Source organism: Arvicanthis niloticus, chromosome 1 (genome assembly GCF_011762505.2).
Source record: "Arvicanthis niloticus isolate mArvNil1 chromosome 1, mArvNil1.pat.X, whole genome shotgun sequence".
Classification (NCBI taxonomy): Eukaryota; Metazoa; Chordata; class Mammalia; order Rodentia; family Muridae; genus Arvicanthis; species Arvicanthis niloticus.
Genome location: NC_047658.1, coordinates 74,788,931 through 74,861,019, shown reverse-complemented (window position 1 = coordinate 74,861,019; position 72,089 = coordinate 74,788,931). Strand labels below are relative to the sequence as shown.

Below are 72,089 nucleotides of genomic sequence, written 5' to 3'. Positions count from 1 at the left end.
ATATAAAAATAATACAAATAAGGAAAACTACTACATAAGTTTAATAGAAGAAATGTGCTTAAATAACTAGTGAATTTACTATTGTAAAACTAACCTTGTTTCTGGTTTTGGAATTTTTCTGCTATGGTTCTTGGAATTACCAAGATGTGGCATCAGCTTCTTGCCTGATGTTCTGTCTTAGCATAGCATCAACATTTCTCCATTATGATGTTTAAGTGTGTGTCAGTCAATTTTCTCTCAGTTTTAGTGTTTGCAAGTTTTGCCTTTTTATAAGAAATTCTCACCTTCTGGGTATGTCTCATTTCTTCTCTGAGAACACATTAAACACACACACACATATAAATTTTGTCATTTCTGTAAATTGTGTGATTTTACTTTTGTGTTACACTGAACTTTTTTTAACCTCTTACATTGTAAAGAGCAAATAATCATTGTATAAAGGGATGGCTTCATTATGACATTTGTCTAAAAGTATATCATTTATTTTGATCACTTTTACAGTAGCCCCATATTATTATTCTAGACTATCTGTTCCATTTCTTGTTTGTTCTCTTGATGGATCCTGTATTCAATGGTGAGAGAAAGCTGTGGCCTCAGAGCTGATTCAGAGACAGAAAGATCAGAAAAACAAGCTAGAAAACAGCCCAAGAGGATTCATTAATGTACCATTTCTTAGAATTACATTTCTACGAGAGGCCATTTCAGCTGGAGGTAAGTGTGCAGAGCCTGAAGGAAAGGCCATTCAGAGACAGGCCCAACTTGGGATCTATCCCATGTGCAGGCACCAAACCCTGACACTATTACTATGTTGTAGTATGCAAGCTATTTTGTGCTTGCAGACAAGAACCTATCATGGCTGTCCTCCGAGAGGATCTACCAGCAACAGACTAAGACAGATAAAGAAACTTACAGCCAACCATTGGACTGAGGTCTGGGACCCCTATGAAATTGTTAGGGGATGTACTGAAGGAACTGAAGGGGATTGCAAGACCATAGGAGAACAACAGTATCAACTAACCTGGACCCCTCAGAGCTCCCAGAGACAATGCCATCTGTGGGGCAGTGATAGGATGGCTTGGGTTTTGGTAGAAGCACTGGCTGAAAATAGCCCGGAGACCCAACAGGTGTCCATGCCTGTGAGCATCTATTCTGCCATGCTCCCAGAATCCAGGCCCCTGACACATGGTGTAGACCTCCATTTGATCTGCACAATTCAGTCACATAGGGCAACGCTCCTACCAGCCCCTCTACAGGCAGAGGGCATGACTACAGGCCTCAGGTCCTAGAGAGATTTCCATATTAATGAAATACCTAAAGGCCAGAGGGCAGAGCTAAGTATTCTTTCCCAGACTCTTCTACTCTCTCCCTCCCTATTTAAGTCAGGTCCGCCCTGACCTAGGTGAGGTTACCGCCAGACCATCTACATCCACCATGAACAATAAAGCTTTTGAAAACCCATGGACTTCCACATGTCTTTGGGGCCCACCGTGGGGGAACTGCGGAGAAGGTCTCAACTACAGAGCCATGTCTAATCTCCATGGAGAGCTTCTCTGTGTCCTGCCATGGAGGCCCGCTTCTTCAAGCAAGCTAACTGGCTGCCAGCAAAGTGAGTACTTACTTCGGGGGGAGGGGGCGCTGTTGGGGCTTTCCTCTCTCTCCCTCTGTGGCCTCTGCTACATATGTAGCAGAGAAGTGCCTTGTCTGGCCTCAAGGGAAAAAGATGCACTTAATCCTGTAGAAATTCAATGCCTCAAGGAAGGAAGATGCTAGCAGGCTGAGGTGGGAAATAATAATAATAATAATAATAATAATAATAATAATAATAATAAAAGTAAGAGTAAAAAGCCAGGTAACATACAAAGGCAGAAGTTATGGTTAGCTCTGGTCTTGTATTTTGATGCTAATTCTGCTTTCCCAGGAGGGGCTTCAGATGAAGAGTGAATCAGTATACAGGTGACTTCTTGTGAACCTTCTGACCACCTTAATTTGTAAAATAAAGGCTAGAGCTGGTGATTGGGCAGTAGAAGAGGAGGTGGAGCAAAAAAGTTGGGTGGAAAGGGAGAGAGAGAGAAGAACTACCAGGAGAGATGAGTGGAAAGACAATGGAGGAGAAGCATGTGGCCTGGAAAAAACACAAGTTATAAGGGATCTCATAGATGGAGAATAGAGGAATGTAGTGGTAAATCTGCCCAATCTAGGCATGCAATTTGTATTCATAATCATTGAGTTATGATTTCTTTGATCGGGCTTATTTGCATTAGAGATTTACTGCAATAGGCAGACCTATCAGAATTGCATCTGACTTCTCAACAAAGACTTTAAAAGATAGATGGGCCTAGACAGATATCCTGCAACCTTTTAAAAGAAACCACAGATGCCAACCTAGACTACTATACCCAGCAAAACTCTCAATCAACATAGATGGAGAATACAAGATAGTTCAAGATACATCCAAATTAAAACAAGATCCAGCCACAAATATAACCCTACAGAAAATACTAGAAGGAAAATTCCAACCCAAGAAGGATAACTACATTCAAGAATACAAAAGAAATGAGTAATTTCATACCAGCAAAAACAAGGAAATCACACATAAATCCCCTGCACATACATACACACTAACACCACAAACATCAAAATAACAGAAAATGATAATCACTGGTGATTAATATCTCTCAAAATCAATGGATTCAATTTTTCCATAAGAAGACACAGGCTAACAGAGAGGAAGTGAAAATAGGATCCATCATTCTGCTATATACAAAAAACACACCTCAGCTATAAAGATAGATATTGCCTCAGAGTAAAGAGAAAAACTTTCCAAGCATATGGACACAAGAAGCAAGCTGGAGAAGGCATCCTAATCTTTAATAAAAGAGATTTTCAACAAAAATTAATAAAGAACAGGAAAAACACTTCATACTCACCAAAATAAAAAAAAAATCTATCAAGATTATATCACAATTTTGAATATCTATGCTCTATATACAAAGGCACCCACATTTGTATAAGAAACATTGCTGAAGCTTAAGTCACACATCAAACATCACACATTAATAGTGGGAGACTTCTATTCCTGTCTGTTTCCTATCCAAGTCAGATCAGCAGCCTGATACCCACCCACATGCTACAGCCTGTGCTCCTCTCAGATGATCTTCAATAACCAAAGACACAGGTGAGAATCTTGACCAAATGCCCACACCAGCTGGGACCACCAGGGACCCAACTCTCATGACCCCCAACTGAGCTCCACCTTTGTTCTGGTTTGCTTCCTACCCTGGCCAGATCAGTGGAACTTTACCTGCTCACATGATACAGCCTGTGCACCACCCAGGAGGTGCTCTGTAACCAGGGACAAAGAATGCCTGCTCTAACTAGAGACACAAGAGACCCAACCAAATCAAAACAGCACTGCCTTCCTCCAAGGAGATCAGCCATACCTGCCTCCTTGGAGGCAGGTAAGAGACACCCAGGCAAGTTAACCCCAGGGATAACCAGATGGCCAGAGGCAAGTTCAAGATCATAAGCTACAGAACACAATACATACAACCACAACCCAGTTCTTTCACCACGGCAAGCCCTGGATACCTCAACATGACTGAAAAAGCAAGATAATGGCCTAAACTCCCATTTCATGAAGATAGAGGTCTTTAAAGAGGATATAAAGAATTCTCTTAAAGAAATACAGGGAAACAGGCAAATAGGCAGAAGCCTTTGAAAAGGAAACAAATAAATTCTTTAAAGATATGCAGGAAAATACAATCAAGCAGGTAAAGGAACTGAACAAAATGAACCAAAAACCTAAAAGTGGAAATAAAAACAATAAAAAAAAACATAAAAGAAGACAATGCTGGAGAAGGACAACTTAGAAAAAATATCAGGAGCTACAGATACAAGCATCACCAACAGAATAATAGAGAAACAGGAGAGAATCTTAGTTGTAGAAGATCCCATAGAAAATATTGACACATTAGTAAAAAAAAAAAAAAATGTAAAAAGCACTTAACCTAAAATATTCAGGAAATACAAGACACAATAAAAAGATCAAACCTAAGAATAGTACAAATAAAGAGGGTAAAGAATCCCAGCTCAAAGGGCCAGAAAACATCTTCAACAAAATCATACAAGAAAACTTCCCTAACCTAAAGAAAGAGCCATAAATGTACAAGAATCCTATAGAACACCAAATAGATTGAACCAAAAAAAAAATCTTCTCATCAAAATGTACAAGAATCCTATAGAACACCAAATTGATTGAACCAAAAAGAAAATCTTCTCATCACATAATAATCAAAACATGAAATGCAGAGAACCAAGAAAGAATATTAAAAGCTATAAGAAAAATAGGCCAAGTGACATAAAGGTAGAACTATCAGAATTGCACCAGACTTCTCAACAGAGAATCTAAACACCAGAAGATTCTACACAGATATCATCCAGACCCTCAGAGAACACAAATGCCAGCCCAGGCTACTATACCCAGATAAATTCACAATCATGATAGGTGAAGGAACCAAGATATTTTATGACAAAACCAAATTTAAACAATACTAGTCTACTAATCCAGCACTATTATGATACTGGAACAAAATCTCCAACAAAGGAAGGGTAACTACATCCAAGAAAACACAAGAAATTAAACATTTCACAAGAAACCCAAAAGAATTATACAAACGTAATACCACCTCCAGCAACAAAGATAAGAAGAACTAACAATGGTCTGTCTTTAATATCTCTCAACAACAATGGACTCAAATCCCCAATAAAAAGACACAGGCTACGAGAGTAGATATGTAAACAGGATTCAGAATTTTGCTGCATACAAGAAACATACCTCAATAACAAAGACAGTCACTACCTCAGAGGAAAAGGCTGGAAAAAGTCTTCCAAACAAATGGTCCCAAGAAACAAGCAGGAGTTGCCATCCTAATATCCAATAAAAAAGACTTTCAACCAAAAGTTATCAGGTGAGATGGAGAATGACACTTCATATTCATCAAAGGAAAAATCTACCAAGAGAAAGTCTCAATTCTGAACATCTATGTCTCAAATGCAAGGGCACCCACATTCAGAATGGAAAGTTTACTAGCTCAAAACACCCATTGAATCCCACACAATAATAGTGTGAGACTTCAACACCCCACTCACACCAATGGACAGGTCATTGAAACAGAAACTAAACAGAGACACGGGGAAAGTAATAGAGGTTATGAACCAAATGGATTTAACAGACATCTATAGAACATTTCACCCTAAAACAGAAGAATATACCTTCTTCTCAGCACCTCATGGTATCGTCTCCAAAATTGACCAAATAATTAGACACAAAAACAAATACAAGAACACTGAATTAATCCCATGTATTCTATCACACCACCATGGACTAAGGCTGGTCTTCAAAAAACAAAAAACAAAACAAAACAAAACAAAAAAAAACAACCAGAAAGCCAACATACACAGAGAAGCTTAACAACTATCTACTCAGTGATAACTTGGTCAGGGAAGAAATAAGAAAGAAATTAGAGACTTTTTAGAATTTAAAGAAACTGAAGGTACAACATACCCAAACTGAAAATGACACAATGAAAGCAGTACTAAGAGGAAAACTCATAGCTCTGAGTGCTTCTATAAGGCAAAAGACACCATCAATAGGACAAATCAGCAACCTACAAATTGGGGAAAAAAATCTTCACTAACCCTACATCTGACAGCGGGTTAATATCAAAAATATATAAAGAACTCAAGAAGTTACCCTCCAAAAACAAAATAACCAAATTAAAAATGAGGTATATTTCATATTAATAATAAACAAAAAATCACAACAGAAGAATCTAGAATGTCCAAGAAGTACTTAAAGAAATGTGCACACTACTTAGTCATCAGTGAAATGCAAATCAAAATGACCCTGAGATTCTATTTCATACTAATCAAAATGGCTAAGATCAAAAAGCTCGAGTGACAGCACATGCTGGCAAGGATATGGAGAAAGAGGAACACTCCTCCACTGCTGGTGGAATTTTAAACTGGTAAACCACTCTGGAAATCAATTAGGCAGTACTTCAGAATATTGGAAATAGTTCTATGTCAAGAGCCAGAGATATCACCAACCCTGACCTCAAGCCATACCACAGAAAAATAGTTATGAAAACATCATGGTTTTGGTATAGAAACAGACAGGTTCATCAATGGAATTGAACTAAAGACCCTGAAAAAACCCCACAGACTTATATACATTTGATTTTTAACAAAGAAAGCAAAAACCATACAGTAGATAAAAGAAAGCATCTTCAACAAATGGTGCTGGTCTAATTGGATGTCTGCATTTAGAAAATGCAAATATATCCATATCTATCACCCTGCACAAAACTCAAGTCCAAGTGGATCAAAAATCTCAATATAAAACAGGATATGCTAACTCTAATAGAAGGGAAAGTATGGAATACCCTTGAACTCATTGGTATAAGAGACACCTCTCTGAACAGAACACCAATGGCTCAGGCTCTAAGATTAACAATTGATAAATGGAACCTTATGAAATTGAAAAGCTTCTGTAAGGCAAAGAACAGTGTCAATAAAATGGAAGTCTACAGATTGGGAAAGAATCTTCACCAACCCTATGTCTGACAGAGGGCTAAGAGGGCTAATATCCAAACATAGTGTGTGTGTGTGTGTGTGTGTGTGTGTGTGTGTGTGTGTATAGATAGATATGTAGCTATATAGATATATAATTTTTGAAGAAGTTTGATACCAACAAACCAAATAACCCAATTAAAATATGGGTACAGAGCTAAACAGAGAATTCTCAACTGAAGAATCTCAAATGTATGAGAATCACATAGAGAAATATTCAAAGTTCTTAGTATCAAGGAAATGCAAATCAAAACAACCCTGAGATCCTATCTTACACCAGTCAGAATGGCTAAGAACAAAAACTCAAGTGACAGCACATGGTGGGAAAGATTTTGAGCAAGAAAAATACTTCTGCATTGCTGGTGTGAGTGCAAATGTGTACAACCACTCTGAAAATCAATTTGGCAGTTTGCAGAAAACTGAGAATAGTTCTACCTCAAAAACATCCTGTGCACACACTCAAAAGATGCTCCACCATCCAACGAGTACGGTTACTCAACTAAGTTCATAGCAGCTTTATTTGTAATAGCCAGAAACTGGAAACAACCTAAATGTCCCTCAACTAAAGACTGGATAAGAAAATGTGGTATGTCTACACTGAAGTGGAAGTTTCTGGTTGTATCATGTGATGCAAATACATGTGGTTTTTACTAAGACAAACTCATGTGGTGTTTTTGCTATCACAGACTTACATACTGTTTCTCCCCTACCTTTGGACAGTGGGCTAGCATTTGAGATCCCTTAGTAAAAGGAGGTTTAAAATTTCTAAGTCTATACCACACAATGGAATACTATTCAGCTATTAAAAACAGACATGAAATTTTCAGGCAAATGAATGGAACACCAGCCTGAGTGAGGTAACCCAGTTGCAAAATGACATGCATGGTATGCACTCATTTGTAAGTGGATATTAGCCATAAAATACAGGATGCCCATGCTACACTTCATAAACCCAAGGAAGGTAAACAAGAAGGAAAGCTCAAGTGAGGAAGTCTGAATCTCACTTAGAAGGGGGAACAAAACAGTCGTAGGAGACAAATGGAGGGAGGGAACTAGGTGGGAGAGGTTATGTGGAGGGGACTTGGGGGAGCAGTTCAAGATCATCTGTGGGGAGGGACAGGAGAGATGGCCAGATGGTCATTAGAATGAATGGAAAACTGCAACTAACAGGGGTTGGGAAGATGGGGGGGGCGGTCATCTCAAGGATGTGCCAGAGATCTGAAATAGAGGAGACACATAAGAATCAATGGAGATGGCTGTAGCTGTGACTCACAGCACTGGGGATATGGAACCTGGAGTGGCCACATTCCCTAGCCAGACAGGAACCCCAGTTGAACAATAAGTACACCAACGCAACCACAAAACTTTCAATCCCCAAATTTATCTTATCTACAAGAAATACAGAGACAGGAAATGGAGCAGAGACTAGGGGAAAGGCCAACAATAACCTGCACAATTTGAGACGTATCCCATGGGCAAGCACCAATCCCTGACACTATTAATGATAATCCAGTTATGCTTGCAAACAGGAGTCTAGCATGGCTGCCCACTGAGAGGCTTGATGCACCAACTGACTCAGATAGAAATATAAACCCACAGCCAAATATTGGATAGACCTTAGGGACTCTTTTGAAAGACTTGGGGGAAGGATTTCAGGCACTGAAGGATATAGAAACTCTACATGAAGACCAACAGTGTCAACTAACCTGAACCCTTGGGGCACTCAGAGACTGAACCAACAACCCAAGAGCATACATGCACTGAACCTACTCCCCCACCACACCCCCCCCCAGCATATGTAACAGATATGCAATTTGGTCTTCACATGGATCCCGAATAACTGGAGCAGGAATTATCCCAAAAGATGTTGCCTGTCTGTGGGATATGTTCTTCTAACTGGAGAACCTTGTCTGGCCTCAGTGAGAGAGGATGTGCTTAGCTCAGCAGAGACTTGATATGTTAGCAAGCAGGATTACCTATGAGGGTCCTCTATTCTCTCAGAGGAAAATGGAAGGGGAATAGGCTGAAGGATTGTAGAAATGGGTAACCAGAACAAGGGGCAGTGAGCAGGATGTAAAATGAATAAATACATTTTTGTTTTAAAAAAGAATGCTAATGAAACCGATCTCTAGTGTTATCATTTTTGTAAGTTTTATATATTTAAAAAATAGAAATATTTTTGAATTTTTAAAATTAATTCTATCCACTCAGTTACTAAATATGATTCTGAGCTCACCATGATTCCTTATATACTGTATCATCTAGGAATTACTTTTCTTCTTCTGAAATTATTTTATTAGGAACCTTTGGAGGTCTATTATTCATGTTTCAGTTTAGTTCATTCATTGATGGCAGTTCATCTGTTGTGGCAGTAGAGTTCTATTTCCTAAGGACTTTGACACATGTCCCCTTCTTCTCTTATTACTGCCATTGATAGGGTATTGTTATCTAAGTGTATTTACATCATGAATAGCTTATATAAACAGAAGCAGTGAATTGAATATTAAACTTCTACAACTCTAAATTTGTGTTGATTTCTTTTCATTTCCTATTTAATATTTGAAAAGTTGATCTCTCTTTCTTCAACTATCACTGAAGGTAGACAGCTCTAGCACCAAGACATAAGCACACAGAAAAGTTGTACTGGATCAACAGAGTCAAGGAAAAGCAGATCATATATCTATATACTTAACACATAACAGCCAAATAGAGCTAGAAATAGTCTAATTAAAGAGGAACCAAAATAAAGAAAACACTCTACACAGAAGTTGGGGTGCTCATTCTCTTCCTTGGCTCAGAATCTGGGCCACAGTAGAAAAATCTCTGCAGGTCTGTTTAGTGAGAAATTTAAAAAAAAAAAAAAAAAAAAAAAAAAAAAAAAAAAAAAAAAAAAGGTTGCTAGATAGCAGAAGTGGATTTTCTCCAAGGACCGCTGGCTTATCTAGTCTAAGTCTCTTGGACACTTTACAGCGTCAGGTATTAATTCCATTTCATAGAATGGATCTTAAATTCAATTTTAAAAAAGGGACTTGGTTACTCCCAAAACATGTGTGCCACTATATCACCAGATATTTATGCTACAGATTTTTAGGCTGGTGATATAGAGACATTGATGATTACATTCCTCCTCCAGTGCAAACTGTTTCCCAGAACCATGAACACCAGTCAACGGGGCAGAAGCTTCTATTTGGGCACCAGTTATATTTCTCCATATTCAATGTTTTTATATTTTTTTGTCTTACTGTTTAATTGTTTTGAATTTTTGTTTTGTTTTGCTGTTGTTTTGTTTGTTTGGGGAAAGTGGTTTGGAGAGAGCAAGAACATGAGTCATAAAGTTTTGTGGGTAATGAAGTAGAAACAATTTAGAAGGATATCTGAAAGGGGGAAGAAAAAGGCTGTTAGGAGCCATGCTGCGTTTGCTGAAGTAGCTATACGCTCGCCATTAGAAGATGGCGCTGGCTTCCTGTTCCTGGTTCTTCTTGGCCTTGGTGTCTGCAGCTGTGCGCACGCGTAGGCGCGAATTTTCCCGCTGATAGTACTATCAGTGGATATGTAAATGAGACCCCAGTCTGTAAGCCAATGAGGACAGATCATGTCTCTTTGATAGTATATAAGTCAGTACATTCTGGGGCTTGGGGTCCTTCCTTTGTTCTCCATCTTGCATCCTTCTAACTAAAAGAGCTGTAACAATAAAAGACGCTGTCAGAAGAATCTTGAATGTGACGTGCTCCTTGTCGGTGAGGTAGCATGTCGCATTTTGGTGCCGAAACCCGGGAGTGAAGCCGACACCCCGAGGATCGTCTACCTTGAAGGACCCTGCTTAGCTCGCAGAAACAAGATTCAGAACTGATGGTGCAGTAAGTCTAGACACTTTTCTGTAAGATATGGTGAATCCTATGCTTGGCCTTGCTTTCGCTATTCCTGTCTGAGCGGTGGTTGTTCTCGTGTTTTGCTTTTGCCTTAATTGGCATATTAAGGGACGAGAGTGTACATGTCCTCCTTTTCAAAGTGAACCGTAAATCACAGGTAGATAACTGTGCAGGTTCGCCCAGTTCTGTAGATAAAGAATTATGGGCAATCAACAGTTTAAGCTGGCTCTCGTGGCAGTGCAGGCGCTGCTGCGAGAAAGCGGCTTGACTATTTCAGAAAAGGAGGAGGGAAGATTGAGAGCAGGCACGTTACCTATTTTTAAGATGATTCAGGCATGCATAGCGGATGAGAAATGCCAAGGTCAGGATAGCCTATCAGAAGCAGAAAAGGAAGGGAATGCTAGCAGAAAAAAAGGCAATGATAAACAGCCTTTAAGCCCTCCATGTCAGAAGAAGAAGGAGGGGGAGAAAAGAAAAAAGATAAAAGATAATGGAGCTGAGAAAATAGCTCAGTCAGAGAAATATAAAAAAATATATCCAGCCTTGACTGGGTTTAGAAAATTAACACTGAATGACTCCGCCTCAGAGGAGACGTCCTCTGAGGATGGAGAAAATGAGGACGATACTTCGTCCCAGGATGGGTTGGATTCCGACGAACAAACAGAATTAGAGGCAGCTCATTATGCGAAAGAAAGATATCCTCTGGATCCTCCTTATGCACCTGGCAGTTTGCCATCGGCGCAGCTGCTTGTGTGGAAGACAAAACAGGATGATTTGTGTGCTACACAGGCCAGAGATAACATGGCACAAAATCACCCCCAATGGAGCTTTGATATGCTAACTGGCCAGGGGAGCTATTTGTGTTTTCCCACAGGAGCAAGAAAATCCGATCTGGGTACCAACAAGATTGACAAGAATAGTGAAGGATGGAGAAAAAGAAAATCCGGATCCAGAGGCTGTGGACGTCAATGTTTCTGATATTAATTCTTTGGACTCCCATAAGGAGCAGCCTACCTCTGTGGGCAATAGTGAGAACATGGCCCGTTCCAATGCCTGTACATGCTAATTCGACTAAACTTCCTTTATTCTTATCCACAAGTTGTGCCATGGAAGCACCATGCATCAAAACGCCTAAGTTTGAAACAGAACCATATAATGCCACCTCAATAAAATTAAATACGGCATTATGTTTTACTTTCCAAAATGAGACTATTAGCTCTGGGAAAGGGCCATGTATTAAAATTACAAAAATGAAATTGGGATATTGGGAAGATCCACTTGTTGCTAATAAAATTCCCACAGGGATATTAATGAATGCCCTGTCACAAATAAGTACTGGAGCAACTAGTGGAAGTGGAACTGGTGGTAATAATACATCTTCCAATATCACTACAATTATGCTCACTAGCAATATAACTATACCATTACCTGATAATTCTCCTCTTAATGTGACCGCTAAAAGACAGATACCATGGTGCTATCCATTATTGGATTTTCCTCCGACATTTACAGCATGTCAACCACCAGAATTACGGAAATTTAAACTATCGGAGGGCTTCTATTTTAATCAAAAGTTAAAAAGATTTAAAACAAATAACACTCACTCTGGCCCTGGGAGTGAGTGGCCATTTTTCAAATAGATAATTATAAATAATGATAATTATAAATGATGATAATTATTAATGGATAATTATAAATGATAATTATAAATGATGATAATTATAAATGATAATCTCTAATTATAAATGAGGCATCTACTAGTATATCAGCTTTTGCTAATCTACAAGGAAGCTTCCATACATCTAATAATGTTAGTGGTACACGATTGGAGACCACGCAAAGTAATAAAACAAAGATCAGTTTATCTAATTTGAAGATTAATCAACAATATTCTAATTATACGCTTGAGCCATCGCTAGTGTGTGTTCAAGCACCATGTTTTTTCCTTATATGTGATGAAGAGTTGTTTGAAAACAGCTCAATAATTAATTGCCATAGTCCTAATATTACATGTTACTTAACAGAATGTTGGAATAGAAAAAACCGGACAGCAATTGTGGTGAATATTCCCACATTTGTACCAGTACCTGTTGAAGCTGACCCCAAAGATTTTCCTATCGTACAATTATTGAGACAAAAAAGAAATTTTGAAATTACAGCAGCTATAATCACTGCCATTACTGTTTCTGCTGCAGCTGCAGTGACTGCAGGTATTGCCATGGCCAATCAAGTGCAAACAGCCTCAGTTATTAGTCATATTACTGAAAAGGCATCCGATGCACTTGAGACAGTGAAGAAAACTGATGCTCATTTGGCCTCAGGGGTCTTATTGGTCAATCAGTGCATTGACTTATTACAACAACAATTACAAGCACTTGGAGATGTCGTACAACTTTCTTGTGTGGCTTCCACACGTTCCCTATGTATAACCCCCTTACTTTTTGATAATTCTTCCCTTGTTAACAGTTCTATTATTTCAGAATATCTGAAGGGGAATTGGACCCAGGAGTTGGAGTTTCTTCAAGAAGAATTACAGTTGAAGATATTAGACCTCAACAATACAAGCCTTGATATAATCAGTTTTAAAGACTTTACCTCTTGGCTTTTTTCTGCATTTTCCTTTTTTAAGGAGTGGGTGGGGGTAGGTTTGTTTGGCTGTATGCTACTTGGAGGGACATTGATCTTACTTTGGTTGTTCTGTAAAATGAAAACTCAACAACAACGTGATAAAGTAGTTATTGCTCAGGCATTTTTGGCCATTGAGACTGGAGCATCCCCTCAAGCTTGGTTGAATATTGCTAAAGTGCTGAGATGCTGTTTCGTTTATACATGCTTGTGGGCACAGGATCCCATTGCACCAAGCTGTAGATGGGACAGCCTTTTGATGCCTCCCAGGGCTCGGGTTCCCATTGCACGGGACTAAGGCACAAAAGGTCTCTAGTCACTTTATGCTATTTATAAAGAAGGGGAAGATGTTAGGAGCCATGCTGCGTTTGCTGAAGTAGCTATACGCTCGCCATTAGAAGATGGCGCTGGCTTCCTGTTCCTGGTTCTTCTTGGCCTTGGTGTCTGCAGCTGTGCGCACTCGTAGGCGCGAATTTTCCCGCTGATAGTATTATCAGTGGATATGTAAATGAGACCCCAGTCTGTAAGCCAATGAGGACAGATCATGTCTCTTTGATAGTATATAAGTCAGTACATTCTGGGGCTTGGGGTCCTTCCTTTGTTCTCCATCTTGCATCCTTCTAACTAAAAGAGTAACAATAACTAAAGCTGTAACAATAAAAGACGCTGTCAGAAGAATCTTGAATGTGACGTGCTCCTTATCGGTGAGGTAGCATGTCACAAAAGGCCAAAACTAAAAAAATGTAATAAATTTTTAAAATTATTATTATTCATCATTATTATTATTTTATTATTAACTATTTTACTGATTCACTTTACATTCCACTAGCTACCTCCATCCCAGTCATCCCTCCTACAATTTTCCCCATCCCTCCTCCTCATTTTTAATATTTTTTTTTAAAAATACAATGGATTTCTAATATTTCTTCTAGGATTAAATAAAACTGTGGGAAAACCATGGAGTAAATTACTATAATCTCAGCACTTTAGAGCCCAAGTGAGTTGAATCCTAAACTATAGAGATAAGTAAACCTAAGGCCTTAAATCTCATTAAGTGATAGAAGACCTCAGGAAAAGCAAGCCAAGAAACACACAAGAGGATTCTTTAATTTGCTATGTCTTAGACCAACATTTCCAAGGGAGAGTTTTTCAGTTAGTAAATGAGTCCCTCTGAAGCTATGCACAAAGAAAAGCAGAGAGAAGATCATGGGCTCAGAGGACAAAGGAGGATATTCCTGGAAGTTTTCCTGGCTTACAACTGACCCCAGAGACATTCGGGTAAGTCAGCACAGGGTCTTGCAAATCTCTTCTAATTTCAATTTATTCCATAGATCTTAGTATCTTCCTACAGTGGGAAGCAGTGGTAAATAAATCTGATTATTCAGACACAAGAGCTGCCTGGGAAAGGACAAAATGTTTTGGGGCCCCCTTTATGCCACAGAGAAAGGAGAACCAGTTTCTACTACTTCCTTTCATATCTGATAATAGGAAAACCATCATCTTACGTCATAGAAAACTACTGAAAACATATAAGCTGCCTGGCTGCAACCACTTCCATCTCCAGAGCACACTTGCAGTTGAGAGGAAGGAATACAACTGCCCTGACACCTGATATTGCACAGACCCCTGACACACAGCAGCAACTTAACAAAACAAACCAATTAACTACTGTCAAGGTAAACTACATCCGATCTCCTCAACTGTAGTGAAGCATCTTCAGGCTTTAAGCAGCCCAAAGGAAGCTGAGGTGGTCAGGAAGCTAGGTTTCTTAGAACCAGAGGTAAGAATATGTCTTTTTCTTTGTCTTTGTCTTTGTCTTTGTCTTTGTCTTTGTCTTTGTCTTTGTCTTTGTCTTTTTCTTTTTCTTTTCCTTTTTCTTTTCCTTTTTTCTTTTTAATGAAATGCATAGCCAGGCCCTGGAAACACTGAGCCAGGGAAAGGGGGAGTTCAAAGAAAATCTTAAGATCAGAAACTATAGAATCAGATTTCTTGGTCTCCTTTTCCTTCTTGTCTATTTTTTATTTTATTTTATTTTATTTTATTTTATTTTATTTTAAATTAAGAATAGGAGACTTTGAGAGTCTGAGGAGGGGAGATGGTAAGTCTAATAAATCATGGACATGTATTAAATTGTTAGCAAAACAAAATTTACTTAAAACGTATAATTTAATAGGAAAACATGGAAAAGAATCAACTGGGATTGACCGAGATTCTGTTACACTTTTGACTTGGGTACTTCCTCTCTTATAGAAATCTCAACATAGGTATTTAGACCTTGTGGATGTTGCTGACTTTGGCTAATGATGAAACCTTCAAAAAAGCCATCCAACACAAAGAGATATTTGTTTAAAATTTTCAGACCATTAACTGTTAAGTTAATGACTGACAGAGAAGGAAAACTAATAAAATATTAATGTACATATGTCATGCCATGGAATGATTTGTAGAAGCCTAGTTGTAAACAGATGATCATTGCTCTAGTCCCATAAACATAATTTAAAAATAAGTCCTGAAAAATTAAAATGTGAAAAAAAACATATAGCAGTAATTTATTGAAATCAATTTAGAATTTCATATTAAAAGTATTTCTATTCAGAAAACTAAAATATGTAGGGCCACTTTCTAAACATTATGCTACAATGACACATGTTAGGATATTTCTTTTATCTAAGAAAGACATAACTTTCTGGAAAGATATTCCAGGTTTAGTGTCCTGGATAACACTTTGTGAGGTGACATTTTAATGTTCGTACTCCCTATTCTACACATACATGGATCTTTATGTGACTCAAGTGAGAGGGGGAAGGAGGAGAGGGAGACAGAGAGATATCAAGAAGTAAAGCTGTTTGTAAAGATCCCATATCCCATATTATTAGAGTCATACTGGGTAGCATAAGGGGTTAAGCAAATTGAGTTGATATTAGCAAAACCTAACTAACCATATGTTTTGTAGGTAACTAAAAAGGCCACACAGAATGGAATTCTGCAACTCCACCTTGGGAAGTGGCTTCATCTTGGTGGGGATTCTGGATGACAGTGGTTTTCCAGAACTGCTCTGTGCCACTATCACATCCCTATACTTTTTAGCCGTGACCAGTAATGGACTGCTGCTGCTGGTCATCACCATGGATGCCCGGCTCCATGTGCCCATGTACCTCCTGCTCTGGCAGCTCTCTCTCATGGACCTCCTCCTCACATCAGTCATCACTCCAAAGGCTGTCATGGATTTTCTGCTCAAAGACAACACTATCTCATTTGGGGGCTGTGCCCTTCAGATGTTTCTGGAACTAATACTTGGTAGTGCAGAGGACCTCCTTCTGTCTTTTATGGCCTATGACAGGTATGTAGCTATCTGCCATCCTCTGAACTACACAATCCTAATGAGTCAAAGAGTCTGCTGTCTCATGATAGCCACCTCATGGATTCTTGCTTCTCTCAGTGCTCTAGAATATAGCATATATACCATGCAATATCCTTTCTGTAAGTCCAGGCAAATCAAACACCTGTTCTGTGAGATTCCTCCCTTGCTGGAGCTGGCCTGTGCAGACACCTCCACATATGAACTCATGGTTTATGTGATGGGTGTGAGTTTGCTCATCCCCCCTCTTGCTGCCATCCTGGCCTCCTACTCACTAATTCTGTTCACTGTGCTCCACATGCCCTCTAATGAGGGCAGGAAGAAAGCCCTTGTCACCTGCTCTTCCCATCTGACTGTGGTTGGGATGTGGTATGGGGGTGCTATCGTCATGTATGTCCTGCCCAGTTCCTTCCACAGCCCCAAACAAGACAACATCAGCTCAGTATTTTATACAATTTTCACTCCCGCTTTGAATCCTCTCATCTACAGCCTAAGGAATAAGGAGGTCACTGGGGCTTTGAGGAGAGTCCTGGGGAAAAAGGTTCGCAGTACAGTCTACATTCTAGATACTTCTAATAGCTGCCTTATAAACTTTATTATGCCTAAAATAAAAATATTTCTACTATGAGTAAAATACTAATGGCAAAATCAATAGAGTAAAAGTGTGGTTTTTTGATAGGTAAGTATGGGATCAAGAACCTTTTAATACACCCTTTGAATATTATGAGATATTTTATAGAATTACGTCCACCCTGTTTAAAATTATTTTCTATGTCTTTGAAAGTTATACATAATTTCAAAATGTAACTGCTTATGTTAGAGTTTCAAATTGGCCTCACCTTATCTTCTGGACCTGACCCCTGCTGTTTTAAGTTATTATTGAACCAAGAACCAGAAAAAAGTAGTTTCAAGTAGATAGCTCACATATTAATCAGAAAAGATATTTAAGAGTTGCTTAAATGTAGAACTAAATAGTCTTGGCCAAAATGTAATGGTGAAGTGACTATTTTGCTTAAAACGTTTGCATCATGTTCATTCTTTCTCTCTTTCCAAGCATCTGCATTCATGGAGATTTCTTTAATTTAAGAAACACCTTAAACTCTCTTCTCCTCTTCTTTCTTCTCTCCTCTTCTTCCTTCTCCTCCCCACTCCTCTACTTACCTCCTAATCGCTCTTATGAAAGTTCCTTTTCTTTCTTCTTTCTTTTCTTTTTTCTTTCTTTCTTCTTTTTTCAGTTATGGGAATTGAACACTTACCATCCTACCCTCTGAATAATAAAAGCAGACAGTGGGATGGGACAACATTTGTCCATTTTCCCTAACATATTAAAATGTCTCAACAATCACATAGAATCCATATATTTACTATTGGCCTAGACATAAACATTTTACAATCTGTACATGTCACAATATTCTGCGGTATTTCGTCTGCACACATTTTTTAACTTTTATATTTAACTGAAACACTAGACAGGACTGTCATCAGAAGTACCAGTGACAAGGTGTGCTCTCGTGGATATGAGGAAAGAGCATTCTATTGGTGGGGGTATAAAGTATCACAGCTGCTTTAGAAATCAGTATGAGGGCTTATAAAAATAAAAAAACTACAAATAGATCGATAAAAAATTTGAAGGGAAAATAAATTTAAATTTGAAAGTAGGATAAAGGGGAAAATGGTTTTCTTGCTAGCTTAAATATGTAGTTCTATGGGGTTGGTATTGCTGTTTGTAGAAACTGACTCTATCCTGTTCATTTAAACAAAAAGAAAATATTATTATAACTTCTCTAATATGGCATTAAAGACTGGGGAGAATTGTTTTAGGTGAGAGACAGGAAAGCTGGATACTAGCATACAGATTATGCATTACTACTGAATATGTAGCTGGCCATAGATTGCAGTAATATTTAGTGCATTCATTCCATAGACCAGAAGAAAAAATTTAGGAAGTATTCATCATAATCAATAAACATTTGAGAAGATAAATACATTTACTATGATTTAAATATTATACAAGGAATACAGGTACAGAAACACTAAGATATAAATGTGAGTTTGCTTTGCTTTTTATGTAACAGTTAAAATAAATAAAAATAAGTTTTCCTGGAAAATAGATAGATGTTAGTATCCTAGAAGTAAGCAGTGTGAGTAAAATCTCCCACTCATTTAGATGAATTTGCCTCATTTTCTTGATGCTGGCACTCACTTTATTAAGCTGATATGTTCATGTAGGGGCTTCTTCACCTGCTGGTACACAGCGAGATTCTTGTGGTCTATGGTGGTGATACAGAGTACTGGTGAAGAGCCCCTGGCCAGCTGTCAGAACACAATTGGAATTAAATGCAGCTCACATTCTTGTATAAGTTGGAACTTGTACTTCTTGAACAAAGCATCTGTAAACTCTAAAATTCCAGGAATGGGAAGACTTATTTTAAAGCATGTGAGGATTAAACAAGACAGTAAATGTAAATATATGGAGGGAGGCGTGTGAAATATATGGATAAATCCTACATCTAACTGTCATGAGAAGTGCCCTGGCAATTCTGAGTATGTGAGCATGACAGCACATGGGCGTTTGGTAATACAGCTAGCTATTTCATCTCTGTCAAATAAATGTCTTATGTGTGCATTTGTATGTGTTTATGTTAGTTATCATTAGCACTCTCTAGTGTATATGACTAATATTTTCCATTATGAAAAGTCTCAAAAGTAGTTATGTTAAATTATGGTTAAAATCAACTGAATAGTCTTGGATTAAACTAAAAAATGTTTTTTATGAAAATATTGAGCATTTCGCATTTTATTTCACATTAAAGTTGTATTAATGTATTAGTAACCACACTATATCATCTAATTTGCATAGTTTAAATTTTTCTTAATATTTTTTACAACTTCAAGATTGAGGACATAGATACTATGGATATTATAATTTTGGTGATGATTTCTATTCCAATTTATCACTTGACTTTAAAATACAGGATGGAAGTTTTTAAACATTTGTATCATTCTAAACCCATACATGTACAGGAAACACTAGATGGAGTCAGAAGATTTAAAAGAGTGTATGAAGTTGAGAGGAAAAAGAAAAACAGTGTGTAGGGGAGAGTTTAGAGGGAAGGCAATGGGGGATAGATTTGATCAAAATGCATTATATGAATATATGAAATTTTCATTCAAAAGTATAAAATGGTAAAAATTAAAAATTAGGGAAAACTATATATTGCCAGGTGGTTGTTTTCTTCTAATGCTATTTTACTGCTAGGAGATAACTTATCAGTAACTTTATGGAAGAAAAATTTGTTTTTTACAAATATTATTTACCTTAGTGATGCTGGTACAGACAATGTTCCTTGAAAACCCATGTCCCAGGTTAAAAAGGACAAACAGAACCAAAGGAACAGTGTCTGTAGTGTATCCTGCATGAGTAACTTTGTTCTTAACTGCTGACTGAAAGTAGAACTTTCCTGGGATCTTCTGACAAGACTGTCACGTTCTTAAAATGCTTTTTTTCTCTCCAGTGAAGCTATCTTTGCAGTTAGCTGTTACTCTCACTGTATATCTCATCTTGATTACAAATGTGCTGTTCTTTATTTAGTGTAGACCCTCTGTAGCTTCCAGCTGAGGGAAGGTGCATTTTTCTATATTCAGTTCTCTGAAAAGCTTTCATCTCCCACTGATGGTCACAGTCCAGTGTGAAGCAACCATATGCTGAGACTGCAGGAGCAACTGGGAGGTCCTAGGGAAGCTTACACAGAATGATTTTTATATCAATTTGCCTGAAAATGCTCAGTCCTGAAAAGGGTGCTCTTTCTATGCACACGTACCCTTTTTTTTTTTTTTTTAAGAAGAAGGGCAAGACTGTGGGAGCTGAGATCTGAACACTAAAAATCAGGACAACAAAAACAACCAATAATGAATATTGAACACTAAAATTCAGATTACTCCATGGGAGATGGAGTACAAGATTTCAATTATAATTTTGAGCATCACATTACAAAAGAACTATTAAAACAGAAAACAAACAAAGATTGAGAAAAAGGGAAAAGAATTATCTAAACCATCAAACGATACCCCTGTTTGTTCCTGACAAACTTCAATCACATGTTCTGCCTCCATCCCCAGTTCCTTTAGAGTATGGTTATCAACAATTCTTTGCCCTTGAAAGAGAAACCTGAGTGCATTCACCAGAATTTCCTATCTTTGATAGTATGATTCTTTGAATTTCTTAAGATATAGTGTCAAAAAACGAAGCAGAGACTGAAGGAATGGCTGACCAGTGACTGGCCCAACTTGAGATCCATCTCATGAGCAGGCACCAAACCCTGACAACTATTACTGATGCTATGCAGTGCTTGCAGACAGGAGCCTAGCATCGCTGTCCTCTGAGAGGCTCTACCCAGCAGCTGATTGAGACAAATGCAGAAACTCACAGCCAAGCACTGGATAGATGTCAGTGTCCCCTGTGGAAGAGTTAGGGGAAGGATTGAAGGAACTGAAATGAATGCCAACCCCATAGGAAGACTAACAATTTCAACTAACCTGGACCCCCAGGAGCTTCCGGAGACTGAGCCACCAACCAAAGAGCATACTCAGGCTGGTCCGAGACCCCAGAACATATGTAGCAGAGGGTTACCTTGTCTGGCTCCAGTGGGAAAGAATGCACCTAATCCTGTATAGACTTGATACCCCTGGATAGGGAGATTGTAGCATATATTCATTAAAGCCTACTTTAATAAGAGTCCAATCTCCCTCTAGCCCACCACCTACCAGAGGTAGTAAAAAAGAAAGATTATTAGTATAATGGGGGAAGTTGACCTGGTTAGAAGCAGTTCTTTGGAGTGATTCCAGTCTTCATTGTTTTCAGTACAGTCTACTGTCAGGGGCAGCTTTGCTTATACACTGAAGGCCTAAAATCAGCCATAGGCCTAAGTCAGCCTGCTAACACAAGGTCTTGGGTCTCTGTGGAAAAACACTGAAACAGCTATTGTAAACAAGCAGCTTTGGTGGAAAATTGCCAGCCTGAATATTCATAGACCTTGGGTAGTCTTGGTGGATAATACCAACTTTGATAAGGACAAGTGAATCATAGGTGGAGTCATAGTGTTCTGTCCCCTGAACCTTCATCCAGCTGACACTCTGTTCTGGAAGATATCTGTACTCCCCCTGAATACCTACACTTCTGCATCATCCCCTTCCCCACATCCTGCCTTTTTGTGTATATAAATAACCTCTGTGTGAAAAAGTAAAATCAGTGATTTGATCAGCCTATAGACAAGCCGCTCATTCTTTGTGTCCCCTGTCCTTCAGTTCCCTCTTCCAGGTCTTCTGATCCCAGTTCAGTGCCACTGGGGCAGTCTACTAGCAAGCACCAAACACAAACCAGCCGCTGCAGTACAGCCTTCTTGGCAGACATCACACACAAATCAGCAAGAGCAGTTCAATCTAGAAGAAACTGCAAGGCTTGCCAACCAGCCCAAGTTTGAAGAAGCAGCAGGAAGCCTCAAGATCAAGAATGCTTTAGCTGTCTTTGGTTGTTTGTACTAAAATATAAATTTTGAGATTTCTTTGTCAATTTTTTTAATTAATGGCCTTGGACTTTGGAATGAAGCCACATTAAATATGTAGATTGATTTTGGTACTGTCATTTTCACAAGATATATTCTTCAACTCGTGAGCATGAAAGGCCTTTCAGGTTTTCTGTTATCTCTAAATTGCTCTCTTCAGTATCATAAAAATGTTATTGAAGATGTCTGTAATTCCTTTTAAGTTTATTCCTAAAGAATTAATTTTATATCTAATATGGATGGAATGTTTTCCCTGATTCCTTTTTCATCATTGATATATAGGAAAAATACGTACTTGTGAGCACTAATTATATATTCTGTTGCAATTGCTAAAAAAACATTCAACAGTTCTTAGACAAGTTTAGGGTTGTCCTTGGGCCTTCTATGTATAAGACGATAATGTCTACATATAGGGATACTTTGACTTATATATTGCTATTTACATCCCTTTAATTTACTTATCCTATTGCTATAACTAAAATTTAGGCACTATATTGAATAAGTGTATAGAGAATAGACATACTGTCTATGTGAATTTTGTTTCTTAATTTATTAAACTAATCTGTGTCTTTTGATTAGTGAGTCTAGGCCATTAATATTTAAAGTTATTGTAGAGAAATGCATCGCTGTCTCTTTTCCACTATTGTGCTTAGTCCTGTTTTGTGTTTCAGTTATTGTAGCTTTTTTTTCTTTCTATACCCCAAGGAGTGGATATATTTGACTGCTCAGGGAAGAGAGACCTGGAGGAGCCAGGGGATAGTAGACGGAGATGGAGAGGTCTGCACCTGATGACTCGGGTAGGTGGGAACTCGCTGACCTGCAGAGTGGAATGAGTAAAGTTTCCAAACAGGCCAAGGTACAAGATTGTACAGGACAACATGAATTTTTTGCTTTTAATTTGTCCTCATTCACTGGTGACAGTTCAGCTTTGTAGGAAGTGTCTGGGTATGCAGTTTTGTTTTCTCATCATCTTAAAACACATACATTCCTTGACCAATTGTGCCATTGATAGGTCATTGTCATCTGATTGCATTTACATTATGAAACCTATCTTTTAGGTCTGAAACATTTAAAAGACTTCAATGAATATTGCCTATCCAACAACTTTAATACCATTGTATTTCCTGTGTAATACCTGGGCATCTAAGTTTCCTTTCAGTAGCAAACATTGATGGCACCAAGACATGAACCCCCAGACAACCTGTACTGATTTACCAGAGTAAATAAGTGGAATATCTCATACCTGCAGACTCCACACAGGAGCAACTATATAGAAGTGGAAATAATCTAGCAAAAGAGGAGCAGAATAAGGGAAACAACATTCTATAAATGCTGGTGATGTGACCTTATGCCATAGGCCAGGGTGCAAACCATACAACAAATTCCTGAAGGTAGCTAAAGTTAGATATTTTAAAATGGGCTGTCAACATTTCTTTTAGAATCCCATTGAAATCAAGGAAAGTTGGGTATTTGTGCACTGCTAATCTCACCAATTTTGAGGCTAAGGGAAGTAGATCCTGTGTTCATAGGAGAAACAAATCTGGCACTGTAGAGTCCATTAAGTGACAGAAGAGCTCAGGGAAAGCAAGTCAGGATCATACCCAAGAGGACTCATTAATTTACCATTCCCCATCTCAACATTTCCAAGGGAGGCCATTTCAACTGGGAAATAAGTCCCCCTGAAGCCATGCATAGGAGAAAGAAGAAAGGAGGTTCTAGAATCTAAAGACAAAGTCCTTTGACAAACCCCTAGCTTACTCTTGGCTCCAGAGACATGAAGCTGTACATAAGAGGGCTCTGAATATCTCTTCAAATGTCTACTTTCTTCATTCACCATTGCACACAGATAGCAGTAGGAAAAAAAGAAACTTGAGTTACCAGATGTTAGAATGTCTGAAACCTGGTTTTAACTCAAAGGGACTGCCTCCATGAAACCTGTAGAACAGAAGGAGCTTTCACCAATTCTCACAAAGGAAGTCTTCTTAATCCTTAAGATGCTACCTAGACTGTTTGTTGCCTAGCTCTCCTTACTTCCTTCTCCAGTGAGCATCTTTAGGTTCAAGGATAGAATGAAACAGCCCTGACACCTGGCAGCAATATTTTGGCAACTTAACAGAGAAATCTGTTACATGCTGCTGAAGCTAACTACATCTTAACTTCCTGCGTGCACTGAAATAGCCTCAGTCTTCAATAAGCCCAAAAGAAGCTACAGGTGGTCAAGTAGCTAGGCTTCTCAGGACCAGAGGTAAGGAATTTATCTTTTAATGATAAGTGACATGTCAATTCCCTAGTTCTTTGGGCTCCATCGATCTTCTAATCTCTCATTTCAGATTTTTTTGAATGCTAAGAAGGAAGGATTATGTAGGATTAAAGTCTGTGTTAGAATCTAGATATGGGCACTTTCTTCCTAATAGTATCTCAGTACCTGTCTTCAGAGTCTGTAGACAACATAGCTTCTGATAATAAATATTAGAAGGTTATGAATGCCCTAAAATGACCTCATGAATTGACACTTATTCCATGTTCTCAAAACGTTACCTCTTAAGGTACTAACGTCCCCTAGTGAAAATGATGAAAGCTAATGAGATGTCAATATATATTGACACACACACACGTGTTGTGTGTGTACATGTGTGTGTGTGTTTGTGTAGGTGTGTAGATTTGTATATAGATATATATGCCATGATGTGGCTACATGAGTTATAGAATAATGCTTCATTTTTACATCTTTCACTTTACATTTGGAGTTGGCTTCACCTGACATGATATACAGCAGTTGGCAACTGTCAATCTCAGACACCTGCTCCTTGTTACCTTCTCTATGAGTTTGGGAAACATGCATCAACAGCAGCTTTCCAGAAGAAAACTTGATTTTTTTTCCCATCTGTGCACCCCTTCTATCTACTGGATGTGGTTCATACTTGCAGGGGAGGAAGTAAGCATCAAGGCTAAAGGCAATATTGGGCTGGAATTATTAGGCCTAAATACAACAACAACTAGCTGTTCCATAGTTACTTTCACTATCTCTCTAAGCCAAAGCAGACTCTTGTTTCTGTGAAAGGATCCATGTGTTGCAAATCTGTATCATTCCATGCACTCATTGAATACTAATATAGTAAAACAAACAAATATGTTTGTATTGATCATAAAGGTATAAGTCTAAAAGCAATAATTTTTCTCATTACTATAGTCTAGTTCCTGACACTTAATAGTCCTCTCAAGACTTGTGAAAAAGGTGGGGCTGAGCAACAGAGATACCTAAGGTAAGCAAGTTTGTCTTCTTTTAATGGGCTCACTATAAACATGTTGGATTATGAAATGTAGAAGATATGAGCAGTTTGATGCATACTTGAAATCCCAGCACCCATAAGCTCCCGACAAGAGCACTATCAAATGAGGTGACTTTTGGATACATAGAAATATCCCATCTTAGAATATACAAACAAAGCCAAGAAATGTGCAAAAATTTGTGGAAGTAATTTATTGAAATCCCATCTCTGAACCACCTTGGGAATACATATTTAAATGCACCTATAAAAAACTAGACTATGTAAGCCATTAGCCAAATGTAATACTAAAGGACATGCATGACAGAATATTTCTTTAAACTTAACACAAAGGATAATTTAACTTTTCTAGGAAATACATTTCTACCAGTTTAATGTCCTGATCAGTATTTCATAAAGGAATATCATGGTGTTTAGGTATTACTTTATACCTCTTCTATGCATAGACAAAATTTTATCAAGATACAATTAAAAAACAAGAAATTTGCAAACCAAGAAGCTTAGCTATTTAATAGGAATAAAATGTTATCTTATGATACTCGTATTGCATACCCTCAGAGGCCTTCAGTTTTACAAAATTAGGTCCATAGTAGCAAAACTCAACTGAGTCAACTGTTTCTAGGCAACTAAAGAGACCACACCAAATGGAGCCCTGGAACTCCACACTGGGAAGTGGCTTCATCTTGGTGGGAATCCTGGATGGCAGTGGCTCTCCTGAACTGCTCTGTGCTACAATTGCTGCCCTGTACATGCTGGCACTGATCAGCAATGGAATGCTGATCCTAGTCATCACAATGGATATCTACCTCCATGTTCCTATGTACCTCCTGCTTGGGCAGCTATCTCTCATGGACCTTCTTCTCACCTCAGTTATCAGTCCCAAAGCTGTCATGGACTTCCTGCTCAAAGACAACACCATCACCTTTGGTGGGTGTGCCCTTCAGATGTTCTTGGAACTAGCATTGGGTAGTGCAGAGGACCTCCTTCTAGCCTTCATGGCCTATGATAGGTATGTGGCCATTTGTCATCCATTGAACTACATGATCTTCATGAGGCCAAGCATCTGCTGGCTTATGGTGGCCATCTCCTGGATTCCAGCCTCTCTGAGTGCCCTTGGATATACCATCTACACTATGCAGTATCCCTTCTGCAAATCCCGGCAGATTAGACACCTGTTCTGTGAGATCCCTCCATTGCTGAAGCTGGCCTGTGCAGATACTTCCAGATATGAACTCATGGTTTATTTGATGGGTGTGACCTTACTCATTCCTCCTCTTGCTGCCATTCTGGCCTCCTACTCACTAATTCTGTTCACTGTGCTCAAAATGCCGTCAAATGAGGGCAGAAAGAAAGCCCTTATTACCTGCTCTTCCCACCTGACTGTGGTTGGGATGTACTATGGGCCTCTCACAGTCATGTACATCCTGCCAAGTTCCTACCACAGTTCCAAACAAGAAAATATCCTCTCTTTTTTGTACACAATTGTAACCCCAGCTCTCAATCCTCTAATCTACAGTCTAAGAAATAAAGAAGTCAGTGGGGCTTTGAAGAGAGTCCTAGGAAAATGGTTGTTTTCAACATACCCTAACCTCTAGGTATCATTAACAGCTGTCTTTTATAACACATCCTTTCAAAGTCAGAAACTTCCTATTTGAAATATCACAAAATCAAGAGAATAAAAATGTATATTTTGATAGTGAACTATGGAACCAAAACTACCTTTGTAAACGCTGTTTGAGTGTTGTCTTCATTAGGTATTTCATAAAAGATTCACTCAGGTCTAAAATTACTCTTCTTTATTGTTAAAATCCATTTCTATTTTCCAATTAAGTTACATTGTCATGAGGATCTAAGATATTACCACCCAATATAACCCATAGTCTTTAAATCACATTAGGTGAACAACCAGAGGAAATGGTTTCTAATGAGAAACTAACATATAAATGTGAGAAGATTCATGAGAATTACACAATTGTTTTTATTTTAAAATATCTTATTTTAATTAAATTATTTACACTTAAATATAACTTTGATGTTTACTATAGTATTGCATGTATTTAAAACAAACAAACTTGCTGAAATGTTTTTTCTACAGTTATAGCTTTGCCTAGTGTTCAGCTGCCATAGGTTTGCATCATGTTTATCCATCTCTCTCTCTCTAAGCATCAAGCTTTCTAGGTGGTCGGATGGATGCCAGGGCTTAGATTGTATGTGTGTTTATACTGTTTTACTATTTGTGCTGATGGTAAGTATGCCAAGCAGTTATAGATCTATCTTGTAAATAATAAAAGGTTAACAAGAAAATAAAACCATGCTTTTCCATTTTTTTTCATGAACACATTTCAGCCCTTATTAATGGTCTCTATGCCTGGTGCATGTACATGACTGGAACATCATTTGGTGTTTATATGTGTCAAAATGTCATACAGTACTCCGGGCTTATGAATATTTTTATGTTTTGTATCAATTAGAGATATGGTTTAGACAATAGGTCAAAGGATGATATAGCTGTTTTCTTGCTAATTTTAATTTGTTGTGCTAAAGAGCTGGGTATTGTTGTTTGTGGAAATTGATTTTTTTTTAACTGAACTATTTATCTCCAAATAAAATATCATCATAATTGCCTCACTCATAACACTAAAACATGTTATTTTCAAGATAATGTCGTAGAAACTGACAGTAGTTTTAACCAGATGGTGAAGGGAGGTGGTAGTATAGAGAGCAGGCTGACTATTGATCAGTAGGTGCTGACTCAAGGTTGGAGAGTGAAAGGAGGTTCTGGAGTGCCACCACACAGCAGGCTGACTATTGAAAAATATGTTAAGCGCATTTCAAAAGGCAGAAGATGGAGTTTTGAAAGTGTTTGCCATAAATGATAAATACTTGAGGGGAAAACACAGTAATATTTAAATATTATGCAACAATTATGTGTCTGAAAATATAACATGGCACATCACTAATAGATGAAACTTTTATACTTTGAAATGTTTTATGAATTCTTTGAAAATTTCGTATATCTCAATAATAGTCAGCTTTGTGTCCCAACCCTGTGTCCTCTTTTTTTAAACCCATGGTACCCAATATGTGCTGCCGATATACTTTTGGGTTGATAGCAAAACACTGGAGTATCAACTTATGAGGGGTCATTCACTTGAAAAAAACTGACTCTCCATTTCTCAAAAGCTTCAAATTGCCAATAGTTTCCCAGGTAGGAGTTGAAATTTATGCCCCCTTGCCTCTTCCATGCTGGTATTTTGTCTGGCTTGAGTTGCACAGATCTTGTGCATGCTGGCATGACTGTTGTGAGTTCATATTTACAACTTCCCTGTTGTGTCCAGGAAAGACTATTTCCTTGTAGTCATCCACCACCTCTGGCTCTTACAGTCCCACCTTTTACAATGATCCCTGAGTCTTGGGAGAAAAGGGTATAATCCAGATGTCCCGCTTAAAGCTGAGCATTCTGTAGTACTTTACTCTCTGCGCCTTAGCTAGTTATGTGTCTCTATGTTAATTAGTATGTAATGCAAGAAGAACTTCACTGACAAAGACTCAAAGATGCAATAATTTATAAGTATGGTGATAACTCATTAGGAGTCAGTTTAATACCATGGCCCTATGTCCATTTAGCAGAATAACAGCAGTGCCGGGAACTAAATGTAAAAGTATGTGAAAAGCCTAAACAATAAAAAAATTCCTTTTTTTATAACTTTGAACATGATATGTGGGCTTTTTAAACCAAATAATATAAGCTATTAATTATAACAAGCTAAGCTACATTCTCAGTAACAAAAGACCTATTTAATAGAAGTATTGTAATAACTAATTAAGATAGCAAACATAAACATGAGACAATGAGGCCTCTGGAATAAATTATTACATCATAAATTTTAACTGATGCATGATTAAATTGCTCTGAAAGTTATGTTTATAACAAATTATATAATGTGAACATCTTACATAGCTATTTATCACTATTAAATATTTTATGTCTTATATGTATCTTTGCCTGTGTTTGTGATAATTACTGAAGTTTAAATCTCTTGCTAGTTGCTTGATTATTCTCTTAGGTGAATTCTTATAAACAGAGGTATATAAATCAAGGATAACATCAACTAAAATACTCTTGATATTTTTAAGAGACAAGTTGTTTTCCTAAACACAATAAACATAATGAATTAAATTCGATGTGAAAAGGTTTTGTTTATTTGTGAGTTACAATACATAGTATATTATTGTAATTTGCATAATTTATATTTTTCTTATTTTTTATAAATTCAAGATTTATAACACAGACAGTGGTATTGTTGTACTTGTGGTAATAACTCTTTATGAATTTGTCGCTTGGCTTTTTTTATCTCTAATAGAAATTAAGAAATATTTCTTTTATTTTTGAAATCAGAATTTAATTAGTTTACCCTTTCTCTTTCCTTTCTCTAAACTGTCCCATGTGACCCTCCTTGATTTTTTTTAAACTCATGATCTCTTTTTATGTTAACTATGGCTACATAACACACACACATGCACACATACACACACACACTCACACACGTATATGTATATACATATACATACATACATATGTGTACAAATGTTTCTAAATACACACAACCCACTCAGTAGCTCAGCCATGTGATTACTGGTTATAATTTCCTTTTCAGATTCTGTGGATTTGAAAAACACTATATGTAAACTTGTATATTTATCCTTATTTCTCCCTTATTTCCTTTCCTTTCCTTTTACTTATTCTTTTTTATTTTGTTAGCTTTTAAGCATTAAAAGTTTTATCTTCAAGTTTTCAGAATTTTCACTTATTGTTTAATTTCCGTTTGTTTAGTTTTAGAGTATTTATTCTTTTTAATATTTGAGATTGTTATTTGATCACAGCATTTCTTTCTTCCCCTTCCTTTCCTTCAAACCCTCTCATATACCCCTCCTCACTCTCCTTCAAATTCATGCCTTATTCACTAATTGTTATTGAGTACATACATCTATATGTATATACATATATATTGCTAGTATATAAATTTATATTGCTAAATAGAACCCATTCAGTTAATATGTTACTCCCTGAAAGCATACATATAGGATCGGCTTTAAAAAAAAAAAAAAACTTTAATGCATACATAAGCAAGAGACCTTTAGGATTTAAAAACAGAAAAGCATTCCCAGACAAAACTTTCCAACCAATGCCTTACATTGCTCAGATGGGATGGTGAAGAACCTGAGACAAGATAGGACATGGAGCTAGGAGAAAACTAAATACTACTGTTCTGTTAAAAGAACATTGCAATAAAATAACGTCTAATGACATTCTACTATACTCATAGATCAGTGTCTTGCTAAGCCATAGTCTGGGAGATTTTTTTCTGCAGCAGATGGGATCAAATTGACTGACAACTAGACAAAGTGTAGAGTGTGTGAGACTTTGAAACATGAAATAGGATGTCACCATCAAATTCTTCCCCCTCAGTGTTCAGGGAACTGTGTAGAAGAGGAGACAAAAAGATTATAAAAGCCAATAATGTTGGGAGACACCAGGGAAACAAGGCTTTCAGACACAACAAGACTGACACACATAGGGGCACACAGACTATGTCAACATGCACTGGGCCTGCAGAGGTGTAAGCAAGATAGGGCTCCAGCACTGAGATGGGCAATAGACATAAGCTCCATCCCTACCCAGAACCTATCTCCAATTGATAACCTATTGCAGGGCAAAAAAAAAAAAAAAAAAAAAAAAAAAAAAAAAAAAAAAAAAAAAAAAAAAAAAAAAAAAAAAAAAAAATAGTTTTCTCCAATAGAGTCTTACAAGGGTGATTTACTCAGAGTTTGTATTCCTGCACAAAACATCATGACCAAGAAGCAAGTTGGGAAGGACAAGGTTTATTCAGCTTATGCTTCCATGTTGCTGTTCATCACCAAAGGAAGTCAGGACTGGAACTCAAACAGGGCAGGAACTTGGAGGCAGGAGCAGATGGAGAGGCCATGCTGCTTACTAGATTGCTTCCCCTGGCTTGCTCAACGTTCTTTTTTATAGAACCCAAAACTACCAGCCCAGGGATGACACCATCTACAGTGGGCCCTCCCAGCCTTGATCACTAATTGAGAAAATGCCTTACAGATAGATCTCATGGCAGCATTTCCTCAAAGTAGGCTCCTTTCTCTGTGATAACTCCAGCTTGTGTCAAGTTGACAGACAAAACCAGACAGTACAAACAGTATACAAACCATACATAATGGAAGGTTCCATGATCAGTAGTTGATGGCCAAAACAAAACAGACTCAATTGTATTTTTACAGGTTTATTTGTCTCATAATTCTTTATTACTATTATTATTATTATTATTATTATTATTATTATTATTATCCCTCTTTTCTTTCTCCATTATTTAAGTTTTGCTATTTAATTCCCCCATGTCTCCCAAGATGCTTAGCCTTATTTCTTATTATTTTTTATATTTTTAATTAAAAATTAATTATATATTAAAGAGACGTGAACTCTTTAAGAAGAGGTACAGGGGGAAAAAAATTAAAATGAAATGTAGCCCAGTCACACCACTAGAAAGTTTGCCTGGCTAAAAAGATGAACAGTTCAGATTCTGTATCCTCCATTACTAGAAATCCTCACTAGAGTGATCACCCTCATAGATTCCAAAGAGGTTCCACTATAGGCTTCCACATCAACACACACACACACACACACACACACACACACACACACACACTAATTCTAGTTATCTTTCCTCACACTCTTTTCCTCTGTTCTTTCCCCTGACAACCTGATCCCTCCTGTTCACTTCCCCCACCAACCCCCGGTGCACATGCAAAATCTATCTTATCTCCCATCCCCAAAGAGATCCACGCATTCCTCCTTACCTAACCTCAGTGGCTCTGCCAGAGCCTGACAAATACAGAGGCAAATGCTCTTAGCCAACCACTGGACTGAGCATGGGGGTCCCCAATGGAGGAGTTGGAGCAGTGACTGAAGAAGCTAAGGGGCTTTGCAGCCCCATGGAGGGAGCAACAGTGTCATCTGGCCAGATCGCCTGAAGCTCCCAGGGACTGGACCACCAACCAAAGAGTACAGGTGGAGGCACCCATAGCTCTGGCCGAATATGTAGCACAGGATGGCCTTGTTGGCCATCAGTGGGAAAAGAGGAGTATTTTTGCATCAATATTCATAAGTGAAATTGGCCAGAAGTTCTCTTTCATTGCTGGATTTTTGTGTGGTTTGGGTATCAGAGTAACTGTAGCTTCATAGAAGGAATCGAGTAGTGTTCCTTCTGTTTCTATTTTGTGGAATCGTATGAGGAGTATTGATATTAGCTCTTTTTTGAAGGTCTAAAAGAACTCTGCACTAAAACCATCTGTCCCTGGGCTTTTTTGGTTGGGAGGATTTTTGTTTTTTTTTGTTGTTGTTGTTTTTTTATCTTTATGTTCCTTTATTGGAGCAAGATTCCTGACGTATACAGTGATGTATTTACTAAACAGAGTCCTGTGCAGATATTACACACTATCCATCTAGACAGATTTTGGTTACACTTTGCCTATTGATGGAGTAGTTCCATATATAAAGTTTTATACATAAGAAAGCTTTGAATTTGACCAGGTTGTCCATTAATCACCTCTGAAAAAGTGGCATTGAACTTTAGCTCTATTTTACAGCATTAAAAGGCTTATGTATCAGGTCGCTTCCTGAACCATTATCCTCTGCACAATGGTGTTGAGCAGACAGTTCTTCATCCACCCAGTTCAGAGTCACATCTGAGAGCTTCCATTACATACCTGTGACAGCTACTACCAATCACCTCACCGACTGCTTACCCTGACAGCCCACCTCCTTGGCCAGTTCACACTGCCAATGAAGACACACCAGCAGCTGTCCTTTGTAAATGGCATAGAGCAACAGGTCAGTGACCATGGGAGCAGGTGCTGCCATGAGGTCCAAGTAACTAAAGACCCATTTAAAAGAAAGAAAGAAAGAGAGAGAGAGAGAGAGAGAGAGAGAGAGAGAGAGAGAGAGAGAGAGAGAGAGAAAGAAAGAAAACAACAACAAAAATGCCAAATTGAGATTTAAAAAAAACATCAAGGGTACAAGTCCACAGCAGCCAGCTGTGCCCACTCAGTTATGGAGATGTTAAGACGTGATTCAAATCCCTTTAACTCAATCTGCACAGCCCTGAGGTCATCCTACAAAGTGCATATCAAAAAATACGAAGTTAGGGAGACAAAGTTTGACATGATGTCGTTATACAGGTCAAACTTGGAAGGTCTGTTGAGCATCTGTGCTGACAGAAAAGCATCAGGTCCTTTGTGTGCACATTGGTTTTACTGTAACAAAGCAACATGTACACTTCAACATTTAAAGTGAGCACCATTTCCTGCCAGTGAAAACCAGAGAAAAAAATTAAAAATAAAGTTACAACAGAAAATGTCAACTCCAAATAAAACCCTACAGGTTCTGCTGATTCTCCCATTGTGTGGCAGGGCTCAAGTCATCATCAGGAGAGAATTTTATTTTAAAAGTGTCACCTTAAACTGCAAGGATGTCTGTTAAACATCAGAATTAAACATGCCAAAGGAGAAGCCGTGTTGTCAGATGCCCACCTACCCCCCCGACACCTCAAACCCACCCTTGTTCACTGTCTATATTCCCCCCTCTTTTTTCTTTTTCTTTTCTTTTTATTAAACAAGAGAAAGTAGACAGGTATGTGTTGGTAAATGCTAACTGTCTGCATTCACATAGAGACACAGTGTAATCTCTGAGCCCAATATAGAGAAAAGAAAAAAGCTAGAATTCTATACACTACTACCCAGGGGCCTAGCACCCTCCATCCCCCAGCAGAGCCAAGGGAACTGGGGGACTTTTCTTTTTTCCCACAGAGCATGGTGGTGGTGTTGGATCCACAAGTTTTTGAGACAAGAAAGGATAAAAATGAATTTAAAACAAAAACGTGGAGATTCTTTTCCTGTTGTATTTTGCTCAAGATATTTTCCCCAAAATTAGTTGAGAACCATGATGTTGAGACCTCAAAAAACAGGGTGACTGAGCACAGAAGGACAGGGCGGAAAGGACTGCAACTTGCTCCCAGGGACTGGAGAAAATTAAAAAATAAAAAGAAAATAAAAAAGAAGGTTGGAATTCATCAATCTTCTGTGCTAGTCATCCTCGCCTTCATCCTCCTCTCCTTCATCCCCTTCATCCTCATCGTCATCTTCACCTTCATCCTCATCTCCTTCATCAATATCTTCCAACCCTTCCTCCTCTTCATCATCATCATCATCTTCTGCCTCTCCTTCTTTATCATCCATATCAGGAACCAAATAGTACTGCAAGGGATTTGGCCAAATATCATCTTTGATGACCTCTCCTAACTCGTCAGCACCTGCGTCAGCATGGTCAGTAAACCAGGAAAAGAAGCTCTCTGGCTCTTCGTGCTGTCTCTTCCTGCTGGTCTTATTCTGCGTTTGACTTGAGCGTTTTGTCAAATCCTTTCCAGATTTCCATTTGATTTCGGTGGACTTTGAAGACGGGTCACCACTCTCATTCAGATGAAATTCTTTGGAGAGAACTTTATTTTCAAAGTAAGGATTTTCATCAAAATAAAAATCCATTCTGTAACCTGATTTAATATCTTCAAATTCTGTCACTTCAACTCTGGTCAAATAATGCAGAGCCTCCTCATCTTCCTCCCCAAGCAGCGCAGACACTTGTGGATGGTTGACAAATGTTGTTACCCAAAAATTTGGGATTTTGGCGATCAATTCTGACCTCTTCTGAAAAAACGGTTGGCAGAGTTTGTTATATTTTTGTTCTACTTTCAAAATTTCTTCACTGGCTTGTTCATTAAGTCTGTCTATTTCATTTTGTACTTCATCAATATGTTGTACTTCATCAATATGTTCAATTGCTTCTTACTGTTCTTTTTCTGAGGTCTCATTCATGTTTGGAGTTGAGCTCCTTTTTACTGGCTTTTGCCATCAGTGCAGACATGGTGCCCTCTGCGGTCAGGGCGGGGAGCGGGGAGGGGGAACTAAGGGATGGCCAAGGGGGCGGCCAGCGGCTTCCCCTCACGCCACACGTGTGGCACTTGCTTGCTCCAGCCGCCTCCTCCCGGGGCTCACTTGCTTGCCCTCCCCCTGACTGCCTGGCACTGCCCGCGGGGTCTGACGCTGAGGCAGGCCCTGGAGCATTGTGGCGAGCCCCCGGCCGGTGTTCTCACTGAAGGCGAGGAGTCAGCAGTGGCTCGGCTGGGCTCCTCAACTAGCGCCCCCCGTTGGGAGGTTTTTAATGACTATTTCTATTTCCTTATGGTTATTGAACACTTTAGATGGTTTACATGATCTTGATGTAACTTTGATACATGGTATCTGTCTAGAAAGTCATCCATTAAATCTAGACTTTACAGTTTTGTTGAGGATAGGCTTTTGTAGTATGTTCTAATGATTTTTTTTTTTAAAGATTTCTTCAGTTTCTGTTGTTATGTCTCCCTTTTCTTTTTTTTTCTTTTCTTTGTTTTTAATTTTTTAAAATTTTTATTGGATATTATATTTACATTTCAGATATAACCCCCTTTCCCCATTTTCTGCCCATCCAGGAGCCCCCTATGTCATCCCCCATCCTCCTGCTTCTATGAGGATAAGCCCCAACCAACCCTCAAACTCCCACCTCCCTACCCACAATTTCCCACACACTGGGGCTTCCAGACTTCACTGGACCAAGGACTTCCTCACCCACCTATGCCTGACAATGTCATCCTCCCCTACTTGTACAGCTGGGGACATGGGTCCCTCCCTATGTGCTCCCAGGCTGATAGTTTAGACCCTGGGAGCTCTGGTTGGTTGGTATTATTGCTCTCCTCATGGAGCCACAAACCCTTTCAGCTCCTTCAGTCTTCTCTCTCACTCCTCCATTGTGAACCCCATGATGAGCTCAATGGTTAGCTGTGAATATCCTCCTCTGTATATTTCAGGCTCTGGCAGATCTCTAAGAAGACAGCTATGTCAGGCTCCTGTCAGCATGCACTTCCTGGCATCCACATCAGCATCTACCTTTGGTGACTGCACGAGGGATGGATATCCAGGTGGAGCAGTCTCTGGACGGCCCCTCCTTCAGTTTCTGTCCCACACTTGTCTCCATATTTGTTCCCATGAGTATTTGTTACCCCTTCTAAGAAGTGCCAAAGCACTCACACTTGGTCTTCCTTCTTCATGAGCTTCATGTGGTGTGGTTGTATCTTGAATATTGTGAGCTTTTAGGCTAATATCCAATTAGCAGTGAGTACATACCATGTGTGTTCTTTTGTGATTGGGTTACCTCACTCAGGATATTGTTTTCTAGTTCCATCCATTTACCTACGAATTTCTCAAATTCATTGTTTTTAATAGCTGAGTAATATTCTGTAAGCCGCCGACCTGACTGCTGACTAAACAGAGCCGCAGATCTGTCAGCTGATTGAAATGGCGCCGCAGATCTGACGGCTGAGTAAAGCAGCACCTCCGACTCAAAGCGGCTGACAACGCTGCCGCTTTGACTCGCATTCTCGACAAAGCAGCAACCAACAGATTGGGAAATGATCTTTACCAATCCTACATCTGATAGAGGTCTAATATCTAAGGTATACCAAAAACTGAAGAAATTAGACTCTAGACAATCTAATAACCCCATTAAAAATGGGGTACAGAGCTGAACAAAGAATTTTCAACTGAGGAAACTCAAATGGTTGAGAAGCACCTAGAGAAATGTTCAGCATCCATAGTCATCAAGGAAATGCAAATGAAAACAACACTAGATTCTACCTCACACCAGTCAGAATGGCTAAGATTGAATTCACAGGTGACAGCATATGTTGGCAAGGATGTAAAGAGGAATATTCCTCCATTGTTGGTGGGATTGTAAGCTGGAACAACCACTATGGAAAGCAGTCTGGGTGTACCTCAGAAAACTGAACATAGTGTTACCTGAGGACCCAGCTATACCACCCCTGGGCATATACCCAAAAGATGTTTCAACATACAACAGGGATACTTGCTCCACTATGTTCATAGCAGCCTTATTTATAATAGCCAGAAGCTGAAAAGAACCCAGATGTCCTTCAACAGAGAAATGGATATAGAAAATGTGGTACATTTACACAATGGAGTACTACTCGGCTATTGAAAACAATGAGTTCATGAAATTCTTAGGCAAATGGATGGAACTATAAAATATCATTCTTAGTGAGGTAACCCAATCACAAAAGAACACACATTGTAAGCACTCGCTGATAAGTGGATATTAGCTCAAAAGCTTACAATACCTAAGATAAAATGCATAGACCACATGAAACTCAAGAAGAAGGAAGACCAAAGTGTGGGTGCTTCGGTCCTTCTTAGAAGGAGTATCAAAATATTCAACCAGAGCTGCCAGGGTCTAAACCTCCAGCCTGAGAACACAAAGGAAGGGACTCATGGCTCTACCCCTATAGGTAGTTGGGGATGGCCTTGTCAGGCATCAGTGGAAGTGGATGGCCTTGGTCTCCAGAAGTTTGGATTCCCTAGTGTTGAGGAATTTGAGAGCAAGGAGGCAAGAATGGGATGATGGTGGGACCACACCCTCATTGAAATAGAATTAGAGTGTATGGGATAAGGGGTTTGGGGGAGAATGGGTGAGGAGATAACATTGAAAGGTAAATAAGTAAAATATCCAATAAAAAAACAAATAATGGGTCTGGCAATTGTAGTCGGGCAGTTGAGACTTTTTGTCAACAATTTATTATGGGGATTTTGTATAATCCTCAAGGACAAGGTATTGTGGAAGAGGCCCATGGAACTTTAAAAAAAATGGTGAGACATACTGTTGCTGAGACAAAGAATGATGCTGACCTATGAGCATGCTAAGTGCCCTGAGAAGGGGTACTGGGGAGCTGTATTGGTCATATGCTTCTGATCCACCTTTGTTTGACTATATCCCAGATGGGACAAGCTGCCTTGCCTCAAGTTTTTAGACCTTGTGGATAGAGAACTGAAAAGAGAAATTATGTCTCTTGTATTCTTCTTAAAGGTGCCTAGCTATTAGGACTCAATCATGTACTGGTCTAGAAATTAATCCAATATGGGAAACAACAGTCTACTTTTGGAAGAATGGAGCTGGACTTTGTCAGAGATATATTTGGAAGCTAGCTGTAGCTCGATATGATGTTAGGATAGCAAGAGATAATGTTGGGACAGGATTTAGATTTAAAACAAGGGTTAGTGCATGTTTTAAGGCTCTTTTAATTGTCAAGCTAAAATTGGTTTTGTCTCTTCTACAGTATTTATTATAAGTTGCATTGACTGTATAATTTGTTTTAGTGTGTTGAAACCTGGCATGTCTGTTACAGGGGTCCATCAACCAGTTTTCTTCTCACTTCCCTGTGTATTAGAAAACCTTGATTCTCTGAAAAAAGCTTGAAAGTGCTGGAAGAAGTGAGTTAGGCTTTAAGCAGAAGCAAGAGAGTAGCAGTCTTGATTACTGCTGATATTAAATTCCATCAATTGCCAGCATCACTGCCTATGCAATAGCATTGGCACAAGGAGTTAAAACAACTATCCTTCTTAACCATCTAGGAAAAAAATTGTTACTGATGTATTGAGTATACAAAAGGATTTATATAGGTATCTGGAACAACGAATGATGAATGGCTCTGTAATCCATTCAAATTATCTGAAGGAGGTTCAGGGTTCAAGAGTTAGGAGCCATCCCAAGTGTCATGACAAATATCATTGGAGTAGTGTTACTTTGGAAATTCACAGATTGTCATTATAATTAGAAAAAAGTTTAAAGACACCTTGTCAGGCCATGGGACTGGGACACTATCCTGGTCCTTGGGTTGTGAGTGTTCAGCCACGCCCCCAGAACTCAGGCTCCTGACATGCAGGTTTAATCTCCATTGAACCTGCACCTTCATAGAGGGCGTGATCTAAAGGCAGGGGGTGTAGCTAATTAAGTTATTCCCTCCCCTCTTCCCCCTTCCTTTAAAAGCCAAGCTCCCCTGGCTTTCTTGGGGAGCGAGCACCATCTACACCCACTCACCAAGCCATGAACAATAAAAGTTTTGGAAAACCAGACTCCACATATCACCTGGGCCTTCCTGCACCTGCCACCAGATTCCCAGCCTTTGGAACCCTGGAACCTTCCCGACGCAGCTGCCGGCCTGCCCGAAGCGTGCTGCCGGGCTCCCCACTCAAGTTTTTTTTCCCACAACACCTGTAGGATATTGGCATAATCCTAACATCTTTTTGGGTGTGTTAACTTTGCATAGTGAGATTAAGAATTTTAAAAATGCTGCTCTGTTGACCTTTGATGCTGCAGATAATGCCAATAAAATTATCCATGGCCTGAGCTCAGTATTTCCATTTTGGTCAAACCTCAGGAATGGCATATATAGCTTGATCAGGTGAGCCCTTCTTGTCCTGGGAATACTTTTATTCCTGCCCACCGTGTTAAAGCTTATCTTTAACAACATCACCATGTTGGCAGCCAAAGTACATGGCTTAAACCCGAAAATAGACAGAGGTATTAAATTAACAGGCTGACAAGCCAAGGACAGGTAAGATTCTGGACAAAGCCTTACCTAAGACAGAGTCCATTGCCTTTGATAATGCATATTCCATGACAAGTAAGGAAGGCATTCTTGTCAGAATGACCTAAGACAGGCTCAGTCTTGTTAACGAAATAAAAAAGGGAAACAGGTGGAGAGCCTTTGGGGCTGCTTGGCAAGAAGCTGACAAGGGCCAAGGACAAGGAAGTAGGCTTCAAGCAGGAATCTGACATTAGACTAGAACAAAGAAGTAATTCCAGGAAGGAATCTAAATCATAGGCTACAACAAAGAAGTAATTTCAGACAGGAATCTAAATGTTAGACTAGAACAAGGAAGTAGGCTTCAGACATGAAAATGACCTTGGGCTAGGATAGGGAAGTAGGCTCAGATACTTTGGTCATCCTGATAAGCCTTTAGAAACAGTGTTCATGGGAGTGTTCACGTAACCTGGTTTAATGCCTTGCTTTTCTTTGGCTATTGTGCTTATTGTATTGCTTGTTCCTCAACTATTTGCATCTCTTGTATTACTAGACCCTCAACCTAGAACTGACCTTAATACAGGCATGTAATCAAAATGGTATAAAAGCATAAAGGAAGAGGGGGTATAGGATGGGGGTTCTAGGGAGGGAAAATTGGAAAAGGGGATGACATCTGTATTGTAAATAAATAAAATTTCAAATAATAAATAAATTATATGTATATATGTATAAATATATATATATATATATTATATATAATATATAATATAATGTATATATATTTATACATATATATAAAATATATATATATTTATACATATATACATATTATATATATAATGTGTTCCCAGTATGTTGAAGATATCTGAGGCATGAGATATCTGCCAAGGGGAGCCACATACAAAGAATGGGAAAAGAATGAGTGAAAACTTACATTGTAGACAGCAAATCTGGAGGACTGGACACATCAAAGTTTTTTGAGACTAAATATAACTACACTTTATACACTGGACATAGTAGTACAGTACTTGATATTTTCCCTGCTGGTTTTCTGCTTGCTTTGCTTTATTCTTGTCTCAATATACCCTCATCTTCCCCATTTTGAAATAGGAACATATACTCTGCTATTGTTGAAAATATGATATACTTTTTAAAAACTTTTATTCATATTTTATGATTGTTCATGATGTCACAGTTAGGTGTTTCCCTCAAGTCTCAGAATTGACTTTGGACTGGAGTTTTGATCAGTAATGAGACTATTAAATAGTATGGAGAATTTGTAGATGCTGGACTAAAAGCATTTTGCATTTTTATTTGGCCATGAGCCTATGGGGTCAGGAGTGGAATATTGTGGTTTTGATGAGAAGTGGCCATAGGCTTATATATTTCAGTGGTTTGTCCCCACCAGGTTACATTGTTTGTGGGGGTATAAATTTTTAGGACATACCTCATTTCTTCTCAGACTTATGTAGCTTTGCTGTGGGAAGTATAACACTGGAATCAGGCTTAGGAGTTTATAGCTCCGTGGGCTTACAGTTTGCCCTCTCTATTTTCTTTGTGCAGTTGAGATGTGACCTCTCAGCTTCTTGCTCCTGCTTCTTGTTGCTGTGCTTCCCCACTGTGATGGACGCTTAGACTTCTGGAACCTTGGCCAAAACCATCTTTTTCTTCTATAAGTAGCTTTTGGTTATTTTGTCCTAAGAGCAGAAAAGTAGCTACTCTAATTAGGTAACATTACTTATTGCTGGGACAAAATATTGGATAAAGTCAAGTGAAGGAAGAATAGTTTTAGTTCCTGATTTGAGTTCAGGGTGGGGAGAAGTTGTACAGGCAGGAACTTGAGCACTGTATCTCCAACAAAGGGAGAGCAGTGAATGCTCTGTGCTCAGAGAACTTTCTCCTTTTTATGCAGTCTAGGACTTCAGCTCAGAGAATGGTGCTTCCCAGCTAGGGACAGTCGTTCTACCTCCATTAATCTAATCATTTCATCTCTCATGGACATAGACTAACCAATCTAAAAATCTCTTTCACTGGTGTACCTGGAGGCTTGTCTCCTAGGAGATTGTAGATCATGTCAAATAAACAACCATTGTTAAACATTGTCTTAGGGTTTTACTGCTGTAAACAGACACCATGAGCAAGGCCATCCCTAAGAAAACAACATTTAATTGTGGCTGGCTTACAGGTTTAGAGGTTCAGTCTAGTATCATCAAGGCAGGAATATGGCAGCATCCAGGCAGGCATGGTACAGGAAGAGCTAAGAGTTTGACATTTTCATCTGAAGGCTGGTAGCAAAATACTAGCTTCCAGGCAGCTAGGATGAGGGTCTCTTAAAGCCCACACCGACAATGACACATCTGCTCCAGCAAGGCCACACCTTCTCCAACAGTACCATACCTTCAATAGTGCCACTCCCTGGTCTGGGCATATGTAAACCAACACAAACATCATATCCCCTCCCCCACCTACTTTTTACCCAGTCAGTATAATATAATTTGAGGAATGATTCCTTCTCAGACCTATATATAACACCAGGCTTTAAATTTTGTGTTCATTTTATTTTATTGAAAACATTTTTCTTTTCTTCCTCTTTCACTTGTTAAAATTATTATTAAATTTATTTATTTATTTATTTATTATTTATATTCCAAATGTTGTCCCCCATTTTGGTCCCTACCCCTGAGAACTTCAGCCCATTTCCCCATACCTTTGTCCCAGAGGAGGTGGTCCCCCACTCACCCACCCCCTCCACCTCATCCCCCACCAGCATCCCCCCCACCCTCATGTGTCAAGTCTCTGCAAGATTAGGCTCATCCTCTCCCACTGGGGCCAGACAAGGCCGTCCTCTGCTTCATGTGTACCAGAGTGACACAGGCCAGTCCATGTATGTTTGGTGGCTCAGTCTCTGCCAGGTGTGAGGGGTTCTTTGTTATATTTTGATGACATTTTCCCTCTCTCCCAATTCCTTTCAGGTCCTCTCCATTTTCCTACCAATACAATTTTATTATTATTATTATTATTATTATTATTATTATTATTATTATTATTTTGTTCAAACATACAATTAAAAAACAAAAAAATAAGAAACACATGAGAACAATACCCTCCCAAAAGAACAAAACCAGAAAACAACCAAAATCAAAATAAACAAGCAGAAAAAAGCCAAAGCAATATAACATTAACATATTTAGTACATATAGATAAAGCAGGAAATACCAAATTAGAGAGAAATAAAATCATTTTAGAAAAAAATCTTCAAGTCTTGTAATAGAAACTAATTTATTTTTACTTATTTCATTTATAATGGAACATAAATTGATATTAGGATGTTGAAGACAAGCTACATCAATGATCCAAGGAGGGCATGTGGATTAGTGACCATGTAAAGCAGGCACACGCTCACACACTGGGTGGATGGAGCAAGCTCCAATAAGTGAGCTCCGACAACCTTATTTTTCTCTTAGCCTTTTAACACCAACTAAGACAAAGTTCTCTATGTAAGAAAAAGATTACCTCATAACCACAAGTTACAAATTTCTAAAAACATTCACCAAAACCCATTTTTTCAAAAAACAGGAAAAAAAAAATCACACAAGAGGAAATTACAACAGGATTATTGATTATGTATTCCTCTTTTGAAACTCATACCTAACTAAACATTTCTCATCTAACTCTTTTTTTCAATTATCTTTTTCTCCATAGTAACCGCAAAGCCATAATTCTTTTGTTGTTGATTAACAAATTTTAAGCAAGCCAAGTCTACAGTAGCAAGTTTTCCATATGGTTAGATGATGACCAATCTGTATTTACCAAGAACAAATAATCTATTTTACATCTTATTTTTGAAGTCTTGTTCAGCTAGACTGGCTAATCATCTATTCTCTATTCTATACTCATAATAGAATTATTTATCTTTGTTCATTACCTTGCCCTTTTATGATGCACCAAAACCTGTGACTACATCTTTAGATCACAAAACCCAGGAACTCATACCCAACCTCGAATGAATGTTTTGAGCATTATCTTGTCCCAAACCGGTTTTCCTCTTCCAAGCACAGTTACACACTCACAATGAGTGAAAGCTCACTGTACTCCTTTTCTAACCTATGCAGCCCTCACTATTCTACAGGGAGGGGCACATTCTGCTCTTAATTCTAACCTTACTATGTCTATCTGGTGAAACAACTTAGGCCATCTCCTCAAACTTTCTATCATTTACTCTAACTCCCTGAAACTATTTACATCACAATCAGGAATTCTATAAAATCATTAATTCATCTAAACAATCTTATTTTATGAAAGTTTACCTTCATATTAATCTGCAAGAAAATTGCCCAACAGAGTGAGCCATCTCTGGAAGCTCATCTGCCCACGGCAGCTCCTCCTGCATGGGGTTCTCCAATAAGCTCCCTTGGTTAAGGCAAAATTTCTGTGGCCCACCTAGTGTTCTGTTTGTGGCAGTTAATATTTTTTTAAGTCATCTAGGACCTCTTGCTTTGTGATTTTGGTCCATAAATCTGGAAGACTACCTGTTTTTCTAAAATTTTTGCTGTATTTCTCTTCTAGCTTTGATCTGAAATGACAGACAAACCATTTCCAATATGGCTGGGTAGATGAGTCTGGGGTGATGCTCCATGTGGCAAAATCACCTCCTGCTTCTCGATATTTTTTGTATGGGAACCACTGGAGGCCACCACAAAGAAAGACACGATCACTTGCTACTGAACTGCTACAACAATCAATGACAAAGTGGTCTGTTTTATGCTTATACCAACCAGTAACAGCCTGAGGACGGTGGAATGGCACACTGTGGTCTCCTTCATGTTGAGGACTGGTATTTGTACAAATTGCATTACAAAAAGGACACTGTTTCCAGCAGCCTCAGAGATGTTCAGAGAGAATTTTCTCAATGTCAGAGATCATTTCATCCATGGGCTTTCTTGAACAGTCCTCTTCTACTTTCCTCATTGTAGAATCCAAAGCTGTGCTCATGACTTCTTTGAGAAACTCTGTATCCGTTATCTCCTGGTGCTCGATGCTTACCAGGTCTTTTCTTGGGAAAATCAGGTTGCTCCCTAGATGGTCACAGAACAAATCCAGCCAGCCAGATGCAGTGCTGCCTTTATCTTTAGCTTCTGCTGTGGACTCATGAATGGCAGACAGGATGGCATTCTTGATGTCACCTAAACTTATTTTTAGAAAAGTTTTTATTTTTTTTCTTTTTCTGAACAGTATCGTGTAATGTGGTCTCTAATGAAATCCCTGAAAAATGATTCTGGATGATGAAAGTATTGCCAGTATTTATCAAAATTTTCTTCTTCTGCTAGAGAGTAGAGAATATGTTTCTCCAAGTTGGCTCTGTTTCCATTGAATTCAGGGCAGGTGGCTCGAATGTCTCCAGCTACTTTCAGACCCATCATTTCCCATATTTTGGCAGAGATAGCAGGAGTGAGCTTGAGCCATAGGAAGTCAACAAAGGATGTGATTAAGGTGAGGTGGCACCTTGGCAGGAGATCTTAAAACTCATAAAGAAATCCTCTTTCTTTCTCTCCAGATACTTCACAGGGTCGTTCGCAATCTTGAATGCCTTGTGCATTTCCTTGAAGCTCTTGGATGCTCTTTCGAATAAGTACAAGGATAAGTCAATGGTGTAGGCTCTGGTAAATGTGTAGTCTACACAGAGTTCAGATTTCACCTCATTTTCTATGATCCTCAGAATTTCATGAAAGTAATTTTGACTGTAATCACGCTTTTGTTTCCAAATATTTTTAATTGTCTCAGTAAACTTTAAATAAATGTTGTTAGTAGTCTTCCTGATGGATTTTTTATGACGGGCTTCTAAACTCTTTGAAAGTAAATGAAATTTTTTTTTCATTTGAATATGTTTGTCATACATGATTTCAAATGGTTTTCCAGACTTTCTTTTTAGTCTTTCCCCAATAGTATTGTCCTTCTTGAAATATTCAAGAAAGATATTTTCAGAATCCAAATCAATGTTAGGCTCTGTGACACGAGGTACATTCGAAGACACACTGTAGATCCATTTTGTCCAAAGTTGACTGAATTTCTCATGCAACTCTTCATCACTTAATTCCTTACCCTTCACACTTAGAGCTAACTTTTGGCAATTCTCTAACAATTCATTTTCATATTGTGACTTTTGGTTATCTAGTATTTCTTGGCTTTTTTTAAGACTGATAAGTTCATTGCATTTCCTTCTGGTGTCTGAAATAAGTGAATCTTTAAGGATTAGTATCTTATGTTCAAAATTTGCTTTCCATTGAACCAGTATTTCACTATCTGGGTCTTCTTCAAAATATTTGTCAAATTCTTCTTTGATGGTTTTATATTTCTTGCTAAGTGGATCCTCCAGTAAGTTGGATGTGAGAGTCAGGATTATCCCATTTTGAATCTGATTGTTCAGCTGATTGTGTAAGTCCAGCACGTGACTCCTCAGCTCCCAGGTCCAGTGGTTATACATGGTTTCCAGTTTGCTCATGGCCATGACCTCTTGGGTGTTCCTGAAGCTGAAAATGAAGTTTTCAGTGATAAGAGCTTTCCACAAATCTTGAACTCGAAATTTTACATCTGAGATTTTCAAGATCCTTCCCCTAGATTCTTGCTGGGCAGTCAAAAGAATTGCATTCCTTAGTTCCTGGATATTGTAGCTATAGCAAGGATTGGGAGGGGCCATTGGAGGATTACCATCCCATAGGTGAGCAAAGTAGTAGACATGACTATTGGCATCAAACTTAATGACATCACTGAAGCGGGTTATGTTTGAGCACTCTTCCAACTCAGCAGCCAATGCTGTCATTTCATCCAGTTTCTGCTCCAGTCTCCTTCGTCCTTCCATAGTTTGGTCTTTTGCTGTAACTTCTCCCACATTCTGATGGACAAAGAGGCAACTAGGGAAGATTTTTACTTGTTTCATTCTCAAAAAGGCTTGAACAGCTATTTGTAGGATGTCCTGAATCTCTGATGGATTCTCCCCAAAAATATTGATCAGAGTCAAGTTTCCAAGGCCAATGACAAATGTTGCCAACTCATTGTCCCATTTCTGGGATTTGGTGTTGAGTTCTGGAGCCCGAAGTCCTTCTGTGTCTACAACAAGCACATAATCAGAGCCAAGTTCTTCTGTGAATGTCTCTTCCACCTTCAGGAGTTGCATGTAGGCCCCCTTGGTACACCTGCCTGCACTGACTGTGAATTGAAGCCCAAACAATGCATTTAACAGTGTGGACTTCCCTGAGCTCTGCAGGCCAAGGACAGAGAGAACAAACAGCCTTTTGTTTCCAGTTTTTTCTGAGATCTTGTCAAAAATAGCTGCTACCCACTTCAGAGGCACATATGAAGCATCCCCATCCATCAGCTCAATGGGAACACCAGCTATCATCAGGTCTGCAGCAATCTCAGGGAGAGAGAGAAATCTTTCATTTTTATTGGAAGAAGTTTCTTCCAGAGCCTCATAGACTTGCCCAATTTCTCGAAGAAGGTGCTCAATTCCAAATGTACAGGCGAGAATTTCTGTGGAGATGGCTTCTATTTGCTTTTGCCAGAGTTGCAAGGAGTTGCTGTTACATTTCTTTTGTTTTTCTGTTTGTATCATTGACCACAAGGACCTTTGTTCTTGCTGTAATTTCACCAAATGTCCTATGGTTAAGTTGTGCAAAAACAAACTCAGCCAGTGCAAGAAGTAGTGTTTGAATGAAGCTTCTTCATGTTCTTGAAGGATATCCAGGAAAGAACTCATTACATCATTGAGTTGAAAGACTTTTTCTAATTGTTGGTATCGTATTTTTCGCTTCTGTCTATGAATTTCACTTTTATGTTGATCAATACTTCGATTTCCTTTTTCTGTCAGATGATAGAGTTCTTTGTCTTTTTTACACCAATTATGCCAGAGTTTTCCCTGAAGGGGAAGCAAATTTTCCTTTATCTCTGATAATTTCCACTCTGATAGTAGAGCCATTATAGTCTGTGCCTTTTCTTTGGCTTCCTTGCAGTCTCTCTGGTCTTCATCAATAAGGAATCCTTGTTTTCTAGCTGTCTGGGAACAGTCCTCCAAACTGAGAGTAGTGTTAGAGAGCTCTAGAAAATGTTTGATGGCATTGGTGAGCTCCTCTGTTATTTCTGCCTCATTTCTATTCTTGATACCAATTCTCATTCTTTTACCAGAATTATTTGCTATGACTTTTTCTTTGTCATCAATCAAGCAAATCAAAGGTGTTGATGACTGACAGAGGTGTCTGACAAGCTTTTGATTTTCTTTATTGTTATCAGAAATTGACATGAGGATCACAATGACAGAAGAGACATCTTGCAGGAAGCTGAGTTGTTGGGTATGTGCCTTGGCATCTCCATGAAGATTGGTGAAGGTCAGACACTTGTCAAATAAGTCATTATCGAGGCCTCCAGGACAGAACCAGCAGATTTCTACTACTCCCTCCATCAAGAGACAGTGTTTGCTGCTTCCTCTGCAGTGTCTGTGAAAAAACACATCATGTTTACGTTTACTGAGGAGAGAGTTCATGATCTGAGATTTGGAAGCAGAGAGGCCATTTCCAACTCTAATGAAGGACACAATGGGGGTAGAGACATGACACATCTGCTGATCCTTGTGACTGTATCTCTTATCCTGCGGTGACTCACTTGATTCTTGCCAACTCCGCCTAATTTGTCTGAGAGACCAGAGAAAGAATTCCATTTGAGAAGTGTTAGGATTTGGCACCACAAGGGGGAGTGCATATTGACAGATAGAAAGTTTGGACAAAATATATTGCCTGGCAAGATCATCTGCACAGTGTAAAATGGCCATCTGGATATCCATCGGGTGAATGTGGGGCTGTGACTTTTTGGCTAATGACTTCATGATGTCATCACTGTCTTCAAAGGACTCTTCATATGGATCAAAAGCCTCATTGTTCTGACCGAAGGAAAATTTAAAGACATGGTCTTCTTCATCTTTGCAGGTCAGTTTTCTCAACCTGCAATCCAACATCAGTAATTTTTGTAGGAAATGGTTAGGAAGCTCCTTTTCAGACCTTGGCTGTGAATTGTACACAGAGGTCTTGTAGATCAGATGGAAGTCAGCTCTGCTCATTCTTTTTGGATAGAAATGTTCTAGGCCTAGACGCTGGAGTAAGTCCAGGAAAGATTCCACTTCTGTCATTTCCTTTGCGTTGGTTTCATGATTTTTTTTGTTACAAGTCTGTTTCTTTTTAAGGCAGAGCCATTGCAACTTTTTTTTTATCTTCAAAGAAGCAGTGGTGGCTTTATAGTCACCGTCATTGAGTCTACACTCATGGGCATTAATAAATTGAGTTATATAAGTGGCAGCTTTCTTCAGAACGTTGACTGTGCTTAGTAGAAAATTCTGCAATTGCCAATCTGTGAGAAAAATGTAAATCCAAATGGCATAATTTTTAATTTTTTGATGCAGTATTTGCATGGAATCTATCAGTATCTTAAGTTTCCCCTCATAGTAAGAAACCTCTTGGGATTTCATATTCTTTTGAAAAAGTCTAGTTTCTTGCCCAGTACTATACACATATTCCTCATCCTGTATCTGAGCAGGAAGGCCAGCCAGTGCAGTGTAGTTGTCTTTCAAACATTTAGCCACTTGAAGGGGATCCTTAAAATCACCTCTGTGGCTGTTGAGGATGATATCCCAAATGGGCACCAAGTGAAGTCCCTTGTCAATGACAGACCAGGTTTTGTTGCTTGTGAGAAGGCCAGCTGTCCACTGGACAATTCCATTTGATTCTGCTGGTCCACCTGTCTGGGCCACAGAAACTTGGACATTGATTTGGAGCTGTTGATTTGTTGCATTTTGGCAGGATCTCACTGAATACGAATCTGATGTTTTCATCCTTGCTCCAACTTCAACTCCAACACCATTGTAGCTCCCCTTTATGTAACTGTCTAAGGCCTCTGCTGCCTGTTGCTTCACTTGATCTAGCTGGTCACTTTTGAAACCCTCTGAAATGGCCTTCCAGCAGTAAATTCCCCCAAGGTGCAAAGGGCCTTGATTAGCATGAGAACCAAATCTGTTGAAGAATTTCTCAGTCCTGTTTCTCAGTGAGAGAAATTTGTCTGCATCTTCAGTGTGTTCCAGTTGCTCTTCAATGATTTTCAACTCCTTGAGAGCAGCTGTGGAGAGCTGAAGCTGATCAGTTCGAAAGTGGAAGGAGGCCAGGGGCACATAGCTATACTTTGCTGAACAGAAATAAGAATGTTCTGAGTTTGACTGGTGGGTGTCTTTCCATTCTGAATGTTTGCTTTGCTTGATACCAAATTCTGAACTAAATCCCCAGAGTCCACCCTTGGTTGATGCCATTGCTCCAAATCCCAGCTTCTGGACAGCTTCAGTGAACATGGATTCTGCTTGAGAAGATGTGAATTCTTTTGCTTCCATCCTTTTTCCTTGTTCAGGTCCAAAGAGGAAGAATTCCTTGGGGACCCTAAGAAGATCTTCTCTCCTTGCCATTAGGTCTTTTTGATGGCAGGTCTTATAAATTCCCTGCAGGGCCAGTCCTCCAGATGCCCATCTGACCAGGTCTCTATCTGAGAGGTTTTTGCTCTGAGTCAGGGTCTGTTCCATGTGACTGAGATGTCTCTCCATTATTTCAGTGATGTCTTTTAGGGGCACTTCAGGCACTGGCCAGCACTCCTCAGGGATCTCCATTGCTTGCCTCAGCTCTGCTTCTTTTCTCCTCACTGCCTCTTCTTCTCTGTGCTTCCCTTCTGACTGCAAGGCTTTCAGAGCCTGCAGTGCCTGTCCTGCCTGCCTCTGCCTGTTCTTTATCATCTCCTCTGGAGTCTCCTGCAGCTCTGCAACACTATTTGGCTGTGAGAGGTCAAGGAGCTTCTCCAGAGCCTTTTTCTCCCACGTGTGTTGTACCTGGGACTTCAGCTTCTGGAGGTCTCTTTTGTCTAAATATTGTAAGGCCTGGGCAGAGGTCACACCTAGGTCTTCCTGAAGCTTAGGCATCCAGTAGTCAGCAGACAGTCCCACTTCTGTCAGCATCTCCTGGAGATCATGCCTCCTTCTGCTTCTGGACTGAGGCTTGTCATGAAAATTCTCTTCTGTGTTCATGACTGTGTGAAGAACAGGCACTTAGTCAAAATCTTACCTTCTGTAAGCATTACTTTCTTGCCCAATAGAATGAATGTCTTAAGTCTATAAGTCTGAAGGAACTTCTCATCCCTACATTTAATTTTGAAGCTTGTATTTTCATTAGTATCTTTGTCACATTACTGTCCACATTTCTACTAAATGTAGTCAGTGTATCTAGTTGTCATTGTGAGGTGCAGTGCTATACACTGAGTTTTTAACACTTCATCCTCCATTAACTCTATGGTAGGACAGTCAACAAAGCAATAGTTGAAATGTAAAAATATGTTAGTTTATTGTTATATCATAAACGGGACTTGTTCCATCATTTCTTTAGCTATTCTATATTAGTTTCAATGAAACTTATATCAATTCTATTCCTAAGTTTTGTCACTTCATCTTAAATCCTGCAATACTAATTTTGTCTTTCATGCTTCCAAAAGCACCTTTACCTTGGATAATACTTGTTTATTTGTGGTTTCTCATCTTATTCTTTGATACATTATCTTTCTGTTAATTAAACAGCTTCCAGTGTGCTGGAGCTAGACATATTTGTATATGCATATTCTAATCCACTAGTCTATCAAAAACATTTCCTCAGTGTTATTGTCACATCTTTACACACACACACCATCAGGCTATTTACACATAAATAAAATGAGGTAGTACATGCTTCAGTTGTGCACATTACTTATGTTTCTAATTCTCCTACAACTTCTGTCCTATTCAAAGGCACCCGTGTATTGGCTAGTGATTATAAAATTTACCTGTTCTTCCACTTAATATAAATTCTGTACCCCATGGCTTTCAAATGTCTTCTGTAATCTCTGTTTAATCTTATTACCTTTTCAGCCTTATCATTTTGTCTTCATATGCATTTATTGTAATGGTTATAATAGATATTACATCTTATTTTTGTTCTTTTCTACTCTTCAATTTTTATTATGAAATCACTTGGCATTCAACATTATCATGGCGTGTATGTCAAACTTTGTCGAGCTGCTTTACCCATATACTGAATCTATATATAACACCAGTGGTGAGGTCTTTATAAGTATTTAGGAAAGAAAGGCCAGATAAAGAGATTTCTAGTTAGTGTTTCCCATTCTCATCACCATGAGAAAATAATTCAGATATATAGAGCAAACACTGAATACCAAGCAAAGGAGGATTTGTATACAAAGTTACATAGCAAAGAGTGACTGGAAGCTTCTTAATTAGGAGTTGAACTGCACAAGCTTTTTAATTGCATAATTATCTATTTCAGAGGATACTGATTAAGGCTACATATTTAATTGTAGAATATTTTTATTATGATGACTTAACACAAAATTTCATTTCTTTTTCATATCAAAATGTAGATTAAAATGTTAAACATGTCTTTGGTTTGAGTCCCTTATGCCATAAAACCCAGTTTTGTGATTACTGATCTCATGTCTAGATACTGTATGTAAATTTCCTGCTTTCCCCATAATCTCCCTTGGTTTTCTTTATGTTCTTTCCTCTTACTTCTCTCTGCTCCTCATTAAGTCTTTGCCTCAAAAATTGAGATTAATATCATTATTGAATGATGAGTTCAACTGCCCTTTGTCTCTTTGTCTTTCTGTTTGTATGTGATGAAGAAGCAAGAATGTTAATTCTAGGTACCTGTATATTGATCTTATATTGCCCAGTGTCCAGAATTTTAAGGCCCAAATTCTGTTCATTGTAAGCTTTTGGTCTCTGTAAGTTTGTTACAGAACAGTGAGAGACAGAAATTGATGCAGGGAGCTGAAAAGTTGTAACACCTGATAATGGAAGCAGCATGGCAAAGAAGTATTGGGAAACAGTTAAAAAAAATGTAGGAGATCAAGCCTACAGTACCACAGTTAGAGTGCCATTGCCAGTTTTGTTGAGAACCCTGACTAAAAGAACTATGAGAATATCTATAACTTTTGGGAGTTGAATTGAGTTGCTGTGATTCAAATATTGGTAGACATATACATGCTGTATGCAGCCCTGTGAAATCTCAAGCAGAAATGAAGAAAAAGGTGTTGTAGAGGTAAGGCCAGTCTTATGAAGGGACAAATAACTTCACTAAATTGTGTCAGTATAGAAGAGAAGGATGAAGACCTTAGAAGAAGGATTGGATATAGTTGGCAATGAGCACATATTTGGGGCATGTGCTTAGCATGCACAAGGGTCCAGGTTTAATACCCAGAACAAACAAAGATAAAAATGTGAAATTATAATCTGAAATCACATATATAATATTTTATATTAATTAATGATGAGTAAATTTTCCAAACCAGAAACACTTGGACTAGTTTACACCAGTGAATTACATGACATATAGAATGAGATATGACAGTAAATTTAAATTTTTTAAAAATAATAAAAACATATTATATTTCTCAATTGCTTCTATGAGGCCTTCATAACTTTACTTCCAAATCATGATTGAGATGTTACATAAAAGGAAATATGCAAACAACTATCTTTTACTCTCAGAAACAATTATTAATATTTGAAATTCAACAATACATAATAGACTCTGCCCCTAGAGGCACTGCAAGTATGACTGCTATGTCACATGTGTGTAAGTAGGTGGCACAGAGGAGAGAGACTATGTCTATGCTCCACTCAGTGTTCTGGCCTTTGAACATCTGAATGATCTGTACCCTAACATTTCCCGAAAATAGCCTGAGATGCCTACCTGTCCAGCTCTGCATAGGCCCAGATGGGCTCCCAGGAGAGGGGGCAAGCTGGAGACTAGAAGAATCCATCTTGGGATTATGGGCCCCAAGCAGGAGTAAGCCTGAGACAGATGACTCACATGGGGCCACTTGGGTAGGATGGGTGAGGAGGGAGCCCTAGACAACTACCAGACTGGAACCATGAGGCCTGAGATGACCACCAGTCTGGCATTATGCATGCTTGGAGGAGAGCAGACCATGCCCAAGATGACCCCTACCAGGTGCCATAATGCACAAGAAAGGCATAATAGTACTCCTGAGATGACCCCAGACACTGGGACCCTTGGTGCCACTAAGAGGAGCAAGTAAGTGGTGGAGAAATGGAAGAGAAAAATAAAGAGAAGGATGTGGGCACGTTGAAGAGAGGCAGAACTGGAGACTGGTAGTGAGAAACAGTCTGATGTGAGTAGACAGTGACGCCACCTGGGACTAGGGTAGGGTTCTATCCTGTTCTGCCACCAGGGGCTATGACTGGGTCAGTGGCCCTGCAGCAGCCAAAGACCAGGTAGATAGCTCTGGTCTGGGCTGCCACCTGGGGTCATTTTGATGTTTGAGGGCTGTGCAGAACTGGCTCCATTCCTCACCTGGGCATCTTGAAAGAGCCGGCTCTGAGGGCATGAGAACAGAGAGAACCTAAGGTTGCTGGTGAGATGGCACAAGGATATGAACGTGGGAAAGCTGGCCCTACCACACATCTCCCATGCTGTGGCATTGACGAGGGAGAGATACTCTCCTCCCCTTTACCCCCTCACCACCATTAACAGGTGGGAGGCCTGGCCCAGGGGTCACGAGAGTAGGAGAGCTGTCCCTGCCCCTCACCAACACTTGGGAGAGAGGGCCATGCACCTTGCCTGTGTAGCACAGAAAAGCTGACCCTGGAGGTGGAGGTATGGGCAAGTCAGCCCCAAAGGTGTGAGTGTGGGAGAGATGGCCCTGCCTCTTCTTTGCTCTGTGATGGAATTGGTGAGGGAGAGATCCCACTTTGCCCTTACCACCAGCAGTGGGTGGGAGAGATGGCCCTGATGGAGATATGAGAGCAGGAGAACTGGACCTGCCCCTCACCTGCTGCAGCACTTTTGAGAGCAGGCCATGTACCTCATCTGGACGGCACAGCAGAGCTGGCCGTGATGGTAGAGGTGTGGGTGAGCTGGCCCTGCAACTTGTCTGCTGTGCAGCAGTGTGGATGAAGGAGAGATGCCCTCCTTAACCTTCACCCCTTGCCACCAATGGCAGGCAGGAGAACTGGCACTGGAGTCAGGAGAGCAAGAGAGTTGGTTATTGCAGGATATTTGATCACACTGTGAGGTCTGAGACTGTATACTGGAAAAATCTGTTTCCAGTTGTGGTGTGACTCAGTCCTAGCACACATCTTTAGTCCAAGAGTTTACTGTTTATTGTAAACAAGATTAAATGAAGTCAACCATAGGTCAAGAGGCAGAGCAGGCCACCAGTTGATAGGGAGTGAATATAGAAAAAAAAAACATAGTGAGAGGAAGTCAGGAGGGCAGATAGAGAGATGTGCAGGAAGCAGAAAGGGAGTCACAATCAGTTGGAAGGGTTTTTAAGACTGTATGGAGGATGATGGGCTCTTTTCATCTGGGACATCATTTGAGGAATAAGGTCAGCTGGGTGCTCTCTCTGCCTCTCTGAGATAGTAGCTTTCACTGAAGCATCTGGCTCCTGAGTCTCCATTTGATAGCATCAAATGATTGAGATTTTGTTTTTTTTAAAAAAAAAAAAAAAAAAAAAAAAAAAAAAAAAAAAAAACAATAGCTAGCCCTGCCCCTCACTTGCTGCAGCATTTGGGAGAGCTAGTCCTGTACCTTGCCTGGGCAGCACAGAAAAGCTGACCCTGGTGGCAGAGGTGTTGAAGAGCCACCCCCAAAGACATGAATGCAGGAGAGTGGGTCAAGAAGAGTCTTGTCTGCTGAGAGGTGGAATAGATGAGGGAGAGGCAATCTCCTTTCCTCTCCTTCACTCCTAACCACCTATGGTAGGCAAGCGAGCTGGCTCTAATGTCACGAGGGTGGGAGAATTGGCCGTGTTCCTCACAGACAGCAACACTCAGGAGAACAGGCCCTGTGTCTCACTTGGACAGCAGGGTAGAGTTGGTCCTGGTTGCAGGGAGTGGGGTGAGCTGGGGGAGGGAGAGGGGATAGATGTTGTTTATGAGCAGGCCCTGAGGGGGGTGTGAAAGTAGGAGAGCTAGCTGGATGACTAGCTCAGATATCTTTCAGGCCCAGATCTAGGGCTTTGAATTGGCCCACCCTGCTGTCTACCCCATCAATGCACCCACTGCTAGAGTGAGAGAAGAGGCTGGTCTTATAGATCCAAAAACAAAATCTCCATGACCCAGAGCAACAACAGGATGAGGAGTTCCAGTGAGGTTTCAGTATTGATAGAGTAGCAGAAGCCAGAGGCCTCAAACTAGATGGCTCATTGCAATAAACATTTGCAAGCAAAAAAGCATCGACACAAAGGTTTGCTGTGGAATACACTGTCACACAAAACAGCTTCCAAAATGAATTTTTCTCTTTTGGGAGGTGCAGTTGCAAGTGTGGAAGTGGGTATGAGGGGATGGGGAGATGAATGGGATTGGGGTGCATGATGTGAAATTCACAAAGAATCAATAAAAAAGCACACACACAGAGACACACACACACTAAGTAGAACTTTTTGAGCATGGCCAACTGGGCTTTACCTAGGTATGATGAACTGGCTTAATAGGTGAACAACAATGAACATATTTCATATCAGTATTCTAAAGAAAAATAATCACATGATTATGTCCATCAGATAAGAAGGCATTTTGACCAAATCCAACACTTAATCCTGATTTAAAAATCTCACCATATAGGAAAAGAGAGGACAACATTTAGTTTGATTAAAAAAATATGCAAAAAAACTGCACAGGTAACATCATATTTAATATTGAGAAAACAGCAGCTTTGTGCTAAGATCAGGAACAAAGCAAGGGTTATTTTTCTCTTCACTCTTATTCAATACTCAACATGAACAAGATAAGAAAAGCAAATAAAATTTATATATAGGAAAGTAACTAAAAATAAAGCTACTTTTATTCACTGATAGTATGACTTACTATGCAGAAAATCTTGAAGGGCAAACAATAAAAGCTGCCTTGAACTAACATGAAAATAAGAAATTTTGAGGTATAAAGTTAAAATAAAAATATGCTCTTTGTATATCAACAAAGAATGATTGAATGGTGTTTAAAATTAAAAGCACATTATTATTTAAAGCAGTTAAATGTAAACCTAACAAAACATGTACAAGGCTTATATGAAGAAGACTAAAATTCTGATGGAACAGATTTAAGAGTATGTAAACAATGAAGACATACTCAACAATTCATGCTGTTAAAGTTCTAATTGCCCTATGGGTCTCTAGATGAAAAGAGCCAACAGAATGTACACATATCTAAATTATAAAAATAGATTAATTAGATTGGTTCATGTGGTATGAATAAGAAAGTTGTACAGTGCTGCTCAACTACATGCTGCAGAGGCTGAGCACTAGGTTCACAGTCCAGGAAGGATGCCTCTGCACTTTCAATTTAATGTGTAAAGCCTTGAAGAGTTGCTGAAATTGAGTACATGCTGAATACCTGACCATCTGGACTCTTAATGTCAGCAGGTAGCAACAGCAATAGAAGCAGTCATTGGGAAAAGATTCCATTGGCAATTTTTTTCTAACTGAATAAACCTAAATGTTAAATCCTATGTGACAAAAAAATGAACTTATTCTGCCTTTTGACCTGGTTATTTTTTCTTAATTTTCTTATTATTCTAAAAAACAAACAAACAAACAAACAAACAAAACCTTCTCTTGTCTCTTGTACACATGGAGCTACCAATCGATCCAGCAGAGTACGTAGCAGAGGATGGCCTTGTCTGGCTTCAAAGAAAAGAGAGGCCCTTGGTCCTGTGAAGGCTTGATGCACCAGTGTAGGTGAATTGGAGGGCAGGGAAGCAGGAGTGGGTGGGTGGGTGAGGAAACACCTTCATAGAAGCTGGGGAGGGGGGAGGGGATATGGGTTTGGGGAGAAGCGGGGAAGGGGATAATATTGGAAATGTAAATAAAAACTATCCACTTTTTAAAAAAGTTTTAAAAGCCTTCTCTCTAGCACCACTTCCTCCTTCTCCTTTTCCTCCTCCTCCTCCTCCTCCTCCTCCTTCTTCTTGTTCTTCCTTTTAAATTGAGTGTTTACTATGTAGGTCTGATTCCTGGAACTCACTGTATAGACCAGGCTGGCTTGAACTTACAGAGATACTCCTCCTTTTGCCTCTTGAGTGCATTATACCTGGCTTATTTTTTATTAGTAATGTCATCTTCCAGCTCTTAAAGCCCCTGATGTATATTCCCCTCCTCTCCTCTGTTCTGTGTTTCCTTTCCCTTTCTTTCTCTCTTTCCCTTCATTCCCCTTCCCTTCCTTGGTCTCCTGTCCTCTTCTCTGTCCTCCTACTTTTCTCTTCTCTCCCTGTCTCCCCTCTCCTCCCCACTTTGTTTCTTTCTTCAGAGTCCAGAAGTAAGTGAAGTCACTAAAAAAATTGCATTTCTCCTGTGTGTGTTAATTCAATGAGAAACCCTTACTCTCCAGTTTTCCTAATCAAGATCTCTATAGACTTGATCAACATCTCCTGAATACTTTATCACCTTTCCAACTAAGTAACTTATTAAGACATTTAATTTCTTCATCTTTTACTTATAACAAGATCCTCCCAAGTGCAATAGTTCTCTTTCATCTTATATTGCAACATTTCTACCTGAAAATTATTTTCTGCTTGGAAATTCTCATTTTCCTAGAGTTGATTCAGTCCTCACCTTTTACTGAAAGGCATTCTATGATGGTTCTTCCAATAAAGACAAAGCTAAGCCTTTTTTCTATCTATCTCCATATTAACCATTTAGATGATCAGATCTTATATGTTATTATTAGTTACTAGAGAAATTTTTATTTTTTTCTTTCAAGCAGTGTTTAAACAAACCATGTGAATCTTAGGATAGAGAGATTTGAGGAAGAGAAATGTCCACAAGATGGCGGTAGAGGAACACACAACAGTTTTATCAATGAAACTGTCCTTTGCTCACAATAGCACCCAGAAACCATGACTTTTACTGCTCTCTAACTTAAGCCCTACCCAAATCCTACCTCATAGTAGGGACTTAACTGAGGCTTAAGTAAAACCAGAAAAAAAGGAAGTTAGGTAGTTCTATACATTCGTAGTCATACATTTTTAATTTTTAAAAAACTTAAATATTTTTTAAATTTATATTTTATCCATTAATTTTTTTATTTCTTCACTTTATATCCCAATTGTTTACTGGCCTGCCTCCTTCTGGTCCCCCCTCATACAGCTCCTCCCCCTATCTCCTCCCTGTTCTCTGAGAGGGTGAAGGTCTCCCTGAATATCTCCCACCCTGGCTCATTAAGTCTCTGCAGGGCTGGGGGAAAAAAAAGATTTAAATTAAACTAAATTTATGTTTATTCATTTATTTACTTATTTATTGATAGAGTTTCTTTGTGTAGCTCTGGCTGTCCTGGAATTTGCTATGTAGAACAGGCTGGTGTTGAACTCAGAGAGCTGCCTGTCTCTGCCGCATAAGTGCTGGTATTAAGGGGCTGGACCACCATACAAGGTTTAGAATTTTAATTGTTTTAAATTTACTATTTATTTTGAGTGTGTGTGTGTGTGTGTGTGTGTGTGTGTGTGTGTGTGTGTTTGTCCGTGTCCCTGTGAAGGCCAGAAGAGTGCATTGGATCTCCTGGAGTAGAAATAACAGGTGATTTATGGTACCTGATATGAGTGGTAGAAACTGAACTTGAGTCTTCTTAACCCCTGAGCCATCTCTCCCCGGCTCTTTGCACATTTAACTTGTACTTTTGGTAAAATAGTAGTTCAGAGAATACTTACATGATGATTCACTAATTCTCAACTCCTAGGATAAATCCAACCTGTGTGTTTAATTGGTTGGATTTAATTGAGTTACAAAAATGCTCATCACAGAAGAGAATGCAACAGATGAAAAGAAAATTGACAAGGAACTGTCAAAGATTTTGAGTATACTAATTCACTATGCTAATGCAAGAGAAACTCTGCATTTGGCAAATCAATCAATGTTAGATCAGCTTTCATAGGATAATTTAAAATCATATTTTCTTTTTTTGTTTGTTTGTTTCTCTAAGTATAGGAAAGTATTATTTGCCCTTTTGAGTGCAGTGTACACCCTTTTAAAACTTCTAACTGCCTATATACAGGAAAGTAGTAACTAAAAATAAAACTACTTTTATTCACAGGTAATATGACTTACAATGTAGAAAATCTTGAAAGCTGAACAATAAAAGCTGCCCTGAACTAACATGAATATAAGAAAATCTCCAGGTACGAGATTTAAAAAAAAATCTCTTCATATATCAACAAAGAATAATTGAATGCTGTTTCAAATTAAGAACACATTACTATTTAAAGCAGTTAAATGTAAACCTAACAAAACATGTACAAGGGTTATGTGAAGGAGACTGTAAAATTCTGATGGAAGAGCATGTAAACAATGAAGAGATTGAAGAGCATGTAAACAATGAAGGAATACTCCATAATTCATGCTTTTAAAATTCTAATTGCCCTATGGATCCCTAGATGAAAGAGTCAACAGAGTGTACATACCTGTGAGTTATAAAAAGAGATTACTTATATGTGGTATGATTAGGGCAGTTATACAGTGCTGCTCAACTACATGCTGCAGAGGCTGAGCACTAAGGTTCACAGTCCAGGAAGAATGCCTCTGCACTTTTAATTTAATGTGTAAAGCCTTGAAGAGTTGCTGAAATTGAGTACATGCTGAATACCTGACCATCTGGACTCTAATGTTAGCAGGTAGCAACAGCAATAGAAGCAGTCATTGGGAAAAGAAAGATAGCCTGTATCTTGCTCCATCTCACTTCTTCAATAGGACAGTTTACACTGTTGATAATTCCACCCTTTTTCAGGGCAGGTGCTTCCTTACTATTCACTGTCTGACATATCAACCCTGTCTGAGAAAGTCTTCACAGGCATTCATTTGCAGTGCACAAATCCTAGGCATCTTCTACCCAGTTATGTTGTCACTGCAGATCAATTGTCACACTAGCTCGTTACGGCTTGATTGTTATAGATTCACTATAATCTTAACAAAACCCCTACCAGGTTATTTTCTAAATAACTAACCAAATGGAGTTTATATGAAAGAAGAAAGGGAAAAGAACAACCAGTTCAGTATTAAGAGAGACAAATAGAATACTGACTCATAAATGATTAATAAGAAGATACATTAATGATACACAGCACTGATAAAGACTTTTAAAAATTAATGAAAAATAATAGGGCCCAAAATATACCATGTAAATAGAATTAATTAATCTTTCACCAAGGAGGAAAGACATTGCCACAGAGGAAAAGATTGCCTTTTCTCAGCATATGGCCCTGGAAATGTCCATATTCACATCCACATATATTTAAAAAATCTTGGTGTATACCTACTTCTTTAAAAAATAAACTCAGAGAAGAATAAGAGAACAGGAAAATTACATATGACACCTGTACATCTACTGCTAAATCTGCTACATCTACTTCTTAGGTATTCTTGATGTCTATAAACCCAGGGAAGTGGTATTTTAAGGTCTATTTCATAAATTACTAAAATGGTTTAAGTACAACTGTATGTGATATCTGATCCCCTCAAGCAAATATTTTCAAGACGAAATTAGCATCTAAACTACTTTACATAGACTTAGTTCATTTAGAACAACACTCTTTAATTCATAAAATAATTTTCAGGAAGCTATGAACTTAAAACATTGACTCCCTAAATCTTAATATTCATAAGCATGTTCATAAGAATTAAAAAAATGAATTTTATTTTTTAAAGCAGTCAATGATAATAAAACCCCAAAAGCCCCATAAAATGTTTTATGCTAGTCAAATATATTGATATACATAAAATCTTTGGATTAAATTAGATAAAAACAATGGATTTGTTTTTAAAAATAACTTTGATATACAAATGATAAATGTTAAGATTTTCATGAAGACTGTGATATATATAAAATGATAACTATATATATGTACATATTTGTGAAATATCTTTACATTATTTTTCCTTCTCATAATGGGAATTACAAAAGATCTTACCCCACAAACAGTAGCCTTCATAATGCAGGGAAGCTTACTTTATACACTTCTTTAAAAAGGTTATTCATGGGGAGAGGGGAGGGGGTGAATGGGTGGGGCACACCCTCATAGAAGCCGCAGGAGGGGGGGGATAGGGAGTTTCTGGGTGGGGGGAATGGGGAAGGGGATAACATCTGAAATGTAAATAAGTAGAATATGCAACAAAAAATACATTTTTTAAAAAAGGTTATTCATTTAATATTACTAACATAATGTAGTAGTACATATCTTGAAGATAAATTTTAACTAAAAGTTGTATCATTAATGTATAAAAACTATTTGCTACCTGATTGTGTTTCCCCCCAAACAAAACAAAACAAAACAGCTTCCTCTCTAAGTTTCTTATCTTACCAATTTAAGACCAGAAAGACAAAACAGGATGAAAAGAGAAAGCAGACTCCAGGACTGTTGACTTGTTTTGCCTGAATTTCAAATACAGCTTTATGTGTATTTATTTGAAATATAGATATCTTGTTAGGAAGCAAAAGCTTTCTAAAGTCTGTCAGCTCAAAAATATATAAAACAATAAGTAATATCAAATAAAATGAAAGATATAAAATTTTATGAATACAAAATACATTTTGGTAAGAATATTAGATACAAAATTTAAGATGAGAGGGCATTTGATTTGTAGATTTTAAGGTAAAAGATGGCTCTAATAAAAATAAAGAGATTGGATAAAACTGAAAGTTTATGTGTATCACAAAATGGTTTATAAAAGTATAACTTGAAAATAGTATATTGAGTCAGTGAGATAGCTTAGTGGGTAAAGGCACCGGAGGACTGAGTTTGATCCTCAAAACTCACATGCTAGAAGAAACTGACATCCACACATGTGCTCTGGTACCCATATTCCTAACACACACACACACAGTAAATATAAAAGTATTTTAGCTTATAAAACCTTGCTAAAAGAGCAAGGATTTATGTTTTATTAAAATAGATGTGTATGTTTCAAATTAGGAAACTCTGTCTTACAGAAATAAAGGTTTGCTTAAAAATATTTATAAGCTTTATCTTAATGTTATAGAACCAGATTTTGTTCATTTGTCAATACTGCTGTAACTGAAGCTCTGGTTGTTCAATAATCATAGTTAGAGGCCTAAATCGATGAGGATATAGAGGCTAAAAGGAATATCAATATTTTGGCCATTGCTCCAATATCAACAGATTACCAAAGGAGCAGAGAAAAATAGAAGATCTCTAAGGGTCTTGTAGCTTCAGTAAATCAGCTGCCTTCTTAATCCGAGAGGCCAAGGATCATCTGATCTCGAAGATCCGACCTTAACCAGTATGCCCTCTACATGATTGAGAGCATCACAGAAGGAAGTGTTTTCAATGCTTTTAAGGAAACTCATGTTTATCAAGCCCCTGACCCATCCCAACAAATGGCACAACTTTTAGGGAGAAAGTAAAAGAGCCAACAAAAAAAGGAGGCTCTGAGGATACAGAATTTAGCATTTAGCTTTCTGAATAGAGCACAGGTTAAGGGTTCAATTCCTGTTTTGTTGTCAGTTCTTGGAGGTGGCATGGACCAAAGTGTGGTTTGGCTATGAGCGATAGGTTCTAGTAACATGGAAATGTTAAACTCCTATCTGTGGCTTTAGCATGTCACAATCCATGAATGTCCCTAATTTTTATCGTTCTCTTTCTACTCTAGTTTTTAAGTCTATTGTACTTATCTGTCTACCCATTTCACTTTGTTTACTTACTTGTGTCCTTGAAGCCCAGTTCCTGTCTTCAGGTTGTTGCTCTAGAGAGCAGTTTGAGGGGTCCGTGCCCCTTCCTCAAGCCTGCTAGTCCACTGACCATCAGCTGAGGCTCAGATAGGGTTCTATTAGGTAAGGGGCTGAAATCACATTCAGAACCAGGCACCTCCATTTTCCTTCCTGTTCACAGAGTTTCCTTTCATTCTTGGGTCCCTGTGTAATTCTGGTATCTAAATATGGTCTGAGGAAGATTTATTAGTTTCAGAGAAAAACCCAACAAAACAAAACCCAAAGCAGCCTAGGTGCTGATCTTAGTAGCTGCCAAGTGGTTGTGGAGTGTGGATAAGAGGAAGGAAGCCATACTTTCAGAGTCAGGGCTTTTTTTTTTTTTTAATGCAGCACATTTAATCATTTTTAAATATGATTTTGTGGGAAAAGGTGATCTCTTAAAATGAAGCACATTATGTATCCCAAATAGTAACAATTACACTGACATTTAAAGGTATTATTTATCACTTAAAATGTCCAGTTCAGACTTTTTAAAAATACATACAACTGAGTTGCTCTAGAAGCACAAATATACTTGGAATACATAGTAATGTTAGCTCATGTTGCAATCAAGAGTTTTCACTGATCTACAAGGTAGACTAAAAATAATAAAATATAAATCTGGGATGCATACAAGATGACAGAAAAGACCATTTGTTAATTCTGTGAAGTATCATAAATCTACCCTTTAAGACACACTTATATGGACTGGCTCCCAGTGTGGAAAGGGGAAGCATGGCCAGAATTATTCATGTATCAAGCACTCTACAAAGGGAAAGAACCTTTACTACATCTAGACATGAGTAGGCCCTCTGTTACTGTCTCTGCATGGAGGACCAAATGGTTGCCAGTGTCAGAGCAGAAAGCAAAAATTCTGAACCTCTTGGTGGAAGAATACATCATCTCATACAAAATAACACTGACCCATCCAAACAAAAGGCACAGCTTTTAAGGAGAAATTAAAAGAGCTTACAAGAGGGCAGATTTTAGCATTCAGTTTTCTGAATAGAGCACAATTCCTGTTTTGTTGTCAGTTCTTGGAGGTAGCATGGACCAGAGTCTTTTTTTTTTCTGTGAGCCTTAGCTTCTATTAACATGGAAATGTTAAATTTCCTATCTATGGCTTTAGCATGTCACAATCCATGAATGTCCCTACTTTTCATTGTTTCTCTTTCTACTCTAGGTTTTAAGTCTATTGTACTTATCTGTCTACCCATTTCACTTTGTTCACTTACTTGTGTCCTTGAATCCCAGCTCTTGTCTTCTGTTTGTTGCTCTAGAGAGTAGTTAGAGGGGTCCGGCACCTTTTTCAAGCCTGCTGGGCTGCTGACCATCTGCTAACATACAGATAAGACTCTATGAGTTAAGGGGCTGAAATCACACGCAGAATCAGGCACCTCCCTTTTCCATCCAGTTTACAGAGGTTTCAGTTTCATTCTTGGGTCTCTTGTATAAGTTCTTGTAGCTAAATATGGATTGAGGAAGGTTTATGTGAGTTTTAGAGAAAAAAAAAAACCAACAAAACAAAACCCAAAGCAGCCTAGGTGCCAATCTTAGTAGCTGCCAAGTGGGAATGGGTTGTGGATAAAAGGAATGAAGCCATACTTTCAGAATCAGAGCTTTTAAAAAAATATAAAGCAGGCAGGCTCAGCAGTGGTGTTAACAGGCTTGTGGTCACAGCCTGTGCTCTCACAAGACACACTCTGCCACTTGTCCTTGGTAAGACAACTAAAAGAGCCAAATGAGTAGCAAAAAGCAGAAAGGGGGGTTATTCAATGTGGCCACATTGGGAAGAAGCACGAAGACTCAGAGACTGCCCATCCTCCTCCCTAATGTTTATCTTTGTGGTCCTGACAGAGAGAAAGTTTTCAGAAGGAAGGAATGCATAACTAAGCACTCTGGCCAAGTGTGATCCAATGCCCACCATTGTCTCAGCCCCAGCCTCTCCTGTAGGGTCACATGAAAGACTGGGCACTTTCCTGAGGAACTACCTTAATCAGATGTTAAAACGGGAAAGACCTACCCTAGATATGAACAGCAGACTTCTGTGGGCAGCCCAGAGAAGAGGATATGGGAGAAGGACACTTTTGCTTTCGGCTGCCTGCCTTCACTCCTGTTGGAAGGTTGGCTCTTCTGTGGCTGTCACTGTGGCATTACTTTGCTGATATTAGAACCAGATTCTTCAGGCTTCTAACATAAACTGAAAAGGCTAGCAAGCCTCCAGGCCTCTAGCAACATATTGGGCCTGTTGACCCTTATGGACTGACCAACTTACCATATTCTGAGCCTCTCTGATCTGAGACAGCCATTATTGGATTAGCCAGACTGTATCATGTAAACCACCCTTTAATACATATTCACTCTGTGGTTTCTGCTCCTCTAAAGAATGATGACTTAATATAACACCTGATGACTTACAAATCGTTCTCTGGAAGGCAGCCACTGCTTCTGGCTGCAAGTCTTGCATCATGAGCACACCATTCCAGAAAGAGATAAACATATTTGTGTGTTTTCACAGGGTCAGAATTTATTGAACAACAGAAATTCACAGGTTCCCAATTGTAATCGCTGTGGTTTGCACGATAATCTCGTCTATTTTGTGACTCTGATAGTGGCAAATGTAGGTTCTTTTATCTTAATTTTAATTACTAAACATTAACTCTCATATCACATATCACACAATACATAATAAATACCTTTTCATATATGCAATTTACATGATGAAGTTATATTAAAGAGTCCAAGATGTTTGAGAAACTGGCTGTGAGAATTGCAAGTGTGTATTGGTAGGGTAAGTACGCCAAAACTAGCTATGGGCAAGTCAGTATCCAGAACTGGGCTTAGGGAAAGTAGCAGAAAATGTTAAGTTCAGGTCCACCAAGTGAGCATGTGATGAAGGCTACATCAGCAGCAGAGGACCAAACCACTTAATTCTATAATCGAGCTACATTTTATGGCCTGCTAACTCACTCCACAACTATATATTAAGGCAGAATAAAATCCAGGTGACTTATACTCCTAAAGGTAAGGCTTATGACTAAGTAAGTAAGCGATAATAATTTCTACCCACTTGGTCATCTTCAACCTTCTACCCCATAGTCCTCTTTTTATCTCTCATTTCCTAGTCCTGAATCTCAAAGATACTTTGTTTATTATGTCCCTTAACTGATCATGTCACAATTTCTCCACTTCTATACAGACAGACTCTCACGTACAAAAGTCTACTCTGACCTTGCTAGTCTATTTGTTATCACATTTGAAGTTGATAACTTATGCCCTAAGCCAGGTCTGCATAGCCATCATCAATGAGCCAATAAAAAAAAAGAAGTATCAATATAAGAAAGAAGGAAAAGGAGACTTTCCAATGTGACCTTTTTGAGAAGAGGTACAAAGAGATCCTGCAAGTCCCTCAAGTCCATTCTCAGGATCTTGAAATGTGATCAAAGTTAAATGGAGGGCCAGCAAGGATCAGCACCTATGTGTAGTTGTGTCAGAGTATAGTTTTGTCTGCCACTGACCCATCACTATCTAGGCTTCATCTCCAGAGTGGTTCAACAGCTTGTTTGATCTGAAAGAAATCTCAAAGATACAAATTCTTCCTCTGGCTGGTTAGTATTGTTTTTTCTTCTGGCCAGATGGAGTGTGCTGTCAGAAATTGCCATTTCTTTGCTGGACATACTTTCAGCAGTCTGATAGTAAGATTGAGACAGAAGAATCTCTTTAGAACATCTTCACTTCTAGCAGGCAGGTTACACTTCCAAAGATATTTTGAGGTGGCCTTCATTTCTTTGGCCAGGCCCCCACCTTTCTCATGCTAATCCCCTTACTTCTAGCACTTTCCTCTCATATGCCTTGATCTTTTGTGAACTGCCCCCCCACCCCATGAGCCATTTCTACAGGGCTGTTGTCTTTACTTTTCTGGCTGGTCAGTATTATCAGCTATATTAGGCAGGAATACATGAATATTTATTGAACAGGGATTTGTTGTATTGGCTTATATGATATTATCTGAATAGTTCAAAAATGGATGTCTCATACCAGAGTGGCAAAGAATTGAGTAGTTGCTCACTCTACAAAGCTATATATCTCAGGAGTCCCAATCAGGTACTGAAGCATTAGATGACACCTAGAGCCTTCAGTTTATACTGGATGCTGGAAGAAGCTGGTCCTGATATCAGTGAGGGAATTGCAGAATGGCAATAGCAAAATAAGTGAACTTGCCCATAAGCATGTAGATAAAGAGGCAAAAAGCAAACTTTCCTTTTTCTATCGCTTTTATCTGTGTTGTGGTGACCATGTTTTGGGTGGGCCTTCAAACTCCAAATAATCTGACCAAGAGAGTCCCCCACATGCATGGTCAATAGCTTACTTTTTAGCTGATTACAGATCTAGTCAAACAACTAAGATTAATTATCCTATCAGGCAGCCCCCTTGTAAGGACCACATCGCTTCACCATGAATTGACCATAGCATCCTCCACATCTCTCTTCATCCATCATATACCAACACTGTGAAACTATAAAGCAGGACACATTTCCCCTGCTCCCAGACCAAATGCAATCTTCTCTTCTTTTTAGGAGTAATGAATTAAGTTTGTATTTGGACCCCCAAATGTGGGGTCTTAGTTAAAATTCTTTACCAAAATATTCATGGTCTCCTCTAGGCCACTCCCAACTTGCCCATACTTTTATGATTCACGCTTAAAGAGGTCCCTCTGTCCTCTTCTGCTTTAAAGATCCTAGACCCTAAAGAAAGAACTCTATCCAGTTAAAGACTTTGTTATTGTCACAGAAAACGCTATCTTAGAAGCCTACATTCCAATACACAACAGGAAAAATTCACTGACATGCCACAAGTCTAAAACCAAAAGGTTAATGCCCACACTGACCATCAACATTCATACCACACTCTCTGCTCTCATGACTTAATTTGTTAAAAGTGAGGTTCTCTCACCTTAGAGCAGACTCATTTAATTAAAAGCAAATTAACCTATAAGCACTTATAACCTGCCTTTGTCATCTAGTACAGAGGCCACCAGGACATTTCTGAGCAGATAGTCAAAGGCAACACTGCAGCTGACGTAATGGCTGGACTGGAAGTACTGTCCTCTGCTTCCTATCCTTCCAATACACAGCCATAGTTGGTGTCCTCCTCTACCAATGAACATGTCTTGTTCCTTGTCTCATGTTAGCCTGTTTAACCACATCACAGTGTTCTCAACTAGAAAAAGGAAGCCATTTTCAAAGACTCGGGGTATATTTTCAGTAACTATCATGTTTTCATTTCTGCTCAAGATCAGTCTCCTACTTGCACATTATATGGTGAGTTCCATGTCAGATATCTCTCTCTCTCCTCCCCTCTCTCTCTCCTCCCCTCCTTGATACAGGCTCTCCACATCACCCTCAAACTGTCACCCAGGGGCTCTCAGACAACCTTCCTTTCTTACCTATCAGGCCTGAGATCATCTCCCATGACAGGACTAGAAAATTTCCTTAGAGTGACTCTGCTATCTTCTCTCATTGGTAGACACATTGTCTGGTTGGGTGTTAGCATTCTTTACCAGGTATGAGAGAGCACAAGAAAGAGTTCGCTCATAGCCTATCTTACATCCTTCCTCATTTTGGTCTCCTTCCAGCTATCTACAATCTGATGGGAGACTTGATACTGTTTCTAAGATAGCTCAATATCTCACTCCCACCTGAGGTACTACATATTCTTTTCATATCCCTACAGACCCCAGTCCTCAAGAAAAGTAGAATACACCAACACTGTTCTCAAACAACACTTATCTAAAATAATGTGTGAACTCAAACTGTTCTGACCAGCTCTTCTCCCCACTGCTCTGCTTCACTTCTCAGGTCTCCTCAGGCAGCCCCTTAGCCTCAGCCCCTTCACATTCATTGCAGGGCAGCTCTACTACACTGCCCTCTTCCTGGGACCTCCCACATTTCTTGATGTATGGTCTGTCTTACAGCTGACTGGATGCACGTACAACCTTTACTTTAGCTTTCTTAAGCACCATCCTATGCCTACTCCTCATCCTGCAGTCTTATGAGCTCCACTTGGGTGGCTCCACTTTTACCTTCTCCTGATCTTTTCAAACTAACTGGCCAAAAGAAACATGAGTGAGGCGATCTTCATCAAAGTGAGGCAATCTCTGCTTTGAGCCTTAAATCTTATCTGATGGCACTTAAAGCATTTTAATTGGTAGAAGCTAGGGTTTTGCTTTCACTTTCTGAAATATTTACCTAATAGTTATGAGGTTGCTAGGTCAAATACAGAGGTGGACACAAATGACTGTTTAGGGGCTAAGTCCATCCAAAGAACTTGAGAGACATGCAACGTTCCAACTCTACAGAATAGTTCTGATTCTAATCAGTGAGCCTTGATTGATCAGGAAGATCAATGTAGGTTCAAACTCTTTTCCCCATAAACTTCAGTTAATAATTTCCTCCTATTTATCAGCCCCACCCCCACCCTGTTACTGGACAGAGACATTCAGTTTCATTTCTTAGTCAAAGCCCATTTCTCAGAAATGCCTATTTTTAACCACAAGTTAAAGGGGAGTGTCAGTTAGCTGAGTGTCTATTGATTGAGTGTCCAATTTGTTTCACTAGCTATTTTCCTTACATTTTCTTGTTTCTTCTAATTTTTCTTATGCTGTTCCTCCCCAAATTTATACACTCTACAAACCATTGAAGTAAGAAGAATTGACAGCACAGTCCTTTTTTCTGTTATGTTTAGAGCACTGTGAAAGCTCAATGAGTCCTCAACACCATTGTTTGTAGAGGCTGGCACCTTATGGACAGTGGAGTCAGGAGGAAAGCTAAAATGGCTTTACTCCATTTATTCCAGGATGGGATGAGCCCCAAAGGACACTTTAGACAACAGCTGTGCAAGTAGCCACACCAAATGCTAGTAAAGAGCATGTGGAGTCTCCTCTGGGGACAGCCAATTACCTTCGTGACCCCCTATTATTCTGCATACTTTCCCAACAAAGGTGATTATTTGTTCTGTAGACAAATATCTGAATTTATTTCATAAAGTAAGTATGGAGGCAAAATTTTTGCAATTCAAATCAAAGGTCTTCAGCCACAAACCTCACAGGAGTGGACTTTTTCTCCAGATGAATTATTAAGGTTTCATGGAGTTTATGAAGCATTTCTTACTTTTCTTCCAATCTACTCATATTCTAAAATGGGGAACATTTAAGTTCCTTATGAACCATAGTTCATTTCCACTTCTAATCACCCAGATAGAAGCTCATTTCTCATTCTGACTGCCTTGGGGAAGGAACAATGTCTCTAGCCTCCCCCAAATCTATCTTCCAAACCCCAGTTCTGCTGGTTTCCTTTGGGGAATATGTCATTCTGTCCCCCTCAGCTCTGGGCTTCTCAACCATCTGTAGGCTTCTTCTATTTACAACCTCATATGGTTTATTTATTTATTTATTTATTTATTTACTTATTTAAATATTTTCCAACTGTTGCCTATCATCCCAGTCTCCCATTTGTCTCTGAGTGGAAAACCTCCCATTTCCCTATCCCCCAACCTGGTGCACCAAGTCTCTGCAGGATTAGGTGCATCCTCTTTCATAAGGCCAGACAAAGCAGCCCTCTGCTGTATATGCATATGGGGCCTCGGGCCACCCTATATATGCTCTTTGGTTGGTAACTCTGTCTTTGGGAGCTCCCAGAGGTCCAGGTTAGGGACTCTGATTTTTCTATGGGTTTGCCATCTCTTTGTGTGCTTTTAATCCTTCCCCTAACTCTTCCACAGGGGTTCCTGACCTAATTTCCAATGTTTGTCTGTGGTTACCTTCATCTGTCTCAGTCAGCTGAAGGCCGGGTAGAGCCTCTCAGAAACATGCTATTCCAGCCTCCTGTCTTCAAGCACAACAGAGCATCATTAATAGTGTGAGGTATTGGTATCTGCCCATGGGATGGATCTCAAAATGGACCGGTCACTTTTGGCCATTCCTTCAGTCTCTGCTCCATCTCTGTCCCCACGTTTGAAACAAGACCAATTTTGTGTCAAAGGTTTTGTAGGTTGGTTGGTGTCCCCATCCTTCCACTGGATGGGCTACTGGAGGTGGTCTCTTCAGGTTCCAGATCCCAACTGTTGGGCAGTTTTGCTAAGGTTATCTGCATTGTCTCCTTATCCTGGGTCTCTGGGATTTCTTAGAGAATTCCTCCATCCTGGACTCTCGGCAGCTGCATATTTCCAGTTGTTTGCCTGGCCCTCAGGGACTCTCTCCTGTCTCTTCCATGACTGATCCTGTCCCCTCTTCCCCTAGCTTTCCCCTCACCCACCCAAACTCCTTCCTCCCTCTGCCTCCATGACTATTTTGCTTCCTCTTCTAAGTGGGATTCAAGCCTCCTTTCTT

The 72,089-nt window shown here is 39.1% G+C and overlaps 3 protein-coding genes, 1 non-coding gene and 1 pseudogene across 5 annotated transcripts; 3 read left to right on the top strand and 2 right to left on the bottom strand.

Moving 5' to 3' along the window:
* The first annotated feature begins 14,505 nt into the window (after positions 1 to 14,505).
* LOC143443468 (olfactory receptor 2AG1-like) lies at positions 14,506 to 19,228 on the top strand (annotated as a pseudogene). The gene is made up of 2 exons (XR_013112476.1): positions 14,506 to 14,904; positions 16,078 to 19,228. The product of XR_013112476.1 is annotated as an olfactory receptor 2AG1-like (transcript).
* Positions 19,229 to 23,782: 4,554 nt separating this feature from the next.
* Positions 23,783 to 27,958, top strand: LOC117698751 (olfactory receptor 2AG1-like). The gene is made up of 3 exons (XM_076940009.1): positions 23,783 to 24,288; positions 25,234 to 25,306; positions 25,953 to 27,958. Exon 3 carries the CDS (start codon positions 25,975 to 25,977, stop codon positions 26,923 to 26,925), a length of 951 nt encoding a protein of 316 aa, XP_076796124.1. The 5' UTR covers positions 23,783 to 24,288; positions 25,234 to 25,306; positions 25,953 to 25,974; the 3' UTR covers positions 26,926 to 27,958.
* A 6,224-nt stretch (positions 27,959 to 34,182) lies between these two features.
* Positions 34,183 to 35,324, bottom strand: LOC117698881 (protein SET-like). Its single transcript, XM_034490451.2, is given in 2 exon segments — positions 34,183 to 35,270; positions 35,272 to 35,324. Coding segments are annotated over 2 exon segments (834 nt in total). The 3' UTR covers positions 34,183 to 34,489.
* A 7,331-nt stretch (positions 35,325 to 42,655) lies between these two features.
* Positions 42,656 to 65,377, bottom strand: LOC117714817 (interferon-induced very large GTPase 1-like). Its single transcript, XM_034511532.2, has 2 exons — positions 64,939 to 65,377; positions 42,656 to 50,970 (listed from the first exon to the last, which is right to left on the bottom strand). The coding sequence occupies exon 2, from the start codon at positions 50,966 to 50,968 to the stop codon at positions 45,356 to 45,358; it is 5,613 nt and encodes a 1,870-aa protein (XP_034367423.2). The 5' UTR covers positions 50,969 to 50,970; positions 64,939 to 65,377; the 3' UTR covers positions 42,656 to 45,355.
* On the top strand, positions 53,519 to 53,655 carry LOC117701634 (small nucleolar RNA SNORA17). The gene has a single exon (XR_004605785.1). It is a non-coding gene; the product is annotated as a small nucleolar RNA SNORA17 (small nucleolar RNA).
* Positions 65,378 to 72,089: the final 6,712 nt, after the last annotated feature.

Excerpts from the sequence above, each read along its gene's own strand:
- LOC117698751 (XM_076940009.1), top strand. The coding sequence starts at position 25,975 with ATGGAGCCCTGGAACTCCACACTGGGAAGTGGCTTCATCTTGGTGGGA.
- LOC117714817 (XM_034511532.2), bottom strand. The coding sequence starts at position 50,968 with ATGAACACAGAAGAGAATTTTCATGACAAGCCTCAGTCCAGAAGCAGA.